This window comes from Camelus dromedarius, chromosome 12 (genome assembly GCF_036321535.1).
Source record: "Camelus dromedarius isolate mCamDro1 chromosome 12, mCamDro1.pat, whole genome shotgun sequence".
Lineage (NCBI taxonomy): Eukaryota > Metazoa > Chordata > Mammalia > Artiodactyla > Camelidae > Camelus > Camelus dromedarius.
Genome location: NC_087447.1, coordinates 61529721 through 61601809, shown reverse-complemented (window position 1 = coordinate 61601809; position 72089 = coordinate 61529721).

Here is a 72089-nt window from a genome sequence, read left to right as displayed (position 1 = left end):
AATAGTGAATTTCTAGCAAATTCATTAATTTTCTTTAGTCACAAATGTGAAGATACTTATACAAAGGTAAAAATATTAACTGATTTAAAATTTATAGTATGCCTTCTTCCAAGATATATTAGAAATCACTTAAAACGTAGTTCTGATCACCTAATTAGAGGATCTACATACAATAATATGAATAGAATACAGTTTCCCTGAAATCAAAATTTGAATTCACAGAACATTGTTTCGTATGAAATATTAAACAGTATTTAGATGATAACATCCTCTATGATTTTGAAAAATAATATAAATCTTCCTTGAATGACCAGCCATTCTACAGTGATTAGATCAGTTCTGACCATCGGACAAAGTGTGGATGTAATTGAGAACAGTGCCTCACACTTCACCTTTCAGAGTGTAGAAGATTATTTTCTATCACAAATACCCTCCCTGGCTTTCCAACTTTTGAAAGCGATTTGAAGACATCAGTTTAATTTAAATTCCCGGTCCTCAAGTTAAGTAATTTTAAGAAAACTGTACTTCCATAGCTAAAATTTATGAGTTAAAGCAATATTACAATTAGATATCTAATGATAGAAATACATACAAAAATACACAAGTTTACCTGCCTGTTGCTTTGTAATTTCTGAGTTGAACCAAGACATCCCAAAATATTTTTTAGCAATATTTAATTTAAACATTACTTTAAAACAGTGAAGAAAGAATAAAGGAGTATAACCTTTTAAAGAGGACTCATTGGAATTTATAATACACTAAGAACAGATGTGAAGGAAAATTTCATTCTGGTGATCATGGGTCAATAAAAATAGCCTTAACACATGTGCTTATTTTAGATTTTCATTTGTTTATTATGACCTACTTCATTTTATTGTGATATAATTAACATGTCATTCATGTGTACACCTTAAGTGTACAACAAAAATTTTTTTAGTACAGCCAGAGAATTGTGTGACTATCACATTCTATTTTTAGAATGTTTTGTCACCCAGAAAGAAACTCAGTACCCGTTATGAGTCACACCCCATCTCCCCTCGAAACTCAAGACAAACAATAATCTATATTCTGTGTATAGATTTGCATTTTGGACATTTCTGATAAATGAATTCATACAATATGTGATCTTTTGAAACCGGATTCTTTCACTTATCATGTTTCCAAGGTGTATCCAAGCTATAGCATGTACCAGCTCTTCATTCATTTTTATTGCTGAATAATTGTCCATAGATGGTATACTACACTTTATCCGTTTATCAGTTGATGCACATTTGGATTGCTCCACATTTTGGCTATTAAGACTAATGCTGTTATAGACATTCATATAGGCATTTTTGTGTAGACATATATTTACATTTATCTTGGGTATATACCTAGGAGTGGAATTGCTGGTTCATATGGTAACTCTATGTTTAACATTTTGAGAGATGGTCAAATTGTTTTTCAAGGATGTTCTAGTATTTTATGTTTTGCCACAAGTGTCTAAGGATTCCAATTTCTCCTTGTCTTTGCCAACATGTTATTGTCTGTCTTTTTTATTTTAGTAACCCTAGTGGGTATGAGATATTATCTCATTGTGTTTTGAAACTGCTCTTATCTAATGGCTAAGGATGCTGAGTATCTTTATCGATGTAAGAGTTCTTTACATATTCTGGACAGAAGTCTCTTAATCAGATAATGATGTGAAAATATTTTTCATCCTAATAATTGACTTAACTTTCTTGATGATGTCATTTTCAAAACAAAAGTTTTTCATTTTTATGAAGTCCTAATTTTCTACTTTTTCCTTTTGTCATTTGTGCTTTTGGTATAATTTTTTTTTTAAGGCTTTGTGTAATCTGAGATTGTGAAGATTTACTCCTGTGTTTTCTTTTAAGAGTTCTATTTTTTTATCCTCTATGTTTAGATCAATGATCTTTTTTGAGTTAAGTTCTGTGTATGGGATGATGAAATACAATTTATATTTTAAGGCAGGACAAGAAAATTTAAACATAAATTTACCTCTCTCTGTTTGGGCCTCCTCTCTCTCTCCTCAATGTGCAGTGTGCATCTGCCTAACACGTTTAGCAGACCTCTTCAAAGACAGGAGTGCCCGCTCCACCATAAAGATCGATTTTTTCTGACTCTAGCAATGCAACTTCTTAAAATAATAGCATTTTTCCCCCCAGTTCTGTACGGAGTCACAGTGACTTGCTACTCACTTGGTTTCGTACATGCTTACCTGGACTATGTATCCTTGGTGAGCTTTATGTAAAATATCAGCGTGCCATTTTGATGTGTGCACTTTTGTCTAGAAAATGTAGGTAACTATGCCTTCGACTTCTAACAGGTGAAACGGTTCTCATCTTTCTGAGAGTCCGTCTCCTGGGTTATAATCCTTACTTTGGCTCGAGTAAAATTGCCTTTTTTCTTCTTAACTTTATTGCTAATTGAACTTTCATCGACAAGGATAAGGAAGGAATCCAACTTCATAGTTTATGCATGTGAATATCCAGTTTTCCCAGAAAAGTTTACTAAAAAAAACTGTCATTTTCCCGTTTAAGCGTCTCAGCACCCTTGTCAAAATTGAATTGGCCAAAATATAAGAGTTTATGTCTGGACTCTAAATTATATTCCATTTTTCATATGTCTATCCTTATGTTAGTACTACACTGTCTTGATTAATGTAGCATTATAGTAAGTTTTAAAAATAGGAATTCTAGGTCCAATTTTGTTAACAATTTGAAGATTATTTTGTCTTCTCTAATTACTAGAATTTCCATATGAATTTTAGGATCTGCTTGTTAATTTTTGCCAAAACAAAAGCCAGCTATGATTTTAATATTGTGTTGAAACTGTATTTCAAATTGGGAAGTATTGCTGTCTTAACAATTTCAATATTAAGCATTCTGATCCATGAACATGGAATGCGAATTCATTTATTTAGGTATTCTCTAATTTCTTATAACAATATTTTCAGATTTTCAATGTAAAAGTCTTACATCTTTTTTCTTAAATTTATTCCTAAGTGTTTCATTCTTTTCGGGCCATTGTCAACGGAATCACTTTCTTAATTTCACTGTCAGATTCTTCATTGTGAGTAAATAGACATAGACTTACTTTTTCTAAAATGATCTTGCATCCTGTAAACTTGCAGAATTTTTTCTAGTTGTAGAAGTCACACCCCACCCCACCCCCGATGGATTCCGTAAAGTTTTCTACAAACAGGACCATTTCATCTACAAGTAGAGATAACTCTATTTCTTGTTTTCCAATCTGAATTTAATTCTGTTACTTGTCTATTTTCCTAGACTAGGACTTCCAGTACAATATTGACTAGAAATGGCAAGAGCAGACATTCTTGTCTTGTTCCAGATCTGAGGGCAAAAGCATTCAGTCTTCCACAGTTAAGTTTGATGTTACATGGTGTGTGTCAATATTATTAATCTTTTTTAAAAGTAACTTTTTGTTTCATTAATTGTCTCTACTGTTTTTCATTCCTCTGCTTCACTTGTTTCCATTCTAATGCCTATTAATATTTTTCTTTTACTCAATTTGGGTTTAATTTGCTCTCTTTTTTCCAGTTTCTTTAGGTAGTGTAGCTAAGTTATTGATCTGAGGTTTTAAAAATTAATATTATAAAATGTTTGGCTATACATTTCCTTTTAAGCACTGTTTATATATTACTATTATTATTATTCTTATTAATCATAGAGCATTTTTAAATTTCCCTTATGAGTTCTTGGACCTCTTGGTTATTTAAAAGTTTGCTGTTTTATTTCCATGTATTTCTTAATTTCCACAATTTCCTTCTGTTATGAATTTCTAATTTCATTCTGTTCTGCTGAGCAAGCACACTTGGTATGATTTCAGTCATTTTAAGGTTATTGAGGCTTGTATTATGGCCTTGTATTAGAATTTGGTCTGTCCTTGAGAATGTTATGTTTGCTTGAGGAGAATACGTTTTTCTGTTGTTGGATGAAGGATTTTATTGATGGCTCTTAGGTCTAGTTGGTTTATAGCACTTTTGAAATCTTCTATTTTCCTGTTCACCTTCTATCTAGCTGCCCTACTTGTGATTTGAAGTGGGGGCGTTTTAAAGTCTCCAACTCTTATTTTTGATTTGTCCATGTTTCCTTTCAATTCTGTCAGTTTTATTTCAGGTATTTTGGGGTTCTGTAGTTAGGTGCATATATGTTTATAATGATTATATTTTCAGATGGATTAACTCTGTCTAGAATGTCGTATTTTACATCTTGGAACTTTTTTTTTTTTTTCTTTTTAAAGTCTATTTTGTCAGACATGAGTACAGTTACTCCAGCTCTCTTATGGTTACTACTTATAAAGCTTTACTTCTATACAGCTTTAATTTTTCTTTTCCTTTCTTTTTTTGATGTTATTATTAGTATACACATGCCGTCTATATACACATCCAACAATATTTATTAATAATTATTACTTTATATAATTTGTGTCTATTAAGAAAACTGAGAGATGAATGGAAAGCAAGTGTACATTTATGGACCCAGTATTATTGACCTCCCTCTCTTCAGGTGGATATTCCTCCTTAGAAGTGGGGGCTCAATGGGAGAAAATGTGCCCCAGAACTCTAGCCTGTACTGCCTGGAATAAAACTTCTGCAGCCAGGACTGCTGGGGGTGGGGTGGTGAGGAGAGTGAGGGTTGCTGACAGTCTCTTTCTTGCAGTAAGAAACTATAGCACTAGACTAGGAGCTGGAAGACAAGGGAGCCTGTCCTTGGCGCAAGTGATTAGAAGGGAACTTTTGTCACTCTACGCTAGGAAGTGTGGAGTGAATGAATAGTAGCTGAAATGCCACACACTTGCTGTTCTTAGCAAGATTTTGTAGATTTTCTCTAGTAAATGTTTCTCCATTTTCTATATGCCCTTAGGACAATTTCTAGACACTTAATGGTTGCTGTTTCTTTATTTTTGATTTTGTCTGCTCTAAGCATGATTGTTTTACTGGGGAGAGTGTCTGATGGACTCCTCACATCACTGTTCCAGAAGTTGTGCCTGTGAGAGTTATTTATGTTATTGACCAAATATGATTTGCTTGCAATTATTGCTCTTTCTTAAGTTCGCATTTTTTCATTGGCAGACATTCTGTGCTACTGATCCACAATTTGGGGTGTGTACAGGTGCCCACATTCCCCAGAGAGATACGCCTGCTGTATGAACAGGGTGCTGGGTCAGGAAGGAGCCTCTCACATCTGCTCCACTGGATACCTCTTTCATCTGCAGTCATCGTTGTATCTTTCTTTCCTTTGGCTTCACTTCCCGTAGCATATGATTCCCTTACATATAAGCTCCTTTAACTGTTTCTTGTATAACATGGTTTTTTAGTTCACTATAACAAATACTATGAATGAATGAATTCCTATTTGTTGGTGTCTCTTTTTAGGTGTGGAGCCAAAATCTCAGATCACACTCAAGGTGTCATCTGAAAAGCGAGGCAGAAAGTGATCCTAACACCTCATCTGTTAAAAAACATATTTGCAATCCCTTCTGTGACTTCCTCTTCACAGTTGATGCATGAAGCTGTATTGTTAGCTAAAAAACGCATTCATTTTTTGTTTGCAGTATTCACTTCCATATCTTCCTCTAACCTTAACTTATGCAATATTATCAGAAAAAAATCCTGGAGGAGGGTATAGCTCAAGTGGTAGAGTGCATGCTTAGCATACACAAGGTCTTGGGTTCAATCCTCAGTACTTCCTCTAAAAATAAAATAAATAAGTAAACCTAATTACCTCCCTCCCCAAAAATAAATAAAATAAAATATTTATTTTTAAAAAAGAAAACAATCTTGATTATCTGTCTACTACATCAAAGTTAGGGGTAGTGGTAGTGGAGTCTTGGAGGTCATAGCTTTGACCTCCTTGCTTGGGCAAACTAAATATACATAAGTTTTTCCTTGCCAAAGTAGTGGTAGCTTTTCCCCTCTACCTGGTCACCTCTTTCTTTGAAAGATGATCAGTCAACCTTTTAAAAGGCTACTCAACTTTTGTTAACTTTGATTTTTTTTTTTCATACATTGCTTACTGTTCTCTCTACTCTGTATTTACACAGGGGTCTCCTGTGTTACATCAGCAGGATGCTGCCCTCTCCAGGGTGCTAGCCAGCCTGTATTTCTCCCACACTCTTCCACGCCATGACGTTGCCTCTCCTCTTTCCCGCCTCTACTTCAATAGGTTATTTTTAACGAGTTAAGATTTAAATAATCCATTTTAATTAATTCATACTAGCTTGTGAATGAATAATAGATTCATCTTCTTTCAAATGATGTTTGTTTGTTTATGTCTAACAAGTAAATAGCACATTAACAGTATTCAGAGGCTATCCGGGCAGTTTTTCTTATCCTGCTGCCTTCAAGGTATCTTTAAACTATATCACACAAATGATAGCTTATTTCATTTATATATAATTAAAGTACTAACAATAATATTACTGCTGATAATTAATATTTCTCTGACACTTTGCAAACCACATTTGTCATTATTATTTTATTTGATCTTAAAAATACCTTGTAAGATAGGTCATTCTCATCACTTGCATTTTACTAGTATATTTGTTTGAAAATGAGTGTGTGTCAGATTAAATTTGCATCATTACTGCTGTTTTATTGCAGTCACAATGGAGGGAATACTGAGTGACTTGGCTGAAATTATCTGCACTTAGTCTATATTTCTTATATTGAAAATTATCTTCTCATGGAAGATCTTGAAAAGCTGATTGTAAAATGTTGTTGCTAGCCTGTAAGGAAAATTGAACTGTTTATACCTTATTATTAGCAGCCAAATGATGCCGTATTACTAGTGATGTTCCCTCTCTCTCTCTCTTATAAGCTGGAGGAAGAATTAGGAAGTGTAGGTGCCCATTTGCCCCACGACAGGAAATGAAATTAGCTGGTTGATAAAGTTTCAGACTCACACTCACCCTCCTCCAACATCACTAAATTTTTAATAGCCTGTTTTTTAATTGCTTCTTCAGCTGTGCAAAGACAGTGTGGGAGTGAGAGGTGGGGGAAAAAAAGGGATGTGAGATGTTGAAAAAAATTTCCTTTGGATAGTGTTATAAAACAGTACACATTACTTAAAGGTTAAAAAAAAAGGATAGGAGTGACAATATAATAACATATTCTGTTTCATAGAAATTTACCACTTAAAATGTTTTACCAGCATTAATTTACTTATTCATCACTGTTTTAGGCTAGAGGTACAAATATTTGCATCAAATTTGGCCACTAACCGCAACTGACTCATAGTCAAGTGTCAGAGACATGTAACCAAGTGATTCTACTGAGTGTTAACTAGAAGCCATTGTTAGAATTACTCAGTCCATTATTTCGTGTTATTCCAGAGGGTAATGTACACATGGAGAAATAAGAACTATACTTTAGAAGAAAAAGGAATCTATGTATGTTTCACATCTTTTATCCTCTATAATGGACAAGATAGACTGTTCTTTAACTTTCTTACATTTGGAATAAATGTAAAATCAGGAACTGCATTTTGGAGTGTCTGTGTGTGTGTGTGTGATTGTGTTTAACTCACAAATGTTTTGATTGATGATCTGTTTCTACAAACGAGATTGGGACTTTACGAACGTGTGCAAAATGTTGCTTTCTGAGATTTAGACGATTCAATTTATCGATAAGGTTAGATACATTTAGGCGTATCTCAGAGATATTGCTGGCTCAGTTCCAAATCACCGCAATACACCACATCTTGGAATAAAGCAAGTTGCAGATATTTTTTGGTTCTCCGGCTCTTGTAATAGCTATGTTTATAGTGTACTGTAGTTTATTAAGTGTGCAATAGCATTATGTCTAAAAAATGTACACACATTAATTAAAAATACCTTATTGCTAAAAATGCTGACCATTATCTGAGTCTTCAGTGAGTCATAATTGTTTGCTGATGGAAGATTTTGCCTTGATATTGATAGCTGCTGATTCAGTGTGGTGGTTGCTAAAGATTGGGGTGGCTATGCCAACTTCTTAAAATCAGACAATAATTAAATTACTTTTTCTGTTAAGGATTGACTCTTCTTTTCACAAACAATTTCTCTGTAAAGTGTGCAATGCTGTTTGATAGCATTTTACCCACACAGAACTTCCTGCACAATTGGAGTCAGTCTTCTCAAACCCTGTCACTGCTTTATCAGCTAAGTTGATGTGCTATTCTAATTTTTGTTGTCCTTTCAATAATCATCTTCATCATGGGTAGTTTCCATCTCAGGAAAGCACTTTCTTTACTTATCCGTAAGAAGAAACTCCTCGTCTGTTCAAGAAAAGTCATCAGGAGACTGCAGCAGTTCAGTGATGTCTTCAGGCTCCACTTCTAGTTCTCTTACTATTTCCACCACATTTGCAGTTACAGCAAAGCCTTGAACCCTTCAAAGTCATCAGTAAGGGTTAGAATCAACTTCTTCCAAATTCCCTTTAACTTAGATATTTTTCTCTTCCTATGAAGAACGAATGTTCTTAATGGCATCTAAAGTGAAGAACCTCTTCCAGAAAGTTTTTGATTTACTTTGCCCAGATTCATCAGAGGAATCACTGTCTATGGCAGTTATCACCTTACTAAATATGTTTTTTAAATAGTAAGACTTGAAAGTCAAAATTACTCCTCGATCTGTGGACTACAAAGTGGATGTTGTATTAGCAGGCATGGAAACATTAATATTATTGTACGTCTCTGTCAGAGCTCTTGGGTGACCAGGTACACTGTCCATGTGCAGTAACATTTTGAAAGGAATCTTTTTTTTTCTGAACCGTAGGCCTCCACAGTGGGCTTGAAAGAATCAGTAAACCATATTATAAATGGATGCGCTGTCATCCAGGCTTTGTTGTTCCTTTCGTAGAGCACAGGCAGTGTTGATTAAGCATAATTCTTATGGGGCCAAGGATTTTCAGAATGGTAAGTGAGCACTGGATTTAACTTAACATCACCCACTGCATTAGCTCTGAACAAGAGAGTTAGCTTGTCCTTTGATGCTTTGAAGCCAGGCATTGACTTCTTCTCTCTGGCTATGAGAGTCCTCTATAGAAGGCATCCTCTTCCGATATAAGGCTGTTTCATCTGCACTGAAAGTCTGTTGTTCAGTGGAGCCACCTCTGTTCATTACCTGAGCAGGAGCTTCTAGAGAACTGGCTGCAGCTTCTGCATCAGCCCTTGTTGCTTCACCTGGCACTTTATGTCATGGAGATGGCTTCTTTCCTCAAATTTTATGAAACAACCTCCACTAGCTTCAGACTTTTCTTCGACAGCTTCCTCACGTGTCAGATTTCACAGAATTGAAGAGAGTTGGTGCCTTGCTTTGAGTTAGGCTTTGGCTTAAGGGAATGTTATGAATGGTTTGGCCTTCTCTCCAGACCACAAAGACTTTCTCCATATCAGCAATGAGGCTGTCTTGCTTTCTTATCATTCCTATGTTCACTGTCCTAACATTTAATTTCCTTCAGTGACTTTTCCTTTGCGTTCCAGTTTAGCTGTGTGGTGCAGAAGGCCTAGCTTTCGGTTTACCTCAACTTCTGACGTGCCTTCCTCGCAACACTTAATCATTTCTAGCTTTTGACTTAAGGTGAGGGCTGTCCAACTCTTCCTTTTACTTACTAAGGGTTCACTTAGAGACTGCTTTAGGATTATTAACTGGCCTAATTTTAACAATATTGTGTCTCAGGAAATAAGGAGGCCTGAGGGGAGAGAGAGAGCTGGAGAAGAGCAGTCAGTGGAGCAGTCGGAACACACACAGCTATCAGCTAACTTCGCTCTGCTGGAGGCACCCCAAAACAATGACAATAGTAACATCAAAGGTCACTAATCACAGATCACAGTAACAGTGGTGATAATAATGGAGAAGTTTGAAGCATTTCGAGAATTACTAAAATGTGACACAGAGACACAAAGTAAGCAAACACTGTTGGGAAAATGGTGCCAACAGATTTGCTCAACTCAAATTTGCTTAAACCTTCATTTGTAAAAAGCGCAATAAAATCCAAATGTCGATAAAGCGCAGTTAAACGAGGGATGCCTGGACATTTACTTGCTGAGGGTACACAATGGCTCCAATATCCATAAGATTTTATCTTAATATGATTGAAGTTTTTGGCTCATCAGAAAATTTTTTAAAATACATGTTAATTAAAATGAAAAATTCAATAACAACAGCGTGGATAAAATAGGGCCTGAGAGTCAAGTCTTGCCAGTGTCCGTCAAAAACACTCTTCCATGAAAAAGCTGATCAAGTAGGACATGGTGCATTTTAGAAAGAGTAACATTCATATCCCATGTTCAGTCTGGAGAGTGAGTATCAATTAAATTTTAACACATTCTGTGACTGTATAAAGTATTCTGCTTTTGTAACTAGAGCCACTTAAATTAAGCATGACTATAATTTTTTATCACTTCATTTCTCCATTACTGGGGAATCATTTTCTTTGCTTTATTTTTCAAAATAACATCCAATGTCCTTAGATCCTTTCCTCCACCCCCCCTACTGCCCTGCCCACTGCTGCACTACCCAAGGAGGTGTAATGAATTGATACAGGACTGTAAGATGATGCATTTAGTGTTGTCCTGAGCTGATGAAAAGGAGAATAATGGCCACAATTTTGTCTGGCTTCATAAAATGCCATCACTCTGCTACGCATTTTATATAAATTAGCTCGTTTAATTTTCATCACAACCCTATGATATAAGCATTCTGATTTCCATTCTGTGGCAAGGTTAGCTAACCTGCCCAACACCACAGTTATCAATTATCCAAATTGTATTCAAGTCAAGATCTGTCAGACTCCAAAGCTGGGGATTTTAACCCAATGCTACACAAAGTTGGAGTCTGCTTGTAATTTAAATTTTATTAAACTATTCACAATAAACAATGATGATGACATATGAGCTGAATTCTCTCTTTATTAGAGCTATTGTCATACCTAACTCAAACTGCAGAAATGGAGCCAGAAACGAACATTGTGCTTGTTAGCTTATAAGCTAGACTTTGGGGGCAAGGGTTCACCTTTTTAAGTTAACTGTTCAAATGCAAATGGAAATTTTCCTTGTGATAAGAGAGATTACAATTTATGTTTTTTAATGCATTTAATAAAACTGATGTCTAAGTATGTCCTTGGGTAAAATTTCACTGTGAGGAAAAATAAGCTTTTATGCCTTCCTCCTTGATTTTAGATGTCTTAAGTAGGTACTGAAAAAATACATTGTTTTTAGTTCATCATTGTTTAGTTTGTCATTGTTATACTCAGTTTTCTGCAGAAGTAAATTGTATATACATAATTACCATTTTACTGTGATTTTTACATATTCTATCCTTGCTGCTTTTTTGTCTGCTTATTCTATTAGTTATAAAAAAAGGTTTTTGACATTCCCACCATGACTGTAGATTTGTCTTTTTCTCATTTCAATTATCAATATTTGTTTTATGTGTATTGAATCTATGTAATTGTGTGCGTACAGACACAATATTATGATATTTCTGTTGAATTGACTCTATCATTATGTAATGTTACTATCTATCTTTAGTAATCTTCTTTGGCAATATTCTGTTTTGGCTGATTTAGTGTTAATTGGTGTACAGCATAGTGATTCAGTCATATATACCTATATTTCTTTTCATATTTTTCATTATAGGCTATTACAATTTGTTGAATATAGTTCCCTGTGCTATACAGTAATACCTTGTTTTTTAATCTGTTTTATATATGGTAGTTTGTATCTGCTAATCCCAAACTCCTAATTTATCCCTCAACTTCCCCTTTCCCCCCTGGTAACCATAAGTTTGTTTTCTATGTCTGTGAGCCTATTTCTGTTTTGTAAATAAGTTCATTTGTGTCATTTTCTTTTTGCTACTTTAAAATTTAAATCGCTTTTTTTCTCTGTAATTTTTAAATATTTTAATTGAAATATAACATGTGTAAAGAAAAGTGCATATAACTCTGGCTGCTTTGAAAATTTTCTCTTTGTCTTTGATTATAGCATCGTAACTCTGATGTGTGTAAGAGTAAGTTATGTATGTATGTATGTATGTATGTATTTAATTCTGCTTGGGGTTTGCAGAGCTTCTTGAAATTATCGGTGATAGTGTTCATCCGTTTGGGGAAATTCTCAGCTTTCATCACTTGAAATATTTCTTTGCCCCATTATCTCTCCTCTTTCCATCTGTGATTCTAAGAAAACTTGTGTTAGACCTTTTCATATTGCCCATGTACCTCTAATGCTATTTTCTGTATTTTACATTATGTTCACTTGCTGGAAGTTTTTTTTGACTTGCTTTCCAATTCATAAATCCTGCTACCTACTATATCCACTCTTGATCCCATATAATGAGTTCTCAATTTCAGATATTGGGGTTTTTTTTTATTTTATACTACCCATTCAATTATTTTGTATAGATTTTATCTAGAGAAATTATACATCCTCTTATCATTTTTAAAATCCATTTTCCTGAGTGTAAGTCTTTGTCAACCAACTCCAATGTCTAGTTCACCTTAAGTTCTATAATTCTGTGTTCATTTTCTTATTTTTCTTGATTTTTAAAGTGGTCCTGTTTTCAGTATGTATAATAAGTTTTGATTGAATGGCAGGCATTGTATATAAAAAAATCATACAGGCTTCAGGTGATGTTGTTTTTGTGAGCACATCTTCCCATAAGTGGGCTAATAGCATGGTCAGTCTGATCAGGGACTGTGCTGAGCTGAGGTCCATATGCTTACCTTTGATGTTCAATACTGACAAAACTTTTTGCTGTGCTTAACAGAGGCTGTTCACTTAGTTTTAGAAACTCTCACCCTTTATTATTCCAAACTACCGCAAATGACCAGAAGCAAATCAGGTTGAGGTATGAAGATTTCTATATACTTACACAAACAAATCATTCGGAATCAATAGCTCTTTGAAAGCATAAAGCAGAGATTAGCAATCTTTTTCTGAATAAGACCACATTGTAACTATTTTAGGCTTTGCAGGCCATGTAGTCACAGTCACGACCACTAAACTCTGCAGTTGTAGTGTGGAAGCAGCCGTAAACAACGTGTGAACAAATGAGTGCAATCATGTTCCAACAAAATTTTATTGAAAGATACTAAAATTTGAGTTTTATATAATTTTCAAAAGTATTATTCTTGTTTTGATTTTTAACAATTTAAAAAATACAAAGACCATTCTTAGTTGTGGGGCCATATAAAGCAGGCGGTAGCCAAAATTTGGTTTGCAGAACACAGTTTGTCTACCCCTGGTATGGGATGCAGATTCAGAATCTCTTACCTGCTCCCAGAAATAGTGTATCTGGGTAACAGTGAATAGCTATGTCAGCTTCCCTCTCTGAGTTTTTAACTCTCACCAGACTACTAGCCTCTTCTGATCTTCTTATCCCAGTAAAAGTTTTTTACTAGCTTCAGAAAGAGCATTTATATATTCTGTAGAACCTTTTTCATAGAAAAAGCATTAGTCTGTCACTAGCTACTCCATCTTACATGGAAGTGACTATGCTAAAGCTTTGCTATACATTTTTTGCTACTACATACATATTGCTGTATACACACACACACACACACACACACACACACACACACACACACACAGTCTTTAAATAGTACCAATAAGTCAATATCATGTTATTTTAGTTGAATTCAAAAGCATTTATTAAGTCACTGTGTATATAGAAATCTTTCTGGTCCAGGCCACCTATCTAAGTTATTTTGGGTAGTTAAGGGAGAGGTCAAAGTTTTTCTTGAGTCTGCTGGGTTTCAGTTGCCTTTAGCTCAAGGTAGTCTGCATGCCTAAGCGTCACATTTTGGGAAGCTTGTTCTGAATCCCTTCAGTATTTATCATTTCTACAAGAAAATGTACTTTCTTAATTCTCCTGGAATTGATCTGTATTATTTTGCTTATTTTTACTTCTTATCTGTCTCTTACCTATTTTCAATGATAGAAACTCCATAAAGGTAAGAAACTTATTCACCTTATTTATCATTTTATATCCAATACCTGGTAGTCCAGTGTCTGGAACACAGTATGTACTAAATATTTAGGAATGAATACATTGGGGGGAAAAAGAATTATTAAGAGAAATAGAATTTCATACAATATATAAAGAAAGAATATCTCACTGAAAATTTCAGTCCTACTTTACAAATTTACATGAAGTGACCACAAATTTGGGAGGGCAACAAAATGGAATTGTGCCACTTAGCAAATTTCCTATTCAGTGCAACTCTTATAAGTGTAATTAAAGATCAATGAAGCAAGTGTTTAAAAGGCAACTGACTTAATTGCCACAATTGTATGATCTACATGAATAATAAGTGTGCTAATGGTAGTATAATATTAAATATTCAACGTGGTTATCAAAAGTCAATTAAGAGATAATTGTAAATCAGTATGCCACAAGTGAGGAGAAGACTCTTCCCTTTTGGAAACCTTGTTGACAAGAAAAGAAATCCCCAATGTTCTTGCTTCTGAGTATTTAATTTAAAAGTATATGGAAAGCATAGAAAATACTTAATTTATTTTGGTTGTATAGAAGATTGCTGCATCCTCAAAATTGATCTCACTTTATGGTCACAAAGCAATTTTTGCAACTCCAAGAGACTACAGCCTATTCTTGTTAGTTTAAAGAACAGGTATTAAGCGTGACCCTTCCCTCTTGCTTCCTTTCTCAATAAGATCGTTTTCAAGTGGATTCTTTTCATTCCCTGCCTCTTTGTGCTCATTTCTGGATTTCTGATAGAGGATTTGCATTGGTCACAAACTTGAAGCAGAGCTAAGAATTGTTATTCGACCTACAGAATGAATATACATATAATGATTTAAAATTATACAATAAAAGCCTGTCTTTTAGCATTCCAGCAGAGAGTTTTGCCTTAATTTCTCTTTCTCTCTCACTGTAAAAAAATAAAATAAAATAAAATAAAATGAAATAAAATAAAATAATATCATTTTAGTCAAGGAACAGGGCAGTTTGAACTAGGAAATACTTAAGACAGTGGGATGTACCAAAGTGAAGGATCACTCTATTGAGAGAATCTCTGTGAAAAAAATTAAGAATAGGCAAATTTGAATTTTATCAGAAGTTTGGCACCAGACTGAACACTACAATAAGTCAAAAATTTCTCTTTAGTGTTTAAATGATCTGAACTTGTTTTCCTTCAGATTTAAAGAAAAAACAAAGCAAAACAAAAACAAATCTCTATAATAGAATCTCATTAGTTTGACATTTAGCTAAGCAACTTCTCTTAGGTCACCAGTATTTCCTGTAGAACTTCAGTTTATGAAAGCAAATTTGGCCTTGCAACTAAGAACTTGAAACCTAGGTGAGTTGTGAATTTACAACATTTATTTTCTTTGGTATGACAAAGCACATTCTCTCCAGATATAACTTCTGCTCCACTATCACTAGAATCTATCAAAAGGCCACTAGAGACCAAATTTTATATCTCCAGAAAGATTGCTAGATTTCAATTCCTTAAAATAACAAGCTAACAGCTTTTATTGTATCAAATATTTATATAATTTCAATGTAAATATTTTACATACATTATTCTTAAAGTCTCCTTTAAATCTGTGAGATTGATGGCAAAAGAATGAGTCAGAAAGGTGAATGATGTAACTGTGTTCTAGGTGACAGAATGACCCTATGGATTCTTGATTCTCACAATGCACTTTTTATAGAAGATGAATGACACAAGTTTCTAACCTTGCAAAAAGATGATTACTCAGATATAGTCTGACCCATATCAAGTGACTTTAGCTCACCTGCTAATTGGGCAAGGAATTCTGAAGGAAGCTCTCCCTCTTGCACATATACTCAAACAAAAGCCCTGGATGGGTGAGGTCAGACCCTAGTCACCTGTACCCAATGACCATAATCAAAGATTACTTGGGTATCTGACTATATTCAATGTGAACTAAAAATATTCCACGTCCTACACCAAAATATAGGCTTACATGTAGAACTATGCTTTTAACTTTGCTTCTTGTTAAATAAGACATTTTGAGAAAAAATCAAATTTGGGACACAGTAACTCTTATTTTGGCAAGACAGCAACCAAAATGTAAAAAACATAAGGTAAGTGTCAAAATGTAAATGGCGTTAAATTAAAAAAAAATAATAATTTCAGGAGAGAAAACACACTTCTAGGCCTCACTCTTTGGTGAAGTCACTATTGTTGAGATTTTGGCCTACCTTGCAAACTCTGAAGCTTGATTTCCAGAATGTGTCAAGCAGTTCTGTCTCTGATACATTAGGGGGCTGAGAGGGGTTGGTACATTACATAAGCTCGCAGAGGCTGGGCTGTACATCAAGAATGGACTTGCATTCATTGATAATTTGTTTTCATTGATAATTCATTTCTCTGTCTTCAGGTTAAGGATCTGTAATTTCCTTGTCTCTCATATATTTGCCATCAGATTTTGATATAGTCAAACTCAGATTTAGATACAATATTTACAGACAGTGCTTTTTTACTCTGTGATTCTGTTGCCTTTAGTTGCCATGGATGATTGACTCCTCTGGCAATCCCTCTATTTGACAGATTCAGGGAACGCACAGTATTCACCTGGTAGTAATTTGTCTTGTTGCAGTTTGGGGGTGGTAAAATAACGGATCGTCACATGAATCAGACACCTGGGCCTTCAGATCACCTTTATAACATACTAGCCATGTGATTTGGGGCGAAGTTTCCAAGTCTTGCTTTTCTAATCTTTAAATTTGGAATTATAGTGATACAAAGGTATAATGATATCCTTAAGAATTTTATGTGTACCACGTGGTAATTAAAAAAAAAAGACATGGCTAGACCATACCAAGCATTAAATAGTAATTAATGTTAAGTCTTTGCATATCTTTGCACCAATAAATTGTGCATTATTTTCATTTTCCTCTCACAGGGTAATAACTTAATTTTTCCCTGAGTTTTGGAGGATGTCTCACAGTAGAACCCAAGTACTGACAATGGTACTTCTTTGTGACCTTGATAGTAGTTAATGATTTGTTTGTATTTCAGTGAAATTAGATATTGCCTTGTACTGATTACACCTTCTGCAGCTCCTTAAATTCTCTCAGTCAAATCTGTCTTCTATACCTTTGACCACTTATTCCCCTCATCCCATATAAAGTGTTGATGTCTTGTCCTTGCTTGAGGCTTTGTTTCTAGAGACCTCAACCTGTGACTCACCTCCTTCTTCATGAGTCCTCAAACACAGTAGCATTCTTCTCATTCATTCTCATTCATTCATTCGTTCATCACAAAATCCATTACCTATGTTATTTAAATCACTGAGATCTGCACAATTGGAGATACGAAGCTGACCAAAGTATGTTTTCTTACTTTATGGAAGTAACAGTCCAACAGCGGAGATTCTACAAGTATCTATATTAAGATTGTAAAGTAGTAAGTGCCTTGAAGAGAGATACAGATAATGGGCAGAGTCTGAAGGGAACAATTTTAGCTGGAGGATTACAGAAATCAGATACTCTGCCGGTAACATTTGTTCTGGGTCTTTTAGTTCAAGTAAATATGTCACTTTTGGTGGAGTCAATGTATAGATAAATACAGTGATACTGTATAAATACTCTATAAGTTCTTTTGCCTCACTGAAATGATTCACTATGTCAGAAAGTTTGAGAACTCAAAGACATTGCTGCTTATAATGGGATCAAAACTATTATATTTAGTTTCAATATTTAAATAATTTTTATATTCTCTTGCATGAGCATATAATTATTACAGAAAAAAATGAGTAAGCATAAAAAGATAAATAACACATAATTCCACCATTGTTAACCCTCTTAATTAACATTAACAGTTTAGATTTTTTTACATGCATCTGTAGATTTTTAAAAATTGGATCATATTGGATACAAAAGTTTATCATCTTAGTATTATTCTGTGAATATTTTTTAGTATCAGTAACACTAGAGCAGTTTTTAAATGATTGCATAGCTAATGTGTTTCATCATTCCTTTCTAGTACTGTGCCATTGTTTATCTAAAGCTTTCTCATGGTCATTTATTTTGTCTCAACTGTTTTTTAAGATTTAAAATTATTTTACAGTAAGTATTCCAAGTTAGTAAAACCTTTCCGCATAATCTTAATTTTATCCTTAGAATAAGATTTTAGAAACACAGTTGCTATGTTAAAGAGCACAAGCATTGTAACAATTTTTTCCAATTGTTGTTCATTGACAGCCAAATATTATCTTAATATATAAGCTTACCAGCATGACGAAATACTACCACTTTTCTAGCATAGAAAATGGATTTTATAATTTAAAATAGACATCATTTTGATTAGGAGAAATTCATGTCTCATCTTTAAACCAGAGATGACAATAACTATTTCAAAGATATTGTAAGTGAATATGTGAACATTAATCTGTTTTTTAAAAGATAGTAAAAATAGAAAAGATGAGATAGTGAAAAAGGACACAACTATAGATAAAAGAGAGGGTTAAAATTTTATAAGAGAATAGCTTTACAACTGTAAGACATTTTATTTCAAAACTTAGAAGTGAATGATTTCTAAGGAAAATCTAAATTACAAAAATTGATGCAAAAGAATTAGAAATCTACAATGGAAAAATTATAATAGATGACACTGTAAAGTGATTAAAAATCAATTGTAAAAAGGCAATAGGATCAGTAGGGTTTACTGATAAATTTTTGGTTTCCTTTAAGTACAGTTGGCATTCATGTTTGAAAAACTTTTCAGACCATAGAAACAAATGGAAATTTTCCAAGAACAGAATATTTTGGTAATAAAATTTGATAAAGATCTTACATGAAGAGGAATCCATAGAATGGTCTTGCATATACACATAGATGAAAGATTTCATTAAAATATTAGAAAATGAAGTCCACCCATATCTTAGTAAGGATAATATACTATAGCAACCTGGGTTTAGTGCCAGAAACATGATTCAATATCAGGAAACCCATCTTCATTGTTCATTAAATAACCAATTAAAGGAGAAAATAATTCAGTCCTATGAATCAATGCTGAGAAGGAATTTTTAAGCAGTTTTTTTTTATAATAACTCTATAAGTAAAACACAAGCAATTACTAAAATATTATAATTACTGTTCATCAAATTCTACAGCATGCATTGTCACAATGGAGAAACACCAAATCCATTTCAATAAAACAATAAGACTGTAAAGAGATGCCTGCTGTCATCGCACCATTTAATATTACCCGGGGAATGTAGTGAGTCAAACGTGTAAAAACTATTATAAACATTGGAAAAGGTATAGGATATCCATTTTTTAAATTAACTTTTGGTAGGGGAGGCAGCTAGTTTTATTTATTTTAATGGAGGTACTGGAGATTGAACCCAGGACCTTGTGCAAGCTAAGCATGCAGTCTGCCACTGAGCTACACCCTCCTCCAGGATATCCATTTTTTATCAATATGATTGTATGTCTACAAAACCAAGAAAGTTCTAGTAGCATACAGCTAACATTGATTTTCTAAAGTCTGTAAGGGGGCTAGAAATGAGTTAAATATTTGTATAAAAGTTCTATTGACAAGAAGGATACAGAATTATAAAATTTTTAGAAATAAATAAGAATCATAAAGGAATTTTGTGAACAGACTACAAATTCTTATTGAAGAAATAAACAGTATATGGACTAATGTAAACATATATACCGTCTTCTTGGATAGAAATTCTTCATATGTAAACACATCAATTTATAGAAATAGGATATAAATTTACTGCAGGTGCAATTGGAGTATTAACTTTTATAGAAAGAATTATTGTTGAAAAATAATAATGAAAAATTTGAAGAACAATAGTGCTGCTCTAATCAAATTAGCAGAAATAAGAGAGGGAATTCAGAAATTGATTACAGGACATATTGCTCATTATAATTTTCATTTTTATCTTCCTTCTGAGTTTTTGCATTTTCTGTTGGATTGGTGAGATTTTGATTTGCTCTTCTGTGAACTGCCTCTTCAAAATTGGATCTTATTTATCTTCTTGTTGGTTTTCATATTATAATTCTAACTTCATGAAATGAAATTTCTTTAACTGTAAATTCTCTTCATTGGAATCAATCTCATAGAATAAATATTGGTAAGGATATAAACACAAGTACGTGCATCACCAAATGTCAAAGAAAACAAACTCTAAAAATAAGCAATCCTGGAAGCATAATGAGTGCCTCTTCTCTACTGGTCAATTTCTGACTAAACTGTGGAACACAGTGCAGAATGTCACACAGTCTTTAGAACAATGAATTAAAACTCTCCCAGTTCACTTGCAAGAATTTATATGAGCTATTCTTATTTTTTTTTAAAAAAAGCAGAAAGGAGTGTGCTTATTTTATCTTCATAAAACGCAAACAATGATAGATATACTTCTTATGGATGTAAATGTGTGTATTTTGTGTATTTCATATGACAATACATGTGTATATTTCGTGTGACAATATGATCCTGGAGGAAAATGTAAAAGTGTATAAATTATGTTTTCATGAGTTTGGAAGTGGGAGAAATGAAAGAGGGAAAAAAACAAACAATAAAGAAACAGACCAGAGAGATGATAAAACATAAATGTAACGCCTATATGTATATGTTTACATAAACATGTATGTATGCATGCGTATCTAAAAAATTAACGAACTAGGAGTGACAACTTTTCTTGAAGCTTCCAATCTCCTCTCAAAAAAAGTGAGCCCTTGATAGTTGTTTAAGGAGTATTAAACCCTCATAGTACTTCTTTTGCTCTATTCTACTTGCTTGCCTATACTAAATTTTCAACAAAGTAAGATAAATGGTGTAAGACAGACTGGCATACTATGACCTGCTAACAAAGTCTTGACCATGGTCCATTTTCCTTTTCTTTTTTCTTTTCTTTTTATGATGCAGTGGCAAAGACTGGTTTTCATATGTTTTAATGGCTATGTTATCTTGGTTATATAACTACCTACACATATTCTGTAATTTATTATTGGTCCACAAGACATAAAGTATTTACTATCGTTCTTGTTCAGAAAAAGTTTCCCAACCTGATACAAAGATCAAAGACTATAAGGCAAGGTGTTTCTAGTGGGTGAAGTATATGGTCAAATGGTGGGTGAGGGTTATCACAAGTTGCGGCAATCCAAACATACACCACCAACTGATGTAAGAAAGTTGGCCTGTGAAAGATAGACGTTTAATTGGCCCATAACCATGAAAGTAATTTAATCCTATCTTAGAAATGATTCCCTATCCTCATTAAAAATTTTGAATAAATGCAGTTTGGGGGCAGTTTCAACCATAACATCAAGAAACACACTTTCCTCGCTATTTTAACCATTCCAAAGCACACAAAAATGAAAAAAAAATTACTAAAATACTAATGTAATATTGACAACAAATGCTGATAAAAATGCATGCAAAAATAATATTGAAGACCTCTTAAATATAGATACTACAATCTCAAGTTAACTCCCATGGAATATTTACAGTTATCTTGATAAATATCTAGTATCTACAGTTATCTCAAATCTAAGTAGGATTTATTCCACAAATGTGAAGATGGTTAAAAATGAGGAAGTGCATCATTGTAACAAATTGCATTAATAATCAAAGGAGAAAAATGACAACTCAATGTTACCTAAAGGACATTTGATACTTAAAATCCCTTCTGAATTAAAAGATCTCTGTTAGAAATTAGAAATAAAAGGATGCTATGGCAACATGATAAAGAACACCTACAAACCTAAAACATTATTTAAAGAAGAAACATTAGAAATGTTCTTATTAAAGTCAGAAGCTAGTGACAGATGCCTGCTGTTCCTGCTTAAACTCCTAGCAGAGTAGCACTAAGTATCTCAGTGTCACTTGGTCTTAGCAGATGTTGTAGATACCTTTTATTATGTCTGCCAGCTCATCTGGTTTGTAATAATTCCTCTGAGAATTGTTTCCCTTCCCTTTCACATCTGTAGGACATAGAGGTGGGTCCTTGTGATAGACACACTCTAAGATTGCCTCCAATGCATCACACCATTTTATAATGTTATGGGAGACAGTGGAACTAGTGCCTTGCTTCTAATAGACTATGTTAAGTGTGATGGGATGTCACTCCCTTGGTTAAGCTTTGTTATATGGGAAAAGTAATGAGATGCCATTCCCTTGATTATCTTTTCTTAAAGACTGTATCATAGTGAGAGAGACAGATTCTCCTTCTGTCCTTGAAGAAGCAAACATTCACATTGTGAACTTTCTATGGGTAGGGCCACCTGTCAGGAAACCGCAGGTGACCTCTAGGACCAGAGGGCAGCTTCAACCAATTTCCAGTAAGAACCTGGGACTTTCAGTCATACAGTCATTCAAGGAAATGTATACTTACTAGGTTTGGAAGCAGATTTTTTCCTAGTTGAGTCTTCAAATGAGAATGTAGCCCAGACAACACCTTGATTGAAGCCTTGTGAGGACCCTTGATTAAGCCTGTTCTTGGAATCCCAACTCACAGGAACTGTTAGATAATAAATGTGTATTATTTTTAAGCCTCTAAATCTCTAGTAATTTGTTACGCAGCACAGAAAACAAATCAGTCTCCAACAGCTATGTTTGTATCACGTAGTAAGGCACTAGGTGTGAACTGGGTCAGGGTCCTTTCCCAGAAAATTTGGGATTAGGACTAAACCTTTTCAGTCTCAGCCTGAGCTTATGTCGTGAGCAGAAGAGATTTAGCAGGAGCTGTGAAGAAGTAATCACTTCAAGTGTGGGCTGAGCAGCGGGAAAGCGAGTCTACAGAGAGACAATAAAGTAGCAGAGAAAAAGAAGAGAAATGAGAAGTAGAAAAAGAATGTCTTCCTGGTTTTCATTTAGCATTCCATTTCCTGAGATTAATCTATTTAATGTAGGCTAGCTCTATTTTATTCTTTGACTTAGCTGCTATGTTATATCCTTGTATCCTAGTAATAAGTTCTCTTCTAAATAAAGTTGTCTCAAGTTAATATCTGCTATATGCAAAGAGTCCACAAACTATTCAAGTAACACACACACAGATGGGAAATGTAAACCACTCTTAGTAACACGTGGTGCTATTTGGCAATAACATCTCCTGGAATATCTTTTTTTTAGCTCTATTGGTTGAATTTATGCCCAGTTTACTTTGTAAAATGAGCCTTCTCTTTTCCAGGTGAAATAATTCAAATTCACAATTCCAGTTTTAATGAGCTAAAATCTTTAAGTGTCCAAAGGGAGAAAGTACATTTTATGGCTTTATTTATTTAATTTTTAAACTGATTTTTTTTCTTTTTTTTTTTTTTTTTTGCGAGGGGATGGAGGTAATTAGATCTATTTATTTGTTTATTTTTAGAGGAAGTACTGGGGATTGAACCCAGGACCTTGTGCAGGCTAAGCATGCACTCTGCCGCTTGAGTTACACCCTCCCCACCATTTTATGGCTTTAAAACAAACTATTTACTCCAGTATAACTTCTACTTGGAATGAAATTCAAGCAAAATTTGGTAATAGAGGGAGAAAAGTGAATACTGTGAAGATAACTATGTCTGCCTCCTATAATCTTACTTTTAAATTTGACTAAAATGAATTGGCAAAAGTAGTGCCACATGGATTAATTGTTCGGTGACATCCTAAAATCACTGAAAAATAAGACAGGACATGATATTCTGATTATGGAATGGTATTAGCAAGGTCAGCTTCAGAGAGAGAAAAAATAACATTGATTTCTCACACGATTCCAAATTGGAAGGTAACATATAAACCCCCCGTGAATCAAAAACAGCACTAAAATGCTGCTGAGAGTGTAAGGGTGTGAAAGAAAGCACATAACACAAGGGACTGAATACTGATTGAACTAGGAAAATTGTATATGGCACTATTTTTGAAATAAGAGGTTTCTGGCAAATGAGGAAATATAAGAGGGACAGTCAGCAACCTTTCAAAAACGATTGTTCCACGGTGACCACAGGTACGAGGTTGGTGATTCAGCAGAGTCCTGGTAAATATACAGGAACTCGCTCTTGTGGGGAGGGGAGGGAGACCTAATTTGTAGTCTTTGCTGATTTCCATGGTGCAGATAACCCCGCCACAATTCACTTCAAGCTAGCAGTGTGTCTGTGAGCATGGAGCTGGGACATGATGGACACAATCAGCTCCATCACGGGTCCTTCCTCTGGGGGAGGCCAGCTAGTTCCCAGGATTCGGCCCAGTGAGGGGCTACTAACATAACTAGCCAGATGTTTGTATTATAAATCGTACAATTCTCTGTCTCTTTACAGAGGGAGAAGGTGGAGCTTCAGACTGCTCTAGGGACTATTTCTGTCCATTGTGTCTGTATGACAGAAGTCCAGTGTAATTGGGAGCCACTGTGTATCAGGCTGCAGTGAATAAGAGCGTGAAAGAACATGAAATAATTTCTAAGTTAATCACACACACATACACAGGATGAATCCAGACTTTCTCAGTATTTAGCGTGCAGAGAGAATCTCACAGTGGGGCATATGCCTCTGCTCTCCCATAGAGAACACGCCTGAGACGCCTGCATTTCTAGGCAAAACTCTCCACAGTGACCCAGCTGCGGTTCTGGGCTCCCAGAATCTGGAGATGAATTGGGAAGCAGAGCATGTTGCAAAGAGCTTAAACTCTGTCTTGATGCCTCTCTGCATTTTATCCTGAGCTCCACCATTTGTGAGCTTTGTGACCTTGGGCAGTGTATATTTGCTCTGTGAGCTTCTATTTCCTCATGTGTAAAATATTAATTGTCCCTTTAGGCAAATGAGATAAATCTGGAAAGTGCTTAGAGCAGTGTCCTGCACACTGAAGGGAACTAATGTTGATTTGCTTCTACACGAGTACCTCTCAGACTATTTAAGGATGTAGTCCGATAGAGCAACTATTAAAATGTAGACTGCAGATGTGAATGGGCTGCTCAGGGATGGAGCACGGAGAAAGTCTACCTGACTCAGTCAAGGGAGGTCAAGGGAGGTGTCAGTGACAAGGGTTTGTTTAAGTATTTTAACATGATTCAGGGGAATAAAGTTGGAAGAAGACAGAAGGTAATGAAATCAAATATAGGAATTTGTTGGGGGTTTTGTAAGTAAGTGCGTTTTTTGTTTTGTTTTGTTTTGCCTTTGTAGTTCATTTGGTAGTGTTTTGGGAGGTGAATTTGAGAAATATATATTTTTCAGAACTTGAAGGTATATATAATAACAAAGCTTTTGGTTTCATCTTCAAAATAAAAGGGAACTATTAAACTATTTTAACAGGAAAGTACCATGTAAAAATTTGTATAAACTCTCTCTGGCTTCAAAGGGAGTTGAGACTAGGGCACGATAAAGTCCATTTAGATGTTTCCAGAACAGCTCAGGAAAGCAGTGTTGGGTCTCGACAAGGTAGCGCAGCTGTTTTTAGGGTATGGTGGGTGGCTAGGTCACGCACCAGTGTGCTGGACCCAACTCCCGCTGGCTCATGAGAGCCTATTGTTAAATTTTCAGGAATTGTGCAAACTGGTTGTTAAACATGACTATTAATAAAACCCAAATGATATAAATTATATAACATTTTAATATACTATACTAAAAATAAAGGTAATAAATACTGATTACTCATAATTTCCTTACTATTTTATTACATTTTATTACTTTTTTTGTTCTTGAGACTGTTTACATCTGTTGTATCCATATGGCAGAGATGCTGTGTAATTGTATATGCCACTATTCATGGTTTTCCAGTGCTCCATTCAGCCATGTCATATTAATAGCTTGGAACCAGGTATGGTGGAAGTATGTACACCACAGAAATCTGAAAATGCTATGAATCAGGCTTGATGCATTCTTTTGTTATTTTCTGGACTTAAGAAAGCAGTGAAAAAAGAGAGCAAGTTAGGTTGAACATACAAGTATGTCATACCTGTACCATTACATTGCAAATAGTGCAAAAATCGAGTAATATTCTGCCAGTATTCAAAAACCGTCATCTAATTCAGCAAGACATCACTCACAGTATCTACTAATGAGTAAAGTTACCCTGTCCATCTTGGTTGCTTCACTTTTGCCTTCATCATTAATACAAATGAAAATATAAACCAACGTCTCTGTAGGAACTACAATTGTTCATCCATTTTCTTCGATTGCAGCCATAGATTGCCTCTGTATATTAAACTTGAGCAAAAATCAGTTAAAGCATTTGTGAGACATGATTGGCTGTATGGAATTTCAGTAGAGTATTGTGTATTTTATGGTTATGTATAAATTGTATGTGACATATGCTCCACTTCAGTAAAATGTATAATACACTTCTCTACATACATATATACACACTATTTTTGTTTGTTTGTTTTTTTGTTTGTTTTTGTTTCCCCTTAAGGGAGGCACTGGAGATTGACGCTGGACCTTGTGCACACCAAGCATATGCTCTACCAGTGAGCTATCCCCCAACCCTATACACATTTAAAAAAAAAAATCTTATTGTTAGATACTTAGCAACACACCCTTGGGATAGAAAAAAATTACTTGAGAATACAGAACTCTATGACCCTTTAACCCTCTTGTCCTGAGAAATAGTGCCTTGCTACCTTAACACTATTCTGTGTTATAGATTTTGACACTCAGAGAAATAGGAACGATTCTATGTCGTAAGCATGAGTGAGCTGCTTGACACAAATCTTTGTAGTCTTTAGAGAGAAATTGAACTGGATACACCAAGCACTTCATAGTCTCAGAATAATCCTTTTCCTTATATTCTGTTGATTTATTTAGAATAAAAAGATTTATTTCTAACAAACAGGGTCTTATTAATTTAAAACTAGAATAATACTAAACTTAAATAGTGGAGAAAAAATTAAAAAGAAAACACAAAGTATTTAATTTTTTATTAAAAAAGTGCCCTTATTCTGTCCTACTTCTGGTTGTATTTTGCTCATATTGCTCTTATCATTTGATAATCGCATAGATTTATTCTCATATTCTTTTTACCTCTTTTTTTTTTTTTCCTAGATATGTTTTGTTACCTGTTTATTCTCTTTGTGGTTAGTACGTGTCCTAATAAAACCTTTCTGGCTAAACCATTAGGTGGACTGTGAGATATTTTTCCAAATAGTTTGTCTAAGATCTACATCTGGTTTGCTGGAAACCCTGGATTTGTTAAATATCTTAGATTTGATAATTGTATTTGTCTTCATTTTGACTGGATACTTTTTATGTGGCTTTGCTTTTATTCCCACTGAGGTGTGTGTGTGTGTCACTTATAAGTCATCCTTAGTGAAATAATTTGATTTAATTACTTGGATACCCTATAAAATCGTGACATTTCTGGGGCAGAGACAGGCTATAATAAGAGTAGGGAATGTACTTCTTATGAAGATTCTGGGAAAACAGGTGCATGGCATGTAAAACAATACCCTTGGAGAAAAAGATTCTAATGTACTCACTAGCTCAAATTCAAAGATTTATTTCTTTAGATCAAAGCACTTTGGCCTCTTAGAAGGCACTGCTGTTGCCAGCTGCTTATAATTGTTAGTCACAAAGGTTGTAAGGAAAAGCTATTTCTTGAATTCAATATAGTTCTTTTCCAGATAGCAAATTTCCTAGGACTGTCTCCACATCACTTCCATTTTACATTAAATGTTTGGTCTGTGTCACTTTATTTAGCCTTTTGGCTAAACTCCACAGGAGTTGGCACAGAGAATCACATTAATTGTCCATTTAATCTAATGGTCCTCTCTGGCAGAGACCTATTTCTGCTGTTTCAGGGGCAGACAAAACATAAACCATAATGCATCTAGCCAATTGGAGATCACAAGATTAAATTTGCTGAGAAAGGAAAAGTGAACTGAGAACTTTGATCAGCCATTAAAGGAGATTTATTCATATTCCTGGTATTTAAATGCACGCGTGCAACTATCACAGCAACTTGGAGTGTCTGCATACAACTTAAAAGTAGCATGAACATATGATTTTCTTAAGCAATTAAACTCACAAAAATAAACCCTTATTTCCATTTGTGACATATTTAAGCAAATTATAATAGTCATACAAGACTAGTACCATTTATGTTATGATCTTAGCCTACCCTATGCCTTACCCTAGGCCTTATGCTAGTGAAGAACCTTGTGAATCAACGTATGGTTTATGGGTCAGAAGCATTAGCATTACCTGGAAGCTTATTAAAATTCAAAACCCCAAGCTGCACCTTAAATCTACAGAATCAGATCTGATGTTTCACTGAGATCTCTAGGTGGTTTGTATGTGCAGTAATGTTTGAGAAGCATTGGTTCACGGGATGTACCAAAAATGATACTTAAAGATAGTAATCACAGCTTCCCTACATTTTCAAAGAACTGAATAGATGTATAATTGCCCAATTCCTCCATAACTGGAAGTACATTCAAGTTCTTTTATTTCTATGATCACCAAGTCCCTCCTTATCTAACCACAATAAAAATATTCTCCCTGCATTCTTCTCAAAGCTCCTGGAAAAGTTAGATGAGGATGCTCTTGTCTCTTTGGGCTTCTTTAATCTAGAGCAATTCCTCCATCTTTCATTGGCTTTCATCACCTTGACATCATGTTGGCAAAGGAAGATTGTAGATCAACTATTTTGTGGAATGTCTTTCAGTTTGTGTTTGTCTGATGTGTCCTCATAATTAAATACAGGTTATTTATCTTTAGAAGAAATAGGAAGGAAGTGATGCTGTATCATCTCAGGTAATGTATGATTTCAGTTCATCCCATTCATTACTGGTGATGTTGACTTCGATCATTTAATTAAGATAGTATCTGTTGAGATTGTCCACTGTAAAATTACTTATTTTTTCTTTTTAATTAATAAATATTTTGGGTGGAGATACTTTGAGGCTATGAAAATATACTGTTCCTCATCAACTTTCTATTTATTTATTTACATAAGTAGAGGCTCATTTTATTCTATAAATATTAATCCACTACCACCATTATTTATTTTGTTGCCTGGATCTTCTTAGACTTACCCACTGGAGAAGGTGGCTTTGTATTCTTTCAGCATGTCCCTATCATTCTTTGAGTACTTCCTTATTTTTTGGAACCAGAAGACATTCCAGGTTTATCTCATACTCATCCTTCCCAAGCCCCACAGCTACTTCCCCAGAAGCCATGGTTTCTGTGGGTGGAGAATGGTACTTGAAGCCAAGATCTGGGCTCCAGTTTGCTTACAGGTACTGGGATAGTTGTGCTCCCAGGCTAACTATGAGGATGAAGCTAAGGATCACGTATATACACAAAAGAAAACCCTTTCAGGGCATCCACTCCCACTGTCCCCCATATGGACACACTCATCTTTCTTCTGAGGCTTTGGCGTCTCATACTACACCATCCCTGTATCTACCGAGTCTCCCTTATAGATGCATTTTTTTACCCACACACAGGCCTTCCCTGCCACGCTGGGCCACTCTCTTGCACAAATACCTCTTCACTCTGCTTGGGCTCTAACACCCGGCTCTGGAGCACTGCTGCCGCCACCCCCTGCAAGCTTTCCTTTCTTTCTCTGACTGGGCTCTGGTACCTCAAGCTAGATGGCTGTAGCTCCTCAATTCTGCCTTTCTGTACGGATCCCTTTCTTACTCAGTTCCAACCAACACATCCTGGACCCAGTATTTTACTAAGGAAAGAGAGGAAAAGGAACGGCAGGGAAGGGCAGTGTGATGGTCAATTTTATGAGTCCACTTGGTGATTCTACAGTTCCTGGCTATTCAGTCAAACACACATCTAGGAGTTATTATGAATATATTTGTTATATGATGAAAATTTATAATCAGTTTCCTTCATGTAAGGGATATTATTCTAGATAATCTGGGTGAGTCTATAAGCAGAAAGACCCTTAGAGTGGAAGTGAGGCTTCCCTGGGAAGAATATATTTTGCCTATGGACAGTGGCTTCCATTCATGCTCCAGAATTCTAGCCTGCCCTTCATGACGGCCTGCCCTACGTATTTGGACTTTCCTAACCAGCCCCGCAGTTACATACATTCATTCCTTGCAATAAATCTCTTTGTATATCTCCTAACTGTTTTGCCTCTCTGGTTTAACCCTGTCTGATACAGGAAGGAAAGGGTAGAGGAAAAGGAAGAGAAAACATGTAATTATTATTTTTAATGAAAATTCACTGTGAAATGTTCAATTTCAATTTCCTCTTTCTACAAGGGATGACAAATAGTGCCACAAAATATATGGCATGAGAATTTAAGTTAGTCACAAGGAAGAATTTTCTTACAGTGAAGGTTAAATATGAAAGCATGGCACGATTCTCTGAATCATTGACATCTAAGCAACGTCTACTCAGAAAGAATATGAATTATTTTCCTGTATTCATTTGCAACCCTGCTCCAAGAATTCCCTTCCATAATGAGTAAACCAACCTTCTCTTTGAGTTCCAAAGTGAGAAGTCAGAATGCACATTAAGAGAAGGGTAAAATATTTTGAGATAAAAGGTTACAATAAATAGACGTTTATATGTGCAGCTATAGTCAATGTGATGTTCTCTTCTGTGACTTTCCTATCACTAGGTTCATGCTAACTTCTCTTTCTAGAATACTTGTTCTCTGCCCCTCATCGAATTGCCTCCTCAATCTGTATGGCTCAGCATGAAGCTTTCTCTTCTTCTTAAAAGCTTTCTCCAAGTAACTCTGTCTTCTGCTGTTAACACCTATCTGAACACACATTTATTTTCTATTTATTTACATATCACAATTTCTTCCTCTTTTAAAAAATCTTTTTTTCACTTTCTTTTCCTCAACCAGATTTTAAACCCCATTAAAAGAGAGTTCATGCCTTTCCTGTTCACTTTCTCAGGTCCAGCACTTGAAACAGGTTTGTCGTCCAATAAGTATTTGCCAAATGAATGAATGTCACTGTGCCACTGTTGCTTACCAGCCCATGATCCCAACATCAAATTTAAAAAAAAATGTTTGATACAGGATCAGAGATTGTCTGTCTACTGATTAGATGCCACCCAGTTTCAAATCCCTAAATGGATAAATCCAAATAAAATCTATTTCAGTCCAATTTTACCATTTCAGTTTTATTGAGTACTATCATTCTGCATGGAAACAGTTACTACACTTTGGCTTATCTGAGTAGATACTGTGTAACTAACCTATTTGTCATTTAGTTTTGCATTTAGTTATGGTGAGGTTTACCACTGACTAGACCACAATCAGCATTATAAATGGATACATTTGAAATTAGCTGCTCCCATAAACTTGGTTGTGGAAGAGCCAGCGAACTAGTACAAATATGTAATAAATCAGACAGAAGGAGAGAAAAGTCCCACACACCTGTCTTAGATATACCGTGAAAAAAATCCAGTAATCTCCTTTTAATGCTGTTGGAAGTTAGAAATATTACGGGATCATCCTATGCACTCAATATAGACCATACAGACTAAGTTGTTGGGATAATTTTCTGTCCATTATAGTAATTCTTCAATAACATTTTCTTCATTTTTGTGCCATAGTAAAGAATAACCAAGAATGCTTTTTTCTCTGATTTCTGATTACTAAACCCACTCACTGATTATTGTTGTTATTTATTTGGCTTTTTTCTTACTTGTATACTTTGTGACTGTCACTGTAAATATCATTTGTCAATGTTTATGTAAAATAAAATAGCCTGATTGATTAGGTTGGTTAAATAGCCTTTTATTTTTTGACTAGTTCTTACCAAATTTTTTTCTTCCTTCAGCAAAGGACATAATCATTGTATAAATCAACATTGGTTGTTTTGGCATTGGAGTGCTTTGCTGATGAGGCCAAAGCATATTCACAGATGTCCTTAGATGGTGAGATACGATTTACAAATATGTAGATGATGCTTTATGGAGAGAATCAATTGGATGTGTGAATGCTTTGCTCTCCATGCAGATGTTCTGAACTTTTTGGTGGACAAGTTTTTGTTTTTTGGTTTTTGTTTCTTTGAAATAATGTGCTGAATTACTCATGAAGCAGTCACAAAACGCTGTGCTGTTCTAAGAGTAATGACTATGTTGAGATCATTTTTTTATTAAAAAGCATCAGTAAGTAGGCACATTCCCATTTTGGCTTTCTTCTTAAAAGACAAAATATTTAGCATAACATTTGTGACTTTCATTCCAAACGTGTTTGAAAAACGATCAGCTTAAGTCTGTATGTTTTTGTTACTAAATATTTTAAAATACCTTGATAATTGATTATATTTTCAGTTTATATTTAATCATTTAGTTTTATAAAACTGAAAAGAGGGTGCTTTTATATATAACTTAGACTTTTGATTTTCATAAATTATCGTATTAATAAGTGAGTGTTTTAAAACATGTGGGATTCCAAGAAAGGTTTTTGCCATTCCAATCTTTTTCATTTTTATATTCAAGTCACATACATAAGTTGCAGAAATGTTGAGAGTCTTCTCAAACCTTCTTTAGGAAAGTAGACAGATGGATTTGATTTTTGTAGGGAATGTAAGTGGTCAAATGCCTTCCTTCCAAATCCATGTATTTTCATTTTCTGAACAGCCTCTATTGTTTGATAGCTTGGTGTATATTTTTGTTTTTCTTTTGTGATGTGAAAACTTTACCATTCTAACTCTTACTATTTTGCATATAAATCATCACTGGAAATGAGAATCATAGCTTACATTTCATAGCTTGAGCTCTCAAAAGATTCAGCTGTGTGTAAACCCAACTTTGTTACTGAGCATTTCCTGGGTTTGATTAGATTTAGGCATCACATAAAAATATTGGAGGATATAAATTCAAATCTGGAAACAGAAGGCATTGAGCTGTTTTGAATTTGAAAGGACAATCAGCCTGAGATACGTATAGAACTTGCATTATAGTCTCCCTGGAATGTGAGACAATAGATGTGATGTGTGTGTTTTGGTTCAGAGTTCAAATGAAAAGGTGCACCTTAAGAAAGTTACTGAAAATAAAGAAAGAGCGTGTGTACCTGGATAAAACTGGATGGAAGGAAGTGTAGAAGAGTACTTGCCCCACGCCCTGTGTTATTACCAGAAGGTCGAAGTCAAAAGACTTCTCAATGCCATTTACTCTGTTCATTTTGGTTGACCTGGGAATTAATGATGAGCCTGCCTTGAATGTTCACACGATGGCAAGGGAATCATTTATTTTGTAAGTGGCACTGGAATCTGCTGAAACATGCACAATTTAAACTAGCCAGCCAGCCGTTCTGTCCTGCTGATGCAGTGGTAGCAAGGACACAGCATCTAAGTATCACATTTTGCTTGGCTGGAACCCTCTATCTGCATAGGGTCCATGGAGCATGGATCTTGGTCTTATGAAACAAATCTTTCCTCTTTAAATGTCAGTATCTCATTAGACCTTTGCGTTGGTTCGTGTTAGTGATGTTTCCCCCTTTTCTCTAGTGAAATGAAGTGACGTGGTTAACAGCCTCTGCGGCCTTAAAAGTACAAGCTTGTAATTTGACTCTAGGTAGAGTGTGTGACTCTGAAACAAAGACTGAACGTGCATTTCTGTCATGGAGGGATTTAAAGATCACAATAAAACTTGATAAAGACATAGCTTATAAGAGAGCAATGGTAATTTCCATGTTCTATAACGCTCAATTAGGCGGTTCCATTTGACCTCTAAAGACCTTGGATGAATTATAGTGATGCTCAATTGTTAGAGTCTAACTGTTTTATCTCTTGGGTGAGACTATATTTTGGTAACATATTCTAAAGGGATGCTATGTGTCTTGTTAGCAGACGGTTTCTATCATTCAATTTTCTGTCTTTTAGACAAAAACACAATTCTGATTTTATAAGATGGTTTTATGATACATCCGTTCAGAATGATATGGGGAAAATTTTCGGGGTCTATGTCAAATTGTAGAGGTATATTGACCTGCTAGTCTGTCATGAGCGATAACCAATTTTTTAAATACTGAGTGCTGTGGATGAGTTTACACATTATTTGGACAAAATTAATTGTTTAGTATTAAGCTGAAGGAAATGTCTCTTTAGCTTCACAGTGGCAAATAGTATTTTAGCCTGACAGTCACATTTCAGTCAATTGTTTTGAAATGACATAGAAAGACACACAACAACGACGGCAAGGACAGATGCGGTAATTAATATATTTTAAAAATTCTTTATTGTCTAATTGATCTATGTGTTAGAGTTAGAGAAAGAAATCCTACCAAAAGGTTTATAACACGGCTACTATCACTACTACTACTGACATTAATGATGATGGTATTAACAGTAACGATAACATAAAAAGGCTTCTTCTCCTCACCACCTTTCACAATATCCCCCCCTCCTAGGGACTGTCCTGGCTTTAATATCAAAAATCGTGTTCCCGGAAGCCCTTTAGCGCCTGGCAAACCAGGAGCAGTGATCACTCTAACTTAAACAAAGCACCTTTTCATGGTATGTCAATACCATGACAGAACCAACGAGCATTATGATGCTCCTCCCCTTTTTATATTGCTCTCTGGGCTTCTTGGAGACGATCATTGGTGTTTATCTCCACTTGCATAATTTACTATCCACATAGTCTTATTTCTTGTTTCAAATGCTATATCATTCTCTTAAATCCCCATTTTTAATGCAGACCTCCTTTCCATAAAAACCCTTTTCTTTTTTCCTGAGTTGATCCACTCTTGTGGTTTAATCCTTCACTTTCTGAAGCACATTTTTCTTTCCTCAGAAAAAGTGCAAAAAAGTATATCTGTGTCCTTGTATGAAAAAAAAATGGAGTAGTATTCTACCCTCACTCTGAGTGGATATTTTGACTTGGCATAATATTCAAGGTTGAATATTATTTGCCTTCATAATTTTGAAGACAGCTCTAGAATCCGTAGTTGCTACTGAGAAATCTGAAGTCATGATGATCCTTACCCTATGTGTATGATGTTTTCCCCCTTCTCTTTGGAAGATGTAAAGATATTCATTTAATCTCTGATATTTGGAAATTTCAAGATAAGTGACCCTAGGTAGACGTTTTCTCTTATTACTTCAAGCAGCCTGTAGACATTTGTCCTTTAGTTCCAGAAATTGTCTCGGGTAATTTATTTTCATTTATTTAATTCATCTGTGCTTCCTGGGATATGTTTAGTCAGAAATTGTTCTCAGATTTGATCTAGTAAGTAAATTTTATTTCATATTTTCTAACTTTATGCCTTTTTATTCTACCTCCTAAAAAACCTTTTCTCAAATTTGTCTTCATAACATTTAGTTGAGCTATTTTTTATAATATTTTGATTTCCAAGAGTTCTTTCTTCTTTTCTGATTTTTACTTTCATAGCACTGAAAATTTTTGCATGCATTAACCCCTCTTTGTGGAGAGAGTAATTACTTAAGGATTTTTGTTTGTTTGATTATTTTGAAGAGTTATCTCTTTTGTTAAGTCTGAAATATCACTTTTCTACTTCTTTTCCTTCTTCCTCTCATTTTGAGATCTTTTAAGTGTCAGGTGATCTTTAGCACTCTCTTCTTATATACGAGGGAAGCATTACAGTATCTGTTTGAAAGCCCTTTGTGCACTGGTGGCCAAAGGAAGGGGACTAGACCCAGTGATTGCTTGGGCAGCTGGCTGTTTCTCTGGGGTACTCGCTTCCAAAACAGGGACGTGTACACGTTATTTCTCTGAGGAGCCTCAGTTTATCTAGTAATGATGCTTCCTGTAGACGTCCCAGAGAAGAATTTTGCAGCTACTGTTGTTACTCAGGCTCTTAGTAGGAGGCAGTGTCAGACCACACCACGTGCAAATGTTTATTTTCCTTCTGTGTTTTAAACTCTGTGCCTCACGTGCACGTTTCACCATATCAGCTGATTTTGAATCTTGTGCATCTAGATGAATTTCTCCAGAAAACAGTTTAAAAATTTCACCTGTAAATTAAGATCTGACTGCTGACTTTCTTTTTTTTCTCACTTATCCTACCAGCCCCCTCCCTCTTGGCAACTACCTGTCTCTTCTCTGTATCTGTAACTCTGTTTCTGTTTTGTTTGTTCATTTGTTTTGTTTTTTACATTTAACATATGAGTAAAATCACATGGTATTTTTCCTTCTCTGTCTGATTTATTTCACTTAGCATAATACCCTCTAGGTCCAGCCATGTTGTTGCAAATGACAAGATTCCATTTGTTTTTATGGCTGAGTAATATTCCACTGATTGCTGATATTCTTTGTACTTGGTGGTGAAAGGGGTAAAGTCAAATATTTATTATAGGGATTTTTCAAATGATCCCTCTGTTTTCGTTCCCACTCCTCACCTTTTGCTGGTTCTTAGAACTTTCTGAAGTTCTTCAGGGAAAATCAGTTCAAAACCCCTTCCCCCGAACTTTGATCTTCTTTCTCATTGTAAATCAGTGACTACTTTTTGACCTGCTTTCCATTTTTCAATTTTTTTTGGTTGCATTCAGTCACCACATTATGTCCCATTTCTACTTCTGTATACCATTTTATTCCTTGTATATCCTATTATTTTGTAATGGGCTCTGGAGAAATGAGAGATAATCAAATGGCCAATGGACCATCTCTTGACAGAGGTGAAGATCACATTCATTAAAAAATGGCCTCAGTAGTGGCAGAAGTGATAGATGTAGCAGAAATAGGTGCAGTCATTAAAGGAGGAACAACTGACAGTATCCACAAGCCCTACACAGTTACTACCAGTGACACCACATCATTAGTGGCACCTCATAGTTTATAGATACTTTTAGGGACATTTGATTTTACTTTACTTAATTCTTGCAATAGCTCTGTGCAATGGAATGGACATGTATCATTAATCATTACCCACACATCTTACTTTACAGATGTGAAATGTGAGAATCGGGGGGAATAAATAATTTACTCAATTTTGCTCAACTAGTAAGTGCTGTAGGAAAGTCTACTCAGTCTACCTTTTTTTTTTAGTGTTCATCTCTCATGAAGGTAATTTGCAGAGGGATTTTGAAGCATTAGATATGAATTTGATTTTAAACACTTCCCAGATGCCTTCCAGTCTTGTGATTCTTGCAACAGTCATCAACCATGAATCTTCCCTTCAAGAATTAATTGTTTAGAAAATTAGGGTAGCTCAGACATTTCATTATTATTGTAAGTTCTGAAATAGAAAGAAATTTTGCTTATTAACAGGTTTTACCATAAATTGGATATCTCTGGTAGTCCTCAGATACAACATGACTAAAACCAAAGTAAATAGCCCTTTTCTGACCCTGGATTTCAATTTTTCCAGGCATCCAGGTTGAGAAACGAAGGATATTATTTGACTTCATATTTCCCACCAGTTCTACTCTCTGCAGCCCCAGATGGATTTACAAGTTCTATGGATTTGATCTCTCCTCTTTTTCAGTCTTATTAATTCTACTACAGCTTAGGTGCTCACCTATACTTCCCATTCATTCCCTCCCGTCCATAGTAAGCACTGTGGCAGATTCACTAAAGCTCTGTTGAAGTCACTGTCTCTTATCAAACTTTCAGTTTGCTAACTATGGTGCAGCATTGTCCAGCATCCTTGTCTTTAATCCTCTTCATCAGATTCTTTGAACAATTTCCAAACACGTTTCTACATCATTCCTTCTTCATTCCTTCTCCTCCAAATACCTTCCAAAACCTCTTCCTGTTAAAGTTTTATCATTATTCAGAAGCCATCTCAAAGGCTACTGTTCCTTGGCAGAGGTCTTTCTCACTGCCTTTCACAAATTTCATAGGCTATTTTTCTCATCTGAAATCACTTTGCAGATAGTTTTTCTCCGTACTACTTGAAAATAGAGTATATTCTCTAGTGTATAGCAGAGTGCCTTAGACAAGAAGTTAGAGTAAATGGAAATTATTTCGATTAGGTGCAGGGGAGGTATTTTACTGAGTCGTGTAAGTGAAACCTGTGGTTTTAAAATAATAGAATTAGAATGATGCCAGCAACTAGTCTTTTGTCCCTGTGCAGCAGTGCTTCAAGCTCCTTGTTGCATGAGTTTGACTCAATATGAAAGGAAGATTTTGAAGAACAGGAAAGTGACATGAAGGGCAAAGGTGAGAATAGGTAAGAAAGCCTACAGAGAAGAGAAATCATGAGCTTTCAGATGAGCTATAGAAGTGATAAGGAAAACTGGTTAAAGGATATTTGTGAACCCCTTCTGGATTATAAAAGAACCTCAAAGGCAAGGACATTATACTACGCTTTTCATCCCTTCCGAACGTGCACTGTTTAATTTCTGGTGGAAATAAGCCCGGTTTACCATGTTAATGCAGGAAGAATCCTTAGTTTCTTGCCTACACTGATCACAACGATTTTATATAATTCGATGCTGCTTCTCCTAACCTGGCTATTTTTCAAAACAGAACCATCATCTTTACTTTGGATCTTCCTGAAGGCAACCAAAGGCTATCTTGGAAAAGAGTCCAAACTATGGAATGAAACTACAGGTTATTTCTAGCACAGTCAATGCGAACGCGTCTGTATGACATGAATGATAATAGTCAAAGCGTAAGTTTCCAGTTAATCCTCAGTATAAAGCTGGGTGGTCAGTGTGGTTTAGACCACATTGACTGTAACTCTGTTCATTTTCGGTCCTTTGCCTTTGCCTTCAGTTTCTGCTAAGTCCCTTGCACATCCCAAAACTGTGTTCACCTAATGAAGTTCTAGGCTGCAATGCCACTCTTTGTGCCAAAACCACATGATCCTTCCTCTGTTCGCTTTCTCAGACTTCTTTTACTTGTTTGGTGGAAGGCAATTTTCTTCTCTCCAATGGGTTTTGCGGAATGCCTTCTATAAATTATTGCTCCAGAAAGTGTTTTCTCTTCCCATTCGTAAGACGCTATCTATAGCTAATTCTCCCTCCCTGGTCTTCAAATTCTTTGACATTTTCCTTATATTCTGCTCTGGCTCTAGTAAAGAGGAGGATAAAACTAAAAATAGAACTACCGTATGATCCAGCAACCCCTCTTCTGGTACATATTCAAAGGAAATGAAATCAGTGCCTCAAAGAAATAATCTGCATTCCCATGTTTACTGAAGCATTACTCACAATAGCCAAGATATGGAAACAATCTAAGTGTCTGCGTAGATATATTATATATAGATATATTACTAAGCCTTAAAAAAAGAAGGAGATTCTGCCATTTGCAACAACATTGATGAACCTGGAGGATATTATGCTAAATCAAATAAATCAGATACAGAAAGGGAAAAAACTGCATTATCTCACTTATATGTAGAATCTAAGAAAGTCCAGTACATAGAAGCTGAGAGTAGAACAGTGGTTACTGGGGTGGGGAAGGTGGGAGAAATGAAGGGATGTTGGTCAAAGGGGACAGACTTGCAGTTTTGCAGTGTGAGCATCTCTAGAGATCTAATATAGAGCATAATGACAATAGTTAGTAACACTGAAGTGAATATGAGAAATTTGCTAAGAGAGTTAATATCAGGTGCTCTCATCACCAAAAGAGGAAAAAAAAGGTAACTCTGTAAGAAGATATGCTAATTAGCTTGACTACAGTATTTATTTCACTATGTATATATGTCAAATCATCATGTAGAATTTAAATATATACAGCTTTTATTTTTTTAAAAAAGACAAGTACGGTATTTGACAATTCTCATATTAGAGAAACATTAGAGTTTTTGAGTTAGGTCTGCCCTTAAAATGGCTTTCCTATTGGAAGGTGACATGACACTTTCAGTGTGTCACCGTTAAGCAATTTCCTTTGATCAACAAATTAAGAGTTTATTTAAACCATCTCATACCCACTTCCATTCAACGTAGATACAAATAATGGACATTCAGTAAGTTTGTTTTAAAATTATTATAATCAATAAATCTAAGGTTTTTGGCCAATAGCCTCTACCAGTATGTGTCCAATGTACAAAATGGCTGTTCTAAAAACAAACAAACAAAAAACTACAGTTGGAATAAAAACTCAAATATTTATGCTTAGCTCAACATTTGCCTGACAGTAACATGTGCTTTATCTTTTTATTAGAAAGAGATTTACATTTAAATTCCCTGTCAATAATAGAACTTTATCTTAAGTCTAAGTTCCCTGATAGTACCTCTCCCCGCCAAAAAAAAAGACAAAAAAACCTGAAGAACATCTTACCAAGTATTGAAACCAGACCTTCTGATTTTCTTTCCTTCCTGTTCTTCTTCCGTGAAAAGAATACATTTGGTCTGACTTAATGTCTCAGAGATGTGTCTCACCCCCAGATTACTGGCTGTTATCCAGGCAAGTTTTTTGCAACCATGTATGATTTCAGAGTTCAAATGCTCTCCTTGTCTGGAGGGAGATTTCATGGTCAAGAATCAAATAGTTCTTAATTCTTTCTGGGAAGACAGGCTTCTCTCCAAGTCTATTTCAGTTCTTACCCCCACCCTCTACCGCAAACACACATATCCATACAACTCCTGGGATGTATCATTCTTTCCCCAGGGTGCTGACAGGAGACTTGGATTACCTAGCACACTGAGAAGTAAAAAGATCAGGTACTAAGGTATTGCATAGCACAAAAACCATTCAGTGATGATTTATTTTTGTCTCAACTTGGATATGCTTGCTTCCATGAGTTGAGTTTTTAATAGCAAAATTTGTATGAAATATATTGAGAATGTCAACTCAGTTGTATACATTTTATCCTTCTAAAAGTAGAAAATGCTTACATTAGTGCCATGGCAATTTTCATAAACTCTGTAGAATCTGGAGCTTAGAGCACATTTGGAAACCCTTCTGGTTTGATCCCTAACTCTGTCAGTGAACAGCACGTCCCTCATGTGTACGTTGACGTCGTGTACCCAGCAGTGATGTGATCCTCTCCTAGGGGTGGGGAAGTGCTAGAACTATGCCCCTCCAGATGCCTCTCCCCAGACCTCAGAGCAAATGGGAAGAGCTATGGGGTCAGTTTGAACCCCAGCTCTAATAGATGTGTGGCTTTAGGTGAATTGAAGTTTTGTGTATTTTCACCTTACTACCTATAGAGTTGGATTAAAAACACAGAGTTCACAAACCTGTATATATAAAGGAGATAACACAAAGTACCATTTAATAAATATTATCACCTCTTTTCTTTCATTTTCTTCTGGTTTGTTCTGCTCTCTTTCCCTTTTGATTTAAGAGGAGAGTAACTTCAGAGGAAGTTGTGGTTTTTCACTATAGGATTAGCTTAAATGTATGTCCCCCCTTTAAGGGTAAACAACTTCCCTTCTTGTACTAGATTTGTACAAGGAGAGATGCACCTTCTTGTACTAGATTTTGTCATCTGGCCATCAGCAGACCAGTGTGCAAATATAAAATGGAACCTTGGCTACTTACAGCCAGAAAATGATGCACACAATCCGTATGCTGTTCTGGTCTGTTTTTTCCTGTTCCTCTACTCAATTGTGCCCAACAAGGAAAGCAGGGAATAAATTGATCCTGATTCTTACCTATTATAAAGTTCAAGGCAGAGTATGCTCTTCTGCTGGTCCTGCATCCAGTGTTCCCTCTTGAATGAGATGTTCTGTTTAGCCTCAGAAAAAAGTCCTCCTGTAGTTGATTCTTTTGTCTTTTCTGTCTGTTTACCACTGTGAGGGTAAAAGTTAAATGTTTCTGGCATGAAGAATTGTTCTTTAATGGGCACAGAGTTTCAGTATTGCAGTATGGAAAAAGTTCTGGATCTGGATGGATGAGTGGCAATCAGGGCTGATATTGACAAGCTAACTCTCATTGCCTTGCACAATACGATTTCCCTACGAAAGACTGTAACTGCTACAGGAAGAAATGGTAGATTCTCCTCCTTTGCTGACCTAAATAGGAAACAACAACAACAACAACAAAAACCTCTCTTGGGCATCTTAATATCCAAAAGCACTTTGATTAATATGAAATCAGCAAAAAACTAATTGTGTATTAATTCACAGCTTTTAATATTCTGAAATGTTTTTCATGATCTCATTAATGCTAATTTAATTTGTATACAAATGAAATCAGTGGCAAAGGAAATACTTCCAAAACTTGAGCCTACAAAGATGAAGTGAATTTCTATGTAGCATAAAGTATTTTAAATCAGAGTAATTAGTAGTTTTTTTGAAACAGGAGAATAAATTGAGCTCCTTTACAACATGACCTATTTTCACATATGACTTGATTCTAGAGTTTGAAAGTTCTGATTTACTCATCTGTACCCAGCTTCACTCCCAAACAATGCTGGTCTCTTTGGAACCCAGGATGTCTATTGGTTTACCCATCCAGTATTAAAGTGCGATCTTCTTGCTCTTTTTGCTTCAAGTTCTTCGGTTTTCTTTCACTACTTGGCCCCTGGAACATTGTACATGCCTTCATCCCTTCCTGAAAAGTTTCCCACGAGTCTCCTGCCAAGCTGCCTCCTTCTCATGATTTAGCATTTAGCTCAACTCTTACTTTCTCAGAAAAGTCAATCCTTTGCCATCTTATCTCATTTCTGCTTTCCGAGGCTTCCCTATTGCATCATGCAGTACTTTAGTCCCCCAACCCCTATTTTTGTTTGTTTTTTCATGCACATTTCCTCTATGCTCAGGCTAAATGTAAGTTCTTCCAGCTGCTTTTTACCCGATCTCATTTCCTCCACCTTCTCTAGGGCAGTGACTCTCCCAGCCAGAGCACTGTGGGACTGCTACTTCCTGAGATTTGGACATTAGTCTCTCTAATGCTGCCCGAGACGCTATTTGAAAGCACATCATCTCCTTCCTTGGCTCCTGTGAAGCCTATTCTCTGCTAAGATTTTATGTGAGTTGCTATAAAGACTATTCTCCCAAATTCTGTAGGTATTGGATTCTTTTTTAAATGAATTTAAATGAAGGTATTTCTATTTAATTGGCACCGAATCACAAAAAAATAAACTATATTCTTTAGCCACGTCCTTTTGAAAGTCATTGTAGTGCTTCCCACTTCTTGAGAGAGCAAGCAAGAAGTGCAACATTTAGCTTGCATTCAGTTTGCATTCCTTCTTCCGCACTGAGCCTGCTTCATCCACTCTAACTCCCCTGTGTCATTAGGTTTCATGAATCTAGAAAACCTGCAGAAAACCAACACCAGGGATGCATTTTGAGTGGCTTGGGGAATATTTTTAGAATCTTGTGTTAAAAGGCACAAAATATAATAGTGTTACTCCATGTGGAGTGGCAAATCACTTGCATTTTGTGCAAGGGAAACTGCTGACATGAACTGGGTGGAATACTCTTTTAGCTATTTGCAAGTAAGGGTTGGCGTTAATGTATTTAGATATTTTGTCTTCCAAGCCAACCCCACGCCTAATTACACTGTATGGAAGGTTAAGTAGGCACTGAACTAAGAGATGTGGAATCACAGGCAGCGTAATCCTAGTGTGGTTTCCCCTAGCACCACATAGTTGTGTTTTTCTGATATTGTGGAGAACTTCATAATTATGCATTTTCTGCCAGTGAGAGATCCAGTGTGTAATTACACAGTTCAGATGCAGAACTTCTGGTTACTGTTCAAATACATGTAGCTACATGGGATTAAAATGTATTTAACACTAATTACATAGAAATGTGATGGGGCGTGTTACTGCTTTTACTGTGAGTACGAAACGTGCAGGTATGATTGACCCTATTTGTATGTGAGGATAGTGTCGGTCCCTGCGTGCAACTTTGCACAGCTATTCTGTTAGTGTAATGCTCTTGCTAGTTTAACACCAACTTTACACACATTATAAAAGGAAATGAATGAAATCCACAGTGGGGTAGATTTTGGGTAAAAAGTGTATATTTATTATTTGTGTATTTTGGAGTTTCTTTTTGTTTAGCAAGCATCATCATGTAATCTCATCAATGAACACCAGATGGCGCTGCATTGAATGACATGGCGTTTTCAATTGACAATAAATGCTGGAAACATTTTGGAGATGGAGTGCACGTGAGAAATAATCATGCCTAGCGTCTCATTTTGCAAATGAAAGTACTCCAACTCAGACGGGTTATAGAATTTCTACAAGACCACGTTAGAGATAAATGTCTGACCTGGCATTCAAATCCCAGTGTATTTTAAACGTGCTGTCCTATCTTTCCATGTGATTATGGTTTCATTGCATAAAAGGAAGAGGGGCACGAGGGTAATCGTCACATTTTAAATCCTAGCTGCGACACTTACTATCTGTGTGACACTGGACACGTCATTTAGCCGCTTCACACTTAGTTTCCTTTGTGGGGGGAAAACGGGATTAAAAACACACCTACCTTATCGTTTTCTCTTAAGTTGATTGCTTTAAAAGCTCTATGTAAAATAGTAAGTAATTTGCTACATAGCAGACTCTTGAGACATATTGGTCCCTCATGAATTTAAGGGACCATCAGTGTTCCATCATTTTTATAATCCTAAAGTCTTTATTACCTGGCTCATTTTACCTTACTTGGTATTTACGATAAGCAGCCTTTGCTCTCAGGAGCTTACGCCCCAAGACACTCAAATGGAGATCTGTAGACAAACAGCAGAATGCAAGTCCTCCAGAGAATCACATGGGCCAAGGATGTGGTAGAGGGAGGTGGCTGTTCAGCTTGGCCAGGGTAGGCAAGGGGACACTGCAGGTCTGGTGGGGTCTCAGGCGGGCTACTTTAACTTCTCAGGACGGGACTTTGGACTTTTCTCTCTTTGCCTCTTCTCATTCTTCTTGAGTCTCTCTCAGCCCATGCATTCTTCTCAGATTGTCCACTATCACCTCCTGCGGCAAACTCTCTCTTAGAGCTTCTCCTTTGGATTTTGGTTTGATGTACGTTCTGAGGCTTGTCTTCATTAATAACTAGATCTGGGTCTTTAGCTCCTTTCCTATCGTGGCCCCAATATATTTTTTGTGCAAAACGAAGGGCTGCACTAGATAGACCACTTATCTTTGGAATTCTATAGTTCTGTGACTTTTCCCTGCTCTTCTTTTGTGACAAACGCTCTCCCCGCAACACATACATGCACACAAGTTGGGCATAATTGCTCCCCGGATGGAACTCATAGGCCCCTAAAATACCTGCGTTTAGACTTTGTTTAGTCCTCTCCCTCAGCGACTGTTCTTTTTCATGACTTGCACCTAATGAGACATTAGCAAACATGATGCAAGCAGAGATTTAAAAGCATTTTCCCAGTGGATTTGTCATTTGGCATAGTGTCTCCAGCACCCAAGAGATCACCATGCAGAGAAGCTCACACCAGCCTTATGGAGAAATAGCAGGGAACCCACACAGTAGTCAGAATTCAGACACCAGACATATGACTCATCCCAGCCATCCCATCCAGCCCCAGTCATTTAAGCACCCAACCTGAGGCCCCAGATAGTGTGGTATTGACCGCACTATCCCTTATGTCCAGCCAAATCTCTGACCAGTAATTGGAAGCAAATAAAGTGGCTGATGTGTTTAAGCTAGTCAGTCTTGCAGTGTTTTGTTACACAGCAAGAGATAACTGAAACACTGCGTAAATGTGTAGGTTGGCTTCAGCGTAAGGCTCTCTAAGCCACCATTCCCTCATCTGTAAGTGGTGCATAGTAATGGTACCAATATCACAGGATTAGTGTTATTAAAGGAGATAATACAAGAATAGTCATTAAGGGACAGTAATTGGCACAGAAGACCTCAGTGTTAGTTACTATTAAAGGAAAACACTGTCATAATTTGATAGACTTGGCCCCCCAAAATCTTAATGAAGTGAAATGAAGGATTGACTATTAGGAGGTTGATAAGATGATTGGAGTAAACCTGTACAGCTGGGAGATGAGAATTCCAAGGCAGCTGCAGTCATCCAGATATGCCCAGTTCCAGCTGCTGCTTTGTATACTCTTGTGGTGTTTTTTAGCTGTAGCTTAAATAATGAGGGGGATCATTCTGAGTCCTCTAGCTGTCTGGGACTGCCAGAAGCTTCATGGTTAGCTGACACTGTTTCCCTGGCTCTACTGGGGGAGAAGAAACCAAGAGATTGCTGATGACACAGGGAGAGTTTGACTCCTTGCTTCCTGAGAAAGGATCACCTGATATTATTTCTCATTTGGACTTTTCCCCTCCTTATCCTTCTTTTTCACTATTCCCTCCCTTTTAATCCCTTCACCCTAACCCCATTCTCTTCAATTACAAGGACTTTAGCCTGCTTCCATTTGCGAACTTGGGTTGGGTGGGGGAAAGGGGTTGGGCAGTTGCTTATCACATTTTATCCAAATCTGCCTTTTGGTAGGTTATGTTACCATGGTGTTCTGCTGTGCTACAGTTATTTGCTATCATCATCATAGTAGTACACTCACTATTTTACACACTATGTATTTCACACATTTTATGTATTGTACATACTGTATTTTTGTACTGTATACTCTGTATCCATATGCAATACAATGTATGCATTACAATTACACGTTTTACAAGTTAACAACTGCATCTCAAAAGGAGTTTAGTCATGTGCCCAAATGAGCTGGGACAGATCATTATCTATCACTGGTAACATTCTCCCCATCTGTGCAGTGGGGATCACTGTACATACCTTCTATGATCATCATGAGGATTATTGGTAATAATACATGCAAATAGCTTAGGATAATGTTTGGTATAGAACTATTACAACCTTACCTTTTCTTGCTCTGGAAAATACCCCTTATCAGAACTCCAGGGCCCTGTTAGTGGTACTGTTATCTATGTAGATGTTTCCATGATCAAATACCATGAAAGACCCCATACTGAATCCTTCTAACAACTTAGCTCTCTGCAATGCATACCCAAATTATGTAATATATATGCAATAAAATGAATATTTGCATTTTTATTTTCTGAGTTGAATGTTAAATTACTGACCTGGATATCTCTCCTGCTGCAAACACCATGCTCTGGAGTTCACCAAGTCTCCTGTGCATTGTCACTGCTCTATAGATCATTCTTGAGTTACTTTTTATTCTACAGTAAATTAGATTGAAAGACTGCTAGCACTGCTCAGCACACCCATGAGACAGCTGTAACTTGATCAGGGTCATGCAGCCAATCAGTAATGGAAGGAAGCAGAGGTAGGAGACCTCAGAGCAGAGGATTATTAAACCAATGATAAGCTGTTATTTGGTCCCAGGGGAAGCAGGTATTGAGGTGAGTAACATGATACACTTGTCTAAATCACATCACTGAGCATCTCTTAGGAAACCAAGCATCATGGACAATGGCGTTATGTAATATGGAAACCAACTAAGGCTGCACTGCTGAAGCCAACAGGGGCTCTTTCCTTCTTCCTTTCTTTCCTCTGTCTTTTGGTAGTCGGGGTCAGAGCTTAGTATCATATAGCGTAATCATTTCACAATATTTAAATCCCTTTTGTAATAATCCTGTTGGCAAATAAACTCTACCTGAGCACGTTTCTTGTCAGGAAACTCATTACCACCTAAATAACTCATTCATTTTTTTCCTCTTCCATTCCAGGTTATTACAGGACATTGAATATAGTTCCCTGTGCTGTACAGTAGGACCTTGTTGCTTATCTATTTTGTATATAGTAGTTTATGTCTGCTAATCCCAAACTCCTAATGTATCCCTCCCCCCACCATTCTTTGCCCTTTGGTTATCATAAATTTGTCTTCTATGTCTATGAGTCTGTTTCTGTTTTGTAAGTAAGATCATTTGTATCATATTTCAGATTCCACATGTAAGTGGAATCTACTCAGCCATAAAAAAGAATGAAATAATGCCATTTGCAGCAACATGGATGGACCCAGAGATCATCATACTAAGTAACTCATTGATTTCTTTTGATTTTTCTAGCTCAATAGATAGCTTGCTATCCTTAAATTTTATCCATTTGCTCCTAATAATAAGGTATTATTATTTTTTGTGTTAATGAGTCATCAGACGTTTGAGTCACAGAAGCATGACTTTTCCTTGTCTTCACTATGTCTTGTCAGCGCCACATCTTCTAATCCCCAGGGGAACCATCTACAGTCCTTACAGACATTTATTTCTCCTGTATTTTGGTTTTGAATTCCCTCATTAGTGTGGTTGCAGGAAAAGGAAAGAACACACAGCATTCGGAGTCAAATCTGGCTCCATTTTCAGCTACAGTAATAGATTTTGGATGTGTCATTTAAATTTCATGCCTGTTTCCTCTTCTGAAAAACAACATGATCTGTTTTATTGATGGATGCTTCCAATAGTGATCCGACTGGCTTGCTCCATTGTTCAAATCTGGACCACCAAGTCACATGGTTGATTGATCGAATAGGAACTTATATGGACTAAATACTATTTTTGCTTTCTATTTTTTGTGCTTAACTCTAAATTTCTCACCTTGTATTTGCGTAATTGGTAGTCAGACCTAAAGCAGGTCTTTTCACTTTTCTCAAGTTTTAACTCGATAGGCTCAGTCTATTCTTCCAGAAATAAAGATTCAAAACTTCCTTAGGTATTTCTGATCATATATGTATGATATTGACTCATCTTTCATTGGGATTATATGGTAGGTTGGCTCATTGCTTGAGAAAAGCCATGGAAACTAAGTGCAATCCTTGGGTGGGTACCTGGCGCAGCCACAGATTGGGCACTATGCCTGGCCAGTCTTCTTGCAATGTGCAGCAAAGGCGCTGGGGCAAAACGATGTGCCTGAATTCATAAGTACATCTCAGAAATAATTCAGGGTCTATTTCGTGTTTATGTGAAAAGAACAAATGCTTATTTAACAAGGATACTTGCTTGAGTTTGATCACTGCAGTCCTTGCTACTAAAATGGAAATTTCACCAGCTATTTTTTGGAACCCCTAGTATGACCCCTGCAACTCCTTAAATTTATAACATGGCAGCTTATTGCCACCCCTACTCCAGGATCAACCGTGTGGGAGTTACCAGACTGGCTGGTGAGAGTGAGATATGTTCCTGACTGTTCATACTCTTCCATATGACTTTGCAAATGACTTTTCTTGAGTTTCATTAAGAAATTTGAAGTGGCCAACACACTCCACAGGTAATTTCTAACTAAGATTCTGAGTATTCATCTGACTCATTTAGGTTCTTTTAGGATAATCCTGAAGACAGCTTGCTTGCTTTTGGCTTTCTGCATCCCCTGGCAGGGTAGCTGTGAATACAAATATTCTCTCTAGTTCAATCAGCTGAGCTTGTGACACTGTGTTATGACATATTATCTAGTCTCATGATCTTCTAAAACTGTATAAGCTATTTCCCTATGATATCCTGCTTCTGGTCTGAACATATTTATAGTCCCCCTTCACCATCACCACTGTCTTTAAAAATGTTTTATACGTTATTTGGTCTTCAAAACCTTGTTTTCTCTCTGTAAACTTCAACAACTCATTTAATTCCAATATCTGGGAAACTGGCCATCCTATAAATTTTTCTTAGATCAAATTTATGGCATCCAAAAAGTGAGTTGAGTATTGAATTCTGAATTGACTTTCAATAACTTAAGTCACTTCAAGGAGAGGATTGGTTACTAGTTCAGAAGTTAACTGCGCGTGTCATCCCCAAGCTTCTCTCTCGTCTCTGCCCTTGAACACTCCTTGCCACTAGTTCTTCTAGATGTTTATGAACAGAACTTTGTTGGCTGATTCCAGTCTCATTTGCACAAGGATAATGATGCTCTCCGAAGTAGCCCAGGGTGTTTGGGGACAGGCGCATGCTATGCAAGGAGAAGGAACATTAAGCAACATTAATTCTGCTAAGACACAACACTCTAGTTCTCATTATTGTTACAAAAGACCTATAAGCAACTGCCTTTTAAATCTCGTCATGTGAGATTCCTTGGCAAAAGCCTGTCAGAGGAACCATTTCTTCAAGGAAACCGTCTTTGATAACCTATGAGCTGTTGCACTAGGCATATTTCTGTCATACTTTCTATGACAATATTTAATATGTTGAAAGATAAAATCTATAGAAAACAACCAGAAACAGACTGTATATCAGCCTGAGGGAGGTGATGCTTTTAGGACTTCTTTTGTGGATCTAAAGTCGTGATTGGAATGGCAAAATCTTTATTTGTGTACAAGCTAAGTTGGCTTGCCTTTGTGAGAAAATCTTGACTATTTTTTTTTAAAAGCTTTAAGATACTTTGTCAAAAGGTCTGTAGTATTTAGATACAATCTGGTTTCAATGCTTACCAGTATGTAATTGAACTCTCTAGAATGTTAAACACTTGCAAAGTAATTCTTTGCTATCTTATACATCTGTAGCTCTCTGTGCACTTGAAAGTGTTATTCACATATATTAACTCATTTGATTAGCATAACAACTCTGTAAAATGGTTATTATCACCTTCAATTGACAGATGAACAAAACCAAGTCTCAAGAGTGGTCAAGTGACTTGCCTGAGGTCATTCAAGTAATAAAGCAACTGAGTTGAGAGTCAAACCTAAGTTTTCTTGACTCTCAATTCAATTGTTACTTCAATTCCACTGGCTGTCTTTCAGTGAAAAGTCTTATTAAGGCCTTTAAAAGGCCTGAAGAAGAGAGTAGAGCAGAGAAAGAAAAAAAAAAAAAAAAAACACCCCACATATAAATACAACAATTACCAAAATACCTGAGATCTAAGGTAGGGAGAAAAAAACTGGGAAGAGAGGGAAAACAAAATACAAAGAAAATGCTGTTATTTCTCCACTGGGACACTTACAGAAATGTATTTAATTTTGCATTGACATTCTTCCGTCTTCTGGAAGACAGTCAGTTTCCTAGATTCACAAACTACTTCCACCTTTCTCACAGCTGCATTTCTGGTGGCTAGTGCTGTACTTGGCACACAGTATTTGATTAATGCATTTTGTTGTATGAATGTTGAATGTGTGCTGTGAAGGCTTATAGGACTCTCTTGTTCTCTGACTGTAGGGATGAGAAGAACATTGCAGGTGATAAAATCTGAAGCACCAAGGAGGAAGTAACCCAAGCTCTGCATTCAGCCCTAGTACCAGTATTGCCACCATCCCTTATTCCTTGAATGAGCATGGAAAACACATTTACTCTTCGTAAATCTGTTTCTTCATCTGTGGAGGTCAAACATTCATCAGAAGGTTGCTAGTGTAATGGGGATGATGGTTTGAAAGCTCAAAATATGTCTTCCGTTTAAACTTTTAAAAGACACAGACTCTGTCCTCTGCAGACCTAGGCACTCAGCTAAATGGAGAGACTTAAGAATTTTTAAAACCAAGAATACAAAGGAAACAAACAACAAGTATACTCAAGTTGTGACTTGTATCTAAAATTATAATTCAAGAAAATAATTTTCCATGTTTTACATTGAAAAGGGACCCTCTGGATTATTTTTATCTCTGCACATATTTCCCCACTTTAGATATCAAAAGGCAAGTATGAAGGGCTCAGATTTTAGTCTTAGCCATAAGTTTGGAATTAAGAGAGAAGAATATAGGAAAAAATAGTCTTTCCTGGACAAAGGGATTATGAAAAGGAGGATGGAGAGGTGAGAAAAAGCTATTCGTAGGATCAGATGTAAAGCAGTTTCCCCCTTATCTAGGAATGAGGGGATACATTCCTAGACCCCCAGGGGGGGCCTGAAACTGCAGATAGTACAAAATCTTATATACACTCTGTTTTCCCCTATACATACACACTTATGATAAAGTTTAATTTATGAATTAGACACAGAGATGAACAATAAATAGTAATAAAATAGAAGAATTTTTATAATAATAATTTTTATAATAATATACTATAATAAAGTTATGTGAATGTAGTCTCTCTCTTTCAAAATGTCTTATTGTACAGATTTAATGTGTTTTCCATCTTGACTAAGCACTTATGAACACCGTGGCCGTATCGTTTACGGTTTGAGGCACGGCAGCAAAACTAGCATGAGTTTCTTTTCCCTTCTTCGCAGATTCACAGATGATACATTCTCACGGTAGATCTCAGCAACCTCAGAATACAATTTTTCTTCCCTTTTTAAGTTTAGACCATTCACATTTTCAGTTAAAGGAAGCTCTTTATGGTTTCTCTTTGTCATAGCCAAATTGCCAGCATCACTGCTCTTGTGCTTTGGGGCCATTACAAAGTAAAATAAGGGTTATAGGCACATCTCACTTTATCGCATTCTACAGTTGTGGCTTTTTTTTTTTTTTTTTTTTTTTTAACAAATGAAGGTTTGTGGCAACCCCAAGTCAGACCACTCAATTAGTACAATTTTTCCAACCGCATTCATTCATTTCATTTCTCTGTTCAATTCCACGAAGGCTGCGAGAGGTGAGGAAGTTGCAGAGGAAAAGTTTGAAGCTAGTGAGATTGGCTCAGGAGGCTGAGGGAAAGAAGCCATCTCCATGACAAAAAAAAGTGCAAGGTGAAGCCACAAATGCTGATGTAGAAGCTGCAGCAAGTTATCCACAAGATCTAGCAAAGATAATGAATAAAGATGGCTACAGGAAATAACATATTTGCAATGTAGATGAAAACAGCATATATTGGAAAAAGATGCCATCTAGGACTTCCATAGCTAAAGAGAAGGAGTCAATGCCTGGCTTCAAAATTTTAGAAGAAAGCCTGACTTTCTTGTTAGATGCTAATGCAGCTGGTGACTTGAAGTTAAAACCAGTGCTTATTTACCATTCTGAAAATCCTGGGGCCTTTAAGCATTATGCTAAATCTACTTTGCCTGTCCTCTATAAATCAAACAATAAAGCCTGGATGACAGCATATCTGTCATATCTGTTTACAACATAGTTTACTAAATAATTCAAGCCCACTGTTGAGACCTGTTTAGAGAAAAAGATTTTTTTTCAAGATATTACTGCTCATTGACAATGTACGGGGTCACCAAACAGCTTTGATGGAGATGTACGATGAGATTTGTGTTATTTCATGATTGCAAATTCAGTGTCCTTTCTGCAGCCCAAGGATCAAGGAGTAATTTTGAATTTCAAGTCTTATTTTTTAAGAAATATTTTTTATAAGGTTATAGCTGCCATAGATAGTAATTCCTCTGAGGCATGCGGACAAAGTAAATTGAGAAACTTCTGGAAAAAGTTCACCATTCTGGATGCCATTAAGAATATTTGTGATTCATAGGAGGAGATCATATTATGAAGATTTAACAGTTTGGAGGAAGCTGATTCCAACCCTCATGGATGACTTTGAGAGAGTCAAGATTTCAATGGATGTAACTGCAGATGTGGTGGAAATAGCAAAAGTGTTAGAATTAGACATGGATCCTGAAGATATGACCGAACTTCAGCAATCAGAGGATTGAAAAGATTGGCTCCAATTTTGAAAGAAATCCTATTGTGGGTAAAATGCTGTAAGGAGTATCATAGCTGCAAAAAATCATTTAGGGAAGGAGGAGCCATGCATGCAGCCTCCTCTACTGTCGCCTGGCTTTACAGAATTGCCACAGCCACCCCAGGCTTCAGTAACTGCCGCCCCAGTCAGCTGGCAGCTGGCAGCCATCAGCATCAGGGCACACCCTCCACCGACAACAAGATTACGACTCACAGAAGGCTAAGATGATAGTTAGCATTTTTATAGCAATAAATAATGTTTTAATTATAAATGTGTGTACATTTTTTAGACATAATGCTATTGTACACTTTATAAACTATAGTATAGCATAAACATAACTTTTATATGCATTGGGAGAACAAAACATTTATGTGGCTTGATTTATTGCAATATTCACTTTAATAAGGTGGTCTGGAACCAAACCTGCAGCATCTCCGAGGTCTGTCTGTACTTGAACACAAACACGACAGTACTGTGGCAGTCAATCTGATCACCAAGATGGCTGCTTAGTGACTAAGGAGCAGGATGCAGCGCACGAAAGGATGGTTCACGTCTCCGGGGGATGGAATGGGACAGTGTGAGATTTCATCACTCTACTCAGAATGGCGTGCAATTTAAACCAGATTAGTTGTTTATCTCTGGAATTTTCTGTTTAACGTTTTCAGACCACCGTAGACCATGGATAACTGAAACCATGGAAAGTGAATCTGCTGATAAGATAAAAGGGGACTATTGTTTCTGTATTTTCTTTTATTTTGGCTTAGGCTCAGGGAAAGTGGAGATGGTACAGGTACACAAGGACAGTAATCAGTAGTGGAGGGATTTTGGTCACTGCCGTTAGATTAGGATTCTGGAAATACTGTTTCTCTGCTGGTTCTGAGACCAAACTTGGGGGCAGACATCTCAAGTTGGCAGTTTGTGGCTTTTTTTAGTTCCCAATAATGTGAAAACTGGGGTAAGAGGCAAAGAGGACGGCACGGATGCTGCTCTGACGAGGAGAGGCAGCCCTTCCCAGCGACCAGTCAGCCCACAGGTCTAGAGAATAAAGAAAATGTGCAAAGGCCTACAGCTATCAGGAACTAGGGTTAGGCCTTCAAATGAAATAACACCATGCTTTTGGTAAAACCACATAAGAAAGACACCGTTACAGAATCTTACATTGTTAACAGAGAAATCTGAAGATCCTGTGTCTCTCCATCAAAAATAAACCTTGAGCTTTCATTAGCCACATACATCTCTTCCATTAAGAAGCTGGTTGTCATCTTGTGGAAAGCATCAGGGGCCTGGAGAAATACTGACAATTTTTTACCATATAATAATATCACCTAGATGGGCTGTTTAAACTCCTTTAGCAGACTAAGTTTACCAAGTGGGACCAAATGAAGTGATTGATTTTCCAATTTGCTAGCCAGTGCCATGGCAAGGAATAGGAGATTAATTACAGGTAGAATAGTGTAGCTTGTTTGTTGCTTTCTGTGTATCCCAGCTGTAGTACAATTGAATTTTGAGACTTTACTACATTAGTAAGGCATACGCATGTTTAAGTTCTGTTACTTCAACTGTGGGGGTTAGACAGCTGATGTTAGACACTCTATAGTTTGCATTTTATTGTCATAAGATTGTTAGCTTTTTCCAGTGTTCCCACTCCTTTGCTACTTTATAGAAGAAACAGACATGATAAATTGTTCAGGATTCAGGTATTAAAAATATTTCAGTCAAAAATTGGTAATAGGACTTCCTGTTTCAGGTCCAACATGTAAAGAGTCAGTCATCACTCTCACTCTTAAAACAAGGAAAACCTGAATAAACTGAAAACCAATGATTTTTCGTGGGCTTATCATGGAACTGAAGTTACAGAGAAAGCAGCACCATCCACAGTCTGAAAAGAGAGACAGCTGAGAGCCCCCTGTCCAGAGCAGGAGCTGCTGGGCACCATAAACTGTTAGGAACAGAGAAGTGGTCATTTTAATGAAGTGCTGAAGGTTAAGTGCAGACTAACGTGAGAATGAGAAATTCTAGGGACCTGTGGTCATAAGGGGATCTCAACATTTTCACTTGCTTTCACTCCAGTAAAACCCACCAGCTGCAACCAGAAAACAGTGAGTAAGCAGAGAGCAGCAGCAACAACAAAAATAGCAACAAAACGATAACAAAAATAGTTTTAAAAACAATAGTATCAACTGTGATCTTGGAGGAAAAGACTAAAATACTTGCAAAGGCCATACCCCTGAGACACTGGCCAATTACAGGACTGAGACTTAATCAGAATACTGTAGAACCTCCCTGTCATCCACACCGCACCGTGACACAACAAGCCTCTAGTATAAAAATAATAATGGATTCCAACTGAAAGGGCTACACAGATCCTCTCAAAGCCAAGTGAGAAGACAAACACAAGAAAAGTAGAGGGATTTGAAGCCTCTGGAAGTTACAGATACAAAAACATTAAACAGAGCCAAACTCCCAGCCAGATTAACACTAAAGTTCCCAGCATCTGTTACCCAGTATAACAGATCCAACTTAAGCAAAACATCACAAGGCATACCAAGTGGCAAGAAGAAACAGTCTAAAAAGCAAAGTAAGTGTCACAACCGGACTCAGACATGAAACAGATGTAGCAATTATCAAATAAGGAATTTAAAATAATCATAATCGATACATTAAAAGTTCTAATGGGGAAAGAATACAACGTACAAGACCAGGTGGCTACTGTCAAAAGAGACGTGGAAACAACAAAACAGAATCAGAAGAAGATTGTAGGGGGAAAAAAGTAACAATTGGAGCATGCATTCAGCAGTCTCATGAGCAGAGTCAACGCATCTGAAGACAAATTGGTGACCTTGAAGACAGGTCAGTAGGAATTTCCTAAACTAAAACTCAAAGAGATGAAAGAAGAAAGCGGTTAACAACAAAAAGATCAGAAGATTCAAGAACTGTGGGGCAATAACCAAAGGTATAGCACACATAACTGGAATACCAGAAAGGGGTGAAAGAGAACAGGACAGAACAACTAGGAAACTCAGAGAAGACCCCCCCACCCCACACACACACAGAAAGCAAAAGCTGGTTTTTTGGAAAAAAAAAAAAAAAAAAGATCACTATATTGATAAACCTCTTTTCAGGTTAGAGAAAAAAGAAAGACACACATCACCAATATCAGAAATAAAAGAGGTATCATAATTACTAATCCCATAGACATTCAGAGGGTGCTAAATTAACACTACAAACAGCTCTGTGCCCACAATTTTGATCATTTAGATAAAATGGATCAGTTCCTTGAAAGAAACAAACTACCAGTACTTACTCAAGGAAAAATAGATGAACAAAATATCTTCCTATCTAGTAAAGACATTTAATTAATAGCTAAAAATCTTCCCCCAAAGAAAACACATATCACAGGTGGCTTTACTGATAAATTGCACCATGCATTTAAAGTAGATACAGGGCCAATATTGTATGTTAAAAAATCTCTTCCATAAGATAGAAGTTGAGGACACATTGCAAGTGACGTTATGAGGCCAGCATTATCTTAATAATAAAACTAGGTAGATATATTGCAAGAAATCTATAATCCAATGTCTTTCATAAACATAGATGCAAATATGTTTAACAAAATACTAGTAAACTGAACCCAGCAATACAGAAAAATAATTATATACCAAACCAAGTTTGTTTCTTTCCAAGAATGCAAGGTTATTCCAAAATAAACAAACAGAAAACTTCCCCCAAACCAGGAATAGAATGAAGTTTCATTAGCTTAATAAAGAGTATATTTGAAAAACTCTAAAATCATATACATCATACTTAATGGTGAAGGACTGATTTTTTGAAATTTTAAGATGGCAGATGAGGGCAGGGCATCCTCTTGCATTACTCCTGCTTAACACCATCCTGGAAATTTTACCTAATTCAATACAATAAGAAAAAGAAAAAAAAGAGAGATATACAAATTGGAAAGGAAGAAATAAAAGTGTTTTAATTTTAATATGATATAATGATTTGTCATCTGAAAATGATGATTTTCTACATAAAAACCAACCCCCCCACCCTGTGCAAAATCTACACACACACACACACACACATATACGATTGATCCTGGAACAAATGTTATTGTAACAATTTTGCAGGTTTTAACGTTGAAGTATAAAAGTCAACCGCTTTCCTATATACTAGGAGTAAATACTTAGAATTGGAAATAAAAAAAATAAAGCCATTACTGTAACACCAAAAAGTTAAATACTTCAGTATAAATATAACAAAATACATACACAATCTGTGTGTAGCAAACTGTAAAACTCAGATAGCAGAAATCACAGTTGGTCTAAATGAATGTAAAGATATTCCATGATCATATATTAGAAGCCTCAGTATTTTTTTTAACATTTTTTATTGATTTATAATCATTTTACAATGTTGTGTGAAGCTTCAGTATTTTTAAAATATCAATTCTTCTCAACTTTATCTGTAGATTCAACACAATTCTAATCAAGACTCCAGTAGCCTTTTTTGTATGTATCAACAAATTGATTCTAAAATTCATCTAGAAAGTCAGGGATCCAGAGTGGCCAGTGCATGTGGAGGACTCACATCACCCTATTTCAAGGCTACCGTGATCCAGACTGTGTGGTAATGCCATCAGAACAGAGATGTCAATCAATAGATTAAAAGTAAGATGCCAGAAATAAACTCAAAGAGATAAAACCAAATGGTCTTTGATAAAGGCAAAAAGGCAATTCCATGGAAAAAGGATTATCTTTTTCCAATAAATGGTACTAAAACAATTGGATGATATCTGCATATTAAAAAAGTGATCTTAAGCACAGTTCTTGCATCTTACATAAAAATCAGCTCAAAATGTTTATTCCACCTAAACTTAAAACACAAAACTATAAAATGCCTGAAAGAAAAACAGGAGAAATTTTATATGGTAAGTTTTTAGATACAATCCAGGAAAAGAAAAAACTGTAACCATAAAAGAAAAATAATAATAAATTGGACTACATTAATATTAAACATGTTTTCTCTGCAAAAGCTTTCAAGGGAATGAAAGGACAAGCCATAGATTAGGAAAAATATTTGAAAATAGCATATTTAATAAAGAACTTATATCTAGAATATAAAATATAATATTAAAACTCAGTGATATGACACATGCATATGAAAAATAAACATATGGAAAGATACTTAACATCTTTTGCATGCTAAAAGAATAAGATATCACTACACATTTATTACAATAGCTAAAATCCAAAAAACAGATAACATCAATTCCTGCCAAGGATAAAGGAATTCTCATTCATTACTTGTAAGAATACAAAATGGCACAGCCATTTTGGAAAACAGTTTGGCAGTTTCTGAAAAAACTAAACAAATTCTTACCATACTCTTCATACAGCATCTTGCTCCTGGGCATTTACTCAGCCGATTAAAACACTTGTGTACACACAGAAACTTGCATACAAATATTTATAACAGATTGACCATAATCACCAAAAACTTGAAGCAATCACAATATCCTTCAGAAAGTAAATGAATAAGCTAACTTTGAGAAATCCACATAAAGAAATGCTACTCAGTGATTTAAAGAAAAACAAACTGTCAAAGCATGCAACAATATAGATGAATCTTTTTTCTTTGCTGTCTACTGAGACCCACTTTATTTTTCCCAGTTTTATTGAGATGTAATTGACAAATAAGATTGTATTATTTTAAAGTGTATGACATAATGACTTGATATGTGTATACATTGCAACATGATTACTACAGTAAGTTTATTTAGCATTCATTATCTCTCAAAGTTCCATATTGTTTCTCTTGATGAGAAAATTTGAGATCTCAAATGCATGTAGCTAAGTGAAACCAGCCAGTCTGAAAAGGCTACTTTATATGATTCCGTTTTCATGACATTATGGAAAAGGCAAAATTATAGAGGTGCAAAGCATTTGGTGCTGGCCCAGGTTTAGATCTGGGAAGTTCTGAATAGATGAAGCACAGAGGACTCTGAGGGTAGTGAAATTTGCCCATGTGATACTGCAGCGATGGATACATGACATTTGTCAAATCCTTACAAGTACCTTACAGCACAAAGAGTAAACCTTCATGTTCGCCAGTTTTAAAAATAAATGAGGAGATCCAGGAATCCAGGATGGAATGCAGACACTGATAAAAGAATCCAACCTTATTAAAACTGTATGACATAACCTCATTGAAGCAGGAAGAATAAAAGGTACTGACCTCAGTAACTTTGGAAAGTAGTGGAAATTGTAAAGCTGAAGACAAAATGAACTATGAATGAGCACTATACTTGATTTGCTAAAGTTGTTTCCCATGGGATTACAGGTTAAAATTTTGAAACCACTATACCTGGATACTTGGATTGAACAAGTAAATTGATGTATGGTGTGTAGCGGGAGCCAAGGTTCTTATTGTTAGAATTCGGAGTTACCGATAAGCAAGGGGAGAAAGTCAGAATGAATCATGTGGTATTAGATTAGAGTTAAAGACATCAATATTTACTCCTGGTTAGCTTACTATAGATTCAGATGATGAAACATGAATAATCACAGATATGTGTGTATACACAGGTGATTAGACTCCCATTTGTTAGTTAGCTCTGTCTGCCAAGAGGCCTAGAAGCAACGACATTCCAGCAGCAGCGAACACATCCCGTGCCCAGATCTCGGTTTCTAGTACCGTTCTCCAGTAATAAAAGAAACTTAGTTCTTTGGCGAAATGGCTGTTTCTAGGTCTGGGGCAGGGAATACGTAAGATGAATCTGGAGCATTTCTAGTGCCAGAAAGTAAGGAAGTGCTAAACAAAATCAAACAAACAAAAAATAAGGAGCTGACTTCAAAGAGATACAAAACACAGATGAAACAGCTCCCAGTGACCAAAGCTGGAACAAGTTGAGGGAACTAATAAATGAAGCTACCCTGAATTATAGCCCAACATATGAAGTAAATACCTAGGATTTTATATTAACATAAATAAATGTTTAAATAAATGAGTAAATGAGGGAGAAGAGGCAAATACCCAGTGCAGAAGAACTCCAGGTAATGTGTGTAGGTGCTCTCTCCTCAAGGAGATGGAGTCTAACTCATTACCCCTAAAGATGAGCTCCGTAAAGAGTAAACTCCTTAAAAGTGACTTTTTTCCTAAGGGTACAATATGGCAAAGGGGGAAGGAGTTACTTGACAGTGGAGAAATCTAATAAACACTTCCTCAGCCAGGAAATCTCGGTTATCAACAATAATCAGCCATACTGCTGGTATGTACCCTTTATATGATATGATGAGACTATGCTTTATGTCTGTGTCCTTCCTCCCCAAAACCCATAGCCCCAGGCTTACCACAAGAAAAAGCATCAGACAGACTCAAAAGGAATAACATCTTACAAAATGCCTGATCTGTACTCCTCAAAAGGTAACATCATCAAAAATAAGGAAAACTGAGAAATGATCTTAGTCTAGAGGGGTCTAAGGAGACACAATGATGAAAGGTGGTATCTTTACAGGCCCTTAAAACAGAAAAATGACATTAGTCAAAACTAAGAAAATATGAATAAAGTATGCACTTCAGTTAATAATAAGTAAAAGGCCGGTTCCTTAATTTTGACAAATGTGCCACACTACTACAAGGTGTGGACAATAGTGCGAACTGGGTTCAGCTTTTACAGAGAATCTCAGTACTATCCTTGAATCCTTTCTGGAAATCTAACATTTTTCTGAAATAAAATATTTACTTTAATATCTCATGTTGCATTATGATCATAATAATCAACAAATTCTCATTTAAAAAATTGGGAGCCCATTAGACATTATTTTTAACCTATACGGAGGTTGAAAAATAGTATCAAATTTGAATTTCAATGCCTGTATGTGATGCACACATTGTCCAGTTTGTTGTAGTCCCTGCTATTTCTTATTATCTTAAATATAGTCTCCTTAACACATTTATGTTATGTATCTAACCTCTTCAGGTATATGTTTACTTCTGCTGATAGAAAGTACATAACAACCTAAATGTGATTTTGTACTGATCATTAAATTCTCATCATAAAATATGTTTTAATTTGAAACTTTGAGTAGACCAGGAGAATTGACCTAGAGTCTCTGTGTTAAATTAGCCAGTAAAAATCACTTCCCGCAGATAATATGCCAGATATGATACAGATACCTTCCATAGATTTAACAGATCCAAGCACGTAGTAAGTATTCAGAAAGTGCTGACTGGCTTTTCATTCTGCTGGGTAGTGAGTCATGAGGGTGGACTAGGGAATGTGGGATTGGAAGAAGGATGAACAGAACCTGTGGAAGAAACAGCAGAGGAAATCTGAAGTGTGCGGGCTGGCTGGCAGGAAAAGGGAGTTGTTAAGGGCTGCAGAACAGATTTGCCAAATATTTGCAATGTTGTTGTTAGAACTTCTTCCTGAATCACCTGGAAAACACTGAGAACAATGACAGCAACCACAGAAGTTTCACAAAATGTCTCACTGGTTTCACTTTGGAGAGAGCTGTAACTAAAGTATTTCAGGCGTGTCACTATGGATTTTGGCCTCATCTAAGGAACTGGCAGTTTTCCTTACAGGTTGCCATGGATACTGATGTCACATTACATAACTGTTCTATTTTGAAATGCATTTCTCTATGTATATATGCTAGTACAATGCTCTTTTTGTGAAAATAACAGACTTTCTGGAACCTCTTACTTTCAGTATCTCTATTTTATTAAATTTTTTATTACCTTACTTGAGATTATATGTAAGTGAGTAACAAAATTTAATGGCTGCTAATGAGGATACAAAAAGTAACTATTTAATTTTTAACTCAGTACATATATTTTTCCCAATAAAATAAATCTCAGAATCATTCTCTATCAAAATATTCACTTTTTGTTCAAATTCTCTTTGTAATCCACACATACCTTTGACTCTTTTCTCTTAGTTGGAAAAGAGTTTTTATTTGTTCTCTTTTGTTGGAAAGACACTGATTTTTTTTAAGTGTAATATAAGGAACAAAGGAAGGAAAAAAGAGCTTTCCTTACATGCCTGAGTCAGGGATCAAATTTATTCAAAAATCTTCTCCAACCATACCTCCTTTCCTCCCAAGTCTTTCAAAGTGTTGAAAGGGGAAAATTCAATAGAGATCTTGTTTAGTGGTAAGGCAGCCCAAACCAACAAATCGGACATCTTTTATCTCTCCCTCTCTTTCTTGTTCATCAGTCGTGCCCATCTTAAAATGGACTTGATTCCCCTGAGACTTAGGAAAAGCAGGAAAGAAGAAAAATTTGCAGATCAATAAGACAGTTTTTCTCTAGGTGTGACAATTGTGTAAACAACTAGTTATAATTAGAGTGTGTTGGAATAAGTTCTCTGATATCAGTCTGGGAGCCCAGAAGAAGAAATACTTGATTACATAGGCGAATGCAGTAGGTACTAAGAAAAATTCTACAGGAAAAATATTGGAGTTGGCTTAGAATAGTAAATAAGAATGACATATTGGAAGTGAGAGAAATGATATGCCAGGCTCAGAAAAGAATTTGAGATAAAGAGCTGAAAACATATCTGATTGTGTTTGGGGAAAAGAAGTCAGTTCAACATGGTTTGACTGTGGTTTGTGTATGGAATAATATAATAGGAATCAAATCAGGCCAGAAGCACTGGCGATTTATAATTTGGGAGGATTGGTTAAGGAATTTAGTCTCTATAGGCAAAAACTAACTGCTGAAAATCCTGAAGGCAGCACTAAGCCATAGACAAGACAAATAAATAATTACCCACTTTTACTCTTAGGCAAGGCACACAGGATAAAAAGTTGAATAACACACCTTTTTTTTTGCCTCGAGGATCTTACTTTCTAATGTGTTATACAATTAGATGTTTTATGATTTTTTAGCCTCATCGTAATTTGAAGGATGAAAGAACAACAAGAAGGCAGTTTTCTGAACCCAGAATTGGAGATTTAAAGTAGTTATGGCAGGAGACACAGAATCAGAGTGTGCTGAGTATGAAATATGGGCCCTGCACCTGAACTCCACGCCTCCCGCTGGTGATGTCATGAGGGAGTCCTTGGCCTCCACTTGCTCTGAATAAGTCAGAGATCTAGACCACTGGCTTCACAAGCCATCTTTGGCAAATTTGAAGAGGAAGCTGGAGAATGTCCCTGCACAACTCAAGACCACTGTTCCTCTCTCTTTCCCAACATACGTGCCTCACTACTGCCTTCTGCCTTGGGACCAGCAGAGCGAACTGATTTCATATTTCAGCCTGGCTTACCACCAGGAGCCCTTCACATCCAGGCCATGCCTCATCCAGGTCTGTAAACTCTCCTCTAGCACATGTACCCCCTTTTCCCGTTTTTTCTCTGTGGCTTTTTATCATCAGCTGATACACAAAAGATTTTATTTCTTAATTGTCTTACTCACTGAACTACCATATGTTCAATGAGGCAAGCAATTTGGGAGTTCGTTTATTTTTATTTTCAATTTTTCTTTTTTCACTGCTGTAACCCCCAAATAGCCACATGACAGCTATTGGGGCACATATTAGGAAATCAACAAATGTGTTGTGAATGGAAGAATGTTCAGAGGTAATTAAAATTGCTTACAGTACCTCTAAGAATGTTGGTTCTGCATGATGAATATGGAACATAAGGAAAGTTGCTGGCTTGGGACAAAATCTTTGGACATGTTGATCTGTAGGAGGCACTGAAATTTCTCCATACTTTAAAGAGTGGAAAAGATGGGTCTGGAATCCTACGGAAATATCAGACCTCTAAAAATAGCCCCAGGAGAAGAGGTCTTCACTCAGTATTTAAACAAAAGAGCACTTTTTGTGAGAAACATGGTCTTTAATCGTGGAGATCATTTCCCTTGCTAATAGAAATATAAGCAGTATACTAACTCCTGACTGCTTTATGGGAACATGAGGTATTACATACACACAGAATTTCTTCCATTCAGTTTTCCTAAACATCTTTCAGAAGTGAGATTAATGAGTCCTCTTTGGCAAGGCATTTATGTCAGTGGGTTAGGTGTCTGTTAATAGTTTTAAGGAGTGTGAAATGTCCCTCCCCTTCTGTAACAGAAAATGCCTACTCTCAGTAGACCTCTGGAAGGAGAGAGCCACGAACAATGCCTGGGCTGTGTCAACGTGCCTAAAAGCAACAATGTCAAGGGCAATTGTGATAATGCAGAGGGACAGGGGCCATTCCTCTGTCTTCCTTCTGTCAGCACTGTGGGTGGGACTCCAGGATTTCCCTTAATTGATGTGACGCTGTGTGGACTCTGCAAAATTCAAAATGAAATAAGGAAAGGGCACACTGCTTTTAACTTCAAATTTAATCATGTTAATTCTAGGTTAATTTCTAGCCAATTTCATCCAAATGAATGTTAATAAGCTCACTTCCCTGAGCATTATATTAAAAAGCTAAATTTAAAAAAAATCTCTGTGACAAGCACTAAGTGTTTTATAAGGGAATTATGAATACGCGTTGATGTTTTTTAATAAAAATATTGAGGGTCAAGTGTGAGAAGTAGAGAGAGTGCAAAAGCATGTGCTTTACGGTGAGGGACCATGATTAAAAGAACCAAGTCTCAGCTATTTCACTGTGAGACATGGAGTCTCATCTGCTTTAGATATTTCTTATGTGAAATGAGGGTCATTGCACCAATGGAGTTCTCTAGAGGATTAAATGAAATAATGGAGGTAGAATATCCCATTTTCTGGAGTTGGGAAGAACTCAGTATATGGTAGCTATTAATGGAAATAGGCAGAGAAGGTGGCATTTTGAGACATGGAATTTCCTACGTTCACATTATTCAAGCTAAAAGCTAAAATTTCTGAGGCCAAGTAAGTGAGTGATTTTTCAAGGTCAGGTTTGAAAAGAAATGCATAACAGGATGCAGGTTACCTTTCTTATTTGTTAACAATGTGTTTTATTAACAAGGAGTTCCTTGGGAGCTGCTGCTGAGATCGCTGCAGCTTACGAGTGTTGGGAGTATAGAAAAAAAAATCACATCAACTTATTTTAGGCAATAAAACCTTTTTCTGGATTGTGGAGCGGGAGGGTTGGGTACAATTGTTTTGAATAGTCTATGAATTCCTGTTATAAAGGAAAGAGAATTATGTGCAAGTCTTTGATGGTAGGTTAGGAGAGTGTTCTTTGGGGGGGGGGTTAGGATATTAAGTTTGCTTATTTATTCTTAGAGGAGGTTCCAGGGATTGAACCCAGGGCCTCCTGCATGCTAAGCATGCGCTCTACCGCTTGAGCTACACCCTGCCCCCGACCCCAGGACTGTTCTTTTTGAAGTGCACTTGAGTTAGTCCTACAAGAAACTTAGAACTAAACATTTTATGGACTTAAGAGAAAGAAGAGTGTTTGGTACTGGTACAGCACTTTTTGGATCCAGGTGTCCCTGCATCCCCTGAGAACACTTTCACTGACCTCAAACAATAGGATGGATTGGACCAGTGGCCAGGAACTAAAGCTTGGTAACAAGGTTGACGGAGGCAGCAAACCATATGCGGTAACACTGTCTTTGAAGTCAGACTATCTGAGTTCTAAACCACCCACTACTTTCTAGCTGTGCCACTTGGTTTATGTTACTTAATCTTTCAAAGTCTCATGTTCTTCATTTGGATAATGGGGATAATAATGCCCTATTTCACGGGACCCCTGAGAAAATTACACTAGATACTTCATTTAAAGCATGGTTTATTCCCTAGCACAGAATAGCAGATCATTAAATGTTACTGGCTATTATTATGCAAATCAACAGCATTTAATACTTTTACTTATTAAAGATAAAGAAAACACAGAGCTGAGCATTAAATACACATCTTCAGATTCCCAATTACATTTAAGGATGGGTTGCTTTAATATTTACCTGTTTTCTTTTTAATGTTCTCTTCTGGCTCAAAGGTTTTTCTGTACAGACGAAATTTCAGGGAGAAGCATTTATGATGGGGGACTATATAAACTATGCAGGGAAACCATTGCGATATCTTTCAGATTTCTTGCAATGAGGACGGGACAGAAATACAACATTACATGAAACCGACTCACTCATCCCACGGGCTCTGCCAGCCTAAGTGAACACACAGAGGAGAGGTGGTGTTGGAGCTAAGCAAGGCTCTTGGGAACGCGGGGTCTCAGGGACTTCACCACAGGAGGGCACTTCCCTGAATCTTTGATCAGTTTCACGGAGCATTTCAGGTCACCAGCCTCAGATTTTACAAATGTGAATTTACATTAATTTCCCCAATCCCTTAAAAACACTTTCTGCAGCTCTGTAGCTGATTTTAAAATAGTGTTGCCAGCACAGTTATTTGTAGACCAAATTCCTATGGGGAATAAACACATCCTTTGATATTGCTGAGCTCTTTCAATTCCTAGTGATTTTTTCCCCTCTCTTTAAATTTATTTGAAGACATGGAATCTCCTTTACCCTCTCTTTTCTTTTCTCTCTCTCTCATTGATTGGTTGATTGATTGATTGGTTCATTTTGTAACACAAAGGAAAAGACAGCTCTGGTAACCTATGATGCCTTACGTGGTTTGTGGTACGGTTCACCTTAGCGTTCACTTTACTGACACAAGTAATTACAGAATTTTTTTTCTTATTTTTCCTGGGTTTGCTATTTCTGAATCAAGGTAAACAAATGTCATTGCATATAAAAGTAAGAGTGCATTATTCAAAAGTTTCTAGGCTTCTTTTCAACAAGTGCCAAATGACACTTGTTGAAAAAACTAGCTGTGAATAACCTAGTTTTTATTATTGTCTGACAAAGCTACTGTGACAGTACAAAGCCGTGATACCAACTAGGGGGAAGGAAATAAAATTAATTTAAGGAAAAACTAAATTTTAAGGTAAGTTTCTTACTTAGACTTACTCTGTTATAGTAAGTTGAAGATGCGACGTAATACAGGGCCCCTATCAATCTCTGTGACATTACAAGGACTCATCTAAGAGAAGTGCAAATATCTACACAACAGTCTTGTAAATATTAGAGCGTATGTGGTGTCCCAGGTCATCATTCACACATTTTTGTCACTCAGTCACTCTCCTCACCTGTTTTTTGACATTTTTACCAGCTCTAATTCTTCATTTTATTTTTGAATCCACAAAACATTAGTTAACATTTGAGTAGTAATTTGCATAACGCTTTCACATGTTATTTTTTTTGAAGTAAATTTAACCACTTTGAAAGGACATATGAAAGGAATGCTGATTATCTTTAGCCCCATCTTGTAACTGGAGCAATAGGGAAGTCCTCATCTGCCAGAAGTCAACTGAATAACAAATAGCAGAGCTGACTCCCAGTTCTGTGCTGTTTCTACCTTGGGACCCCTGCGCAGCACTCAGCACCGGCGTCAGCTCGCGGAGTCAGCAGAGGCGGTGTGAGGCGGCGCGTGGCCGAAAGAGCCCGTTCACAAGCGCCGCTCGAATCTTCCCGGATGTCCCGTTCTTCTATCCCAAGTGATTGATGCTTTGGCTTAGAGCGCTGTTTCTTTCCCACCTTACTCACCTGGCTGATTGCCCCTCCTCCTGTGCAACAAAAAAGGAAATCTCTCCTTTCTTTTCTGATCCCTCGATTTCTGTGGAAGAGCTCTTGGCTCTGATACCATGATGTTATCGTTTATAGATTCAGCAGTCGTAGAGCATTCAAATCTTAGCAATTAGAAGGGAATCACATTTTAATCCTCTTCTTTGCTCACATGTCACCTCTTCCCTGAAACTTTTTCGGAGACACTCCCTCTCTGGGCTGACATGGCTCTCCCTGCAGAGGACTGTACAAACGTTTGTTCGCACATCACTGTAGTTGTTCATACACGTACACATCCCCCAACACACCGCAATGATGCTGAAGGTTCCGACTTGCATATTATGCGTCCTTATATCCTCAGTGACGGGAATATCTCCTGGATTTATTGAATACATGAAGAAGAGAAGGAAGGAAAGAATAGCTAAATAAATGAAGACTCTTAAGTCTTTGACCAAGTATATGCTTAATAGTCTATCAGGGTGTGTGAAGAGGCTAACTCTTCCTGTATCAGTATCAGCCGGAATAATCTTGTCCTTGGAACATCTCTGTAGAGCCAGACTTGACTATTAGAGACAGCAATATATTGTCTTCATGATATTTGGTTGATTTTTAATAATTATGGTCAACTAAATCATATTATGTATAATTAAATATGTATGTTTACTACATAAGTATATATTAAAATCCATTCCCCTGTAGTCATTGTTTCCATAATTTCTCCTGGCTCCAGACAGTCTAGAATTGATTCAGTTCTTTTTTTGTGTGAAAGAAAAGCAAAACATATTTAGAAGAGGAATGATTAAAAATAAACTAACATCCTTCCACCTGGAGTTTATTTGTAAGACGCCATCTGGTCATACTTGGATCAATACTACCAGGAAGCTTTTGTAATATGAAAGCTGGTATGCTAACTTCCCTTGGTGACTGGTTATTAAAAATAAGGGAGTGCTTATTTCAGGGGGAGGGGGGGCTCCTTTTAACAGCAGTTTGTACTTCAGCAAACCTTACATGTGAAATGTTGATTTACGTTGGAGAACCGGAGGCTTTAGGCATGATCCAGGCCAGGTAGGAGATGATGTTACAGAATCATGTATTTAGAGAAGGGCACAGAATGTTGAAATGGAGTATACATAGTTTTATGAAACTTTGGAGAAGCCATTTGTAAGAACAGAGATGAGAAAGAAGAGACTATGTTTATAATGAAGATGATAATTTATTCAGTAATATTTATGGAGCATGTGCTATATATGAAGAGCATTGAGAAGATCTAGGAAAGATGAACCTTTCTCTTAAGGAGATCGCATTCTAGCCTGGCAAAGTGGGAGAGCAACGGGTAAAAAATGTACTTTAAAACATGTGAAAAAATAGTCTGAACAAGATTCGTGTGAAGTGGGGTGAGTGCACAAAAGAGCCACACTGCTTTGTGTGAAGTAAGGAGTTCTTAGCTTTGCAGAGATGCTCATTCTGAGTGTCAAAAAGGAAAAGAAATAGGCATTTCCACCAGGTGGATAGGAGATTCTAGCAGAAGGAGCTATGTGTGCTAAGATAAAATCAAAGCATGATAATTTTGCAGAATGAGAAGCAATTTGAATCAGACCTCTGGAAGGAGACACCAGCTTTGCATACCGGGAGTTAAATCTGATCTTGGAGGATGTTCCAATTAACTAAGCTAAATTCTCTTTGGCAATTAATTTTACATACATAAATAAGAAGCAAAAACCACAGAGATGCTTAAATGCATGGAAATGAATTACTTCATTTCAGGTACATGGAAATGTCACTTCCTCCTTGTGATATTCATAGGGTAAGTGACTGGCCAATTGAGAGCATGGACTTTGGAGGCGGAAATACCTATTTTCCATCCTCACTCTGTTACCAATTATCTGAGTGACCTTGAGAATATTAAATAACCTGCCAAGTATCAATTTTCTCGAGGAAGGTTGTAAATAGTAAACTCATCTTGCAGAGGTGAGCCTGGAACCTAGCCGGTCCTCGGGGAATGACAGTTGTCTTCATTTTTATCACGTCACTAGATTTGGGCTGGGAGATGTGTCACTGTAACAAACCCTGGGTCTGAGTCATCACGGCTGGCGGATGGCATCGCGGTGTTTCCCTAAAGAGTCGGGTCACTGGGCGTGGCCTCTGTATCCCCTATGGGGTATCCTTTTTGCTAATAGCTCCTCAGGCCTTTCAGAAATACGAGACAAGAACTACTGTAATATGTGTATAACTTTTTGTGTCTCTTTCCCGTACTGGCTGCTACTTCCATCTCACTGGAGCTTTGCTTTTTTCGTGGGAGAAAAAGGCCATGTAAACAGGCCAACAGGCTGTATCTGTGGCTACAAAGAGACATAGATATTACAGAGGAATAGATATTGCAGCTGCTATCCGGTTGTATATTGAAGGCTTACCCTGTATCAGGCACTGGGCTAAATTCTGTTTAAAAAAATTGTCTTTTTATTTCTCAGGACAGGCCTGTGAGCTAGTTACTACTATAACTCATATTTTAGAAGCAAGAAAAATGAGGCTTAATATGGTTAAGTAACTCACCCAAAGTCAAACATGCAGTAAATGGCAGGCTATAGAACCTGAATCACAATACTTCCCAATATCATAGAACTACCTTGCACAGGATAAAGTTCTGTTTATCGCAGATATGGACTGTTTCATATAATTAACAATGGGGGGGGCAGGGAATAAATGTCTTGATTTGCAGCTTCATTTTTCCAGCCTTGTTCTAGGATGTAAAAGCCTTAAAAGAATAGATGCTACACTGTGTCTTCCCCCAGTCTTTAGATCTCATATCCCCCCGATCCCTAATCATGTATTAAGGAATATCTATTAAATATAAGAATTAGGTACTGGTATTTCTAGATGCTTACAGTATGTTTGCTACCCTTGCATCCTTGCAGAATACACAATAATAAAAGAAAAAGAGGACTAACCAACAATTATAATATACTATGACATGTACTATCTAGCAGTGTAAGAAGGCATTGACAACTCTGCCTGGATTGGAATTCACAAGTTTCTTATGTGATAAACTTTATTGTAATGAACCAGGGCTACAGGAAGAAATAGAGTTGACTTTCTAGTTGGGCCATGAAGGAGGACTTGTAACATTAAGTAGTGGCCACATACATTTCTGATGGAATTACTCCTTAAGGCATACTTATGGGTTCATTTTCAACTATAATATGAAAAAGCAAAATGTCAGGAGTGCCTCCAATCTTTGAGCAAGTGCCAACCACAATGATAAGAGTCTCCCCTACAATTCTTTCTTTCTCTCCCAAGGTTCAGTGTTTGGGCCTCTTTGGGAGCCAGCTAGATCTGCAAGGTGGTCAACCACTTACTTCAGGAGAGGTCTGAAGACTGTTACGTGCCTTAGATTCAGGGACAAACCAGGCTTCCTGTTACCCCAGCAGATGGTGGTATGATTGGTGTAGGTAGAGATTAACCTGAATCTTGCATAACTTACTGAAAAATATCATACTTGATGGTAAATATCCAGTTACTATAACAGGATGGAGTATCTTATTTAATATATGTGATAGCAAAAGTTGTTAGCATATTAATTTATGTTCTGTGTATATTGCCATAGAAGAAAATAATGATGCTCATTTTTAACTTCCTGTCCTTCTCAACTGAAATCAGTGATGCCTTAAATAAAGCCAGTACTTTAAAGAGCTGGTATTTACTTTGTTCCAAAGTAAAGAAGTATTTATGTGAACAAGACCAGAATTGTGTTAGTGGAGGAGCAGGGGACGGGGGAGAATCAGGGATGTGAGCATGGCCTCTGGGCTTGGAAATGAGAAACAGTATGCGGCCCCAGCTGGCAGTGTCTCGAGACTGAAACTGGTTGTTTCTCAGAACCGTGAGTTTCTTGGAAGGAAATCACTGAGTGGTTCCCCTAGGGACACTGACCCTATTCACTGGGACTTCCTGCCTTAGCCAAAGTCTCCAAGATCCAGATTTAGGTTTTCACAGAAACACAGTTAATTTTCAAGGCACAATACAGCTGGGAAAAATGAACTTACAAATAGTCACCAGCATGGATCCAGGCCAGAGAAGATTCCGTAAATGTTTTGGACCATGTAAAACCTCATGGGCCTTTTTATAATTCTGGAAAGGCGGGGATTGGCTCCCAGATGACATACATGTCGTTTCTCTCCTGCCCAGTAGAGTGGAGGGGAACTGCAGATTCAATATTAATTTTTAGAATGAATTCGATCCTTCTTACATATTCTGTGGTGGCTTCAATTAGTATCTGCTATGGACATAAAACCTAAAGGCCATTTAGGTTATGATTCCCAGGGAAATCTAGAATGGAGTTTAAAACAGAAATTTACAAGCTTTAGGGATAGGATTTTAAAAAATGATTGATCTGTGCCATAAGTGGCCTTACCGATT